Source organism: Anabrus simplex, chromosome 5 (genome assembly GCF_040414725.1).
Source record: "Anabrus simplex isolate iqAnaSimp1 chromosome 5, ASM4041472v1, whole genome shotgun sequence".
Taxonomy (NCBI): Eukaryota; Metazoa; Arthropoda; class Insecta; order Orthoptera; family Tettigoniidae; genus Anabrus; species Anabrus simplex.
In genome coordinates this window covers 45,613,743-45,673,681 of record NC_090269.1, presented here as the reverse complement: position 1 = coordinate 45,673,681, position 59,939 = coordinate 45,613,743, and the positions used below count along the sequence as shown (strand labels likewise).

General features: G+C 39.8%; 1 protein-coding gene across 2 annotated transcripts; it reads left to right on the top strand.

Annotated features, from left to right (window-relative positions):
* The first annotated feature begins 8,527 nt into the window (after nt 1-8,527).
* MED8 (mediator complex subunit 8) lies at nt 8,528-35,705 on the top strand. Of its 2 annotated transcripts, none has more exons than XM_067146871.2 (5): nt 8,528-9,325; nt 30,713-30,958; nt 32,904-33,074; nt 33,186-33,306; nt 35,441-35,705. In XM_067146871.2, exons 1-5 carry the CDS (start codon nt 9,161-9,163, stop codon nt 35,518-35,520), a joined length of 783 nt encoding a protein of 260 aa, XP_067002972.1. In that variant the 5' UTR covers nt 8,528-9,160; the 3' UTR covers nt 35,521-35,705. The 2 variants fall into 2 exon arrangements, with proteins under 2 accessions (XP_067002972.1, XP_068084116.1); XM_068228015.1 differs by lacking the exon at nt 8,528-9,325 and adding an exon at nt 24,575-25,342.
* Nucleotides 35,706-59,939: the final 24,234 nt, after the last annotated feature.

The following is a 59,939-nucleotide window of genomic DNA, read 5'->3' as shown; positions in this document are numbered from 1 at the left end:
ATTTTCCTCTTCCCACGTCAATTGCATGTCTGGCATACAAGCCCTTTCACACAATAATCAATATATTAAATCAGTTCTTAGATCACTCTAATTTACAACTCTAATCCCTCATTACCGCAATACATTAACATCACTTACTTATTTCATAATATTCTCATTTGACTCACGTCCTCCCTACCGCCTGCTTTTAAACCAAGCCACATGGCTACCGTATATTGTCATCTGTCCCCCACCACCGATCGCGTGTACATTTTCATTGACGACATATCATCACACTGACACCCCTCTGATTTTTTTGTTTACGATGTCACTAACACTTTCCGCTCTCTAAATCCCCCATATACGTTGATCAGATATCAATTTCCCTCTGTCCAAAGTCCCACACTCTTACATATATTCACCCCTTCGCAAAGAGAATGCCCCCCGTATTTCCACTGCCCTCTCCTACTTATCCCTTATATGTTGGCCCGGTGTTGTATGTTTTTTAGAAGTCGCTGAGATCGGCCACTCTAGCGTGAAGATTGGTATACCTTGTGTCCCTGTGATTCTCCTATATCTCCTAGTATTGTGTACATAATTTAATCATTCTCATCCGTCTAGGTGCTACGTCTTCTAATGAACTATTTCAAGTACTTTGAAACCATTTTGTGCGTCCACTGCATGATCTACTTCACTCAATCTTCAAGCACTCTCAATCAGACAACTTTGCGAACTGCATTGGTGTCCTACTATCTCGGAATTGTGTGCGAGTGTCGAACAATTGCAAATATAATAAAGTATTGTGTCTGGGTGAAATAACGAGCCCACATCAACTTCAAGAACAAGAACAAGAACCAATTGTAGACCAGTTCTCGTATGTCAAATAGAAGACGCGAAAATGGGTCACTTCGGCGTGAATATATAGTACCTTGTGTCCACGTGCTTACTCCTAAGTCCATTACCCTTACACCCACAAGATGTAAATTTTCACCCATCTTTGTACTAAAGTACTTTTGTAATAGTCCTACGGTTCCATCAATACATGATAATAAACAAGAGGTTCACAGTTTTCCCAGCTTTAACACCTGTGAGATAAAGTGTTTATTAGTCACCATAACCAAGTGTTTCTGAGTGTTCGGAAGTGTTTCATTTATACAGTATTGGAACTGGGTGTTAGTTAAATACAGAGCCCAACCAAATATCAAGAAGAAAGAAAGAAACCAGGATCATATAAGAGAAAGAAAGAAAGAAAGAAAGAAAGAAAGATATGGGTGAAATAACGAGCCCATATCAACTTCACGAATAGTTCCCTCTTGGCAGTGCTCGTGTGCAGTTGAGTTGACAGTCGCTGTGAGGAGGTAGCGTGGACGGTATAGAGTAGTGATTCTACGAGTGTAATAAGTACGTTATGGGGGAGCAAAGTGGTGGTGAGGAGTCTCCTGATCCTTCAACCCTCCCAGTTGCTCGGGAAGAGACAGTTCAAATGGACCAGGATGAGGATGATAGTCTAAGTGAGAATAGTAGTACCGTGAGTACATCGATTCCACCCAATGAGGTAGTGCATAAAGAGACTGATGCTTCGATTTCGAAGACTGAGGCGCAGGAACTTTATCCTAGTACTCATTATGGACCTTTCATTATTTTTGTGGAGTCCACAGCAACAGGCAATGTCGGTAACATGCATCCTATGACACTGGGTAGAACTTTCTATGAGAAAAATATTCCAGGCATAAAATCAGTGGCCCGCAAGGGACGAAATAGGGTACAAATAGAATTTGTATATGCCGTACAGGCAAATTCATTTTTGAAACACCCTATATTAGTTGAGCTTAAGTTACGGGCATATATACCTAGCTCTAATGTATTGCGGGTAGGAGTTATCAGGGGAGTAGAGAAGACCTTGACCGAGGATGCTATATTAAAGCACTTAAAGTCGCCTGCTACTATAAAATCTGTAAAGCGTTTGAACCGTCGAATTGTTAACGAAGAAGGCACACAGTATGTACCTACTGGATCTATAAAAGTGGTTTTTCGTGCGCAGAAACTTCCACAGTACGTGTCATTATATCAGGTGCATTTAGAGGTGGAGCCATATGTTTTTGCTCCCATCATCTGTAAAAAATGCCAACGGTATGGTCACGTTGATAAGCATTGCAGAGCAACAAGTCCCAGGTGTGGGAAATGCGCATTGCACCATACTACGGCGAACTGTACGGAAACTTTCTTGCAATGCGTGCATTGTCGCGGCTCCCATTCAATTGGCAATGTTGACTGTCCAACTCACCAACAGCAAGTCCACATTAAAAAGATCATAAGCCATCAGAACTTATCTTTCAAGGACGCTGTACAAAAAGTCCAACCTAGTGAATATAATCTATTGGACACTTCCCAAAATTTTCCCCCTTTAACTGGGGAGGGGCAGACTCCTCCACAGTTGAATCCCCGTAAGAGAAAATTCACACAAGTAATTTTAAAATCACCGAGGCCAGTACCAGCCCCAGGATATGATAAGGAAGGTTATCAAAATTTGGTTCGAGAGATTCCCCGCATGGAGATGGCAGCTTCAAGAGTTACCCCTGTTTACGGCGGCGCAAGCCGTCGGATGGAGGTACCTTTGGACGAACCTGTTGCCACGAGTAGCGCCTCCATGGCGCCACCGCTTTCGTCATTTCATAGGCAAAGAGAATCTTCAAAGTGGTCTTTATCAATCTATTCAGCAATTGGTACAATTATTGGGTGATCACCCCGCGTTAGCTCATAATGTATTCCAGTTAAGGGACAGGATTTGTAGTTTTATTCAATTCTATGATCAGAATCACTCAATGGAATGCTAGAAGTCTCATGAACAAGCGTCATGAGCTATTTAAATTAATACAGGAAACAGTACCTCACTTTTTAGCTATACAAGAAACTTGGTTTCATCTAGAGACTCGCATAAAGTATCCAAATTACAAAGTTTTACGTAATGATGGACCCGGTTATGGTGGGGTTGCCTTTTTGGTCCACTCGTCCGTGACATATCGCATCCATTCGAATATTCAGGGCATACCCCATACATATGTTATAGGATTATATTATATGCATTTTTTACTTGTGAATATCTACTGTCCTCCTGAATTTTCCATTACTGAGAGACAATGGAACCAATTCTTTCAACAATTTACTACCGAACCATATGTTTTTATCTTTGGGGACTTTAATCTTCATCACACACTGTGGGGAGGACATTTGGATACACTTCAAGGTACACAGTTCCTTAATGAAGTAAATAACCATGCTTTTGCTATTTTGAATGTGGCTCTCCTACGCGTTTGACTGCGCCTTCTGCCCCTCCTAGCGCAGTAGATTTAACATTGTGTAAGCGAAATATGGTGTCTACCGCTACGTGGCATACTTTGAGTGATACTTATTCTAGTGATCATTTCCCTATTGTTATTTCTTATGGTGTAGGCAGACCCTTTTCTCCACCGCACCACATATTTCAACATAACATGATTCGATCTTTGAGGAGATTTAAACCACAAATATATACCGCTTACATTGAGGATGCGTTACAAAAAATACCGGAAAATACTTTTTCATATCAAACTTGACTGCAGATTTTAACAGCTTATATTAACCTTCATCACCCCATCAGCGCTTCACCCCCTTTATCTTCTAGGAAACCTGTGCATGTTAAGTGGTGGGATGATGCATGTCATTTGCTGATTCAAACTCGTAAAGTACTGTTTCGACAATATAGGCAGCACGCAACACCTGAAAATTACTTTCGGCTCAAACGACACATGGCACAAACCCGCCGAATTTTCCATCAAAAACGTCGTGTCGCTTGGAGGAAGTTTATATCGTCCTTCACGCGTCAGGTTCCAATTGCAGACTTGTGGAATGCCATCAGGGCAATCACAAGAGTTACGCAGCACTCCCCTGCCAAGACCATCCCAGGTCAAGTATTATCAGATTTTCTTGTTAGAGAGACGCCAGATTTTGTAGTGCCACAGTATGTTCATTCCCAAGACACACTAGACGCACGTTTTTCCGTATTGCTACAACCCTGCGACTATCAGGAATTAGAGGCAGTACTCCAATCATGCTCAAATTCTTACCCAGGTCCAGATAATGTATCCTATCAAATGCTCCAATTATTACCTATTAGAGCAAAGAAGGCATTACTAAATAGGTACAATGAGATTTTTCGCAATCACAGTACACCGGTTAGTTGGAATGAATTTTTCCTAATTCCCATTCTTAAAAATAAGCAGTTACCCACTGAGGTAAGTAATTATCGCGGTATAGTCCTCGGTTCGTGCATCCGTAAAGTCTTTCTAAAGATCTTACTTCGAAGAATCCTATGGGTATTAGAATACTATAACTTGACGCCTCGATATCAATATGCCTTTTTTAAGGGACGCAGTACATCTGATGCATTTAATAGTTTTGTTATCGATTTACTATTAGCTCGTCATAGAAAACATAGTACCATAGCGGTTTTTCTTGATATTCAACGGGCTTATGATTCCGTACCTTTGAACATATTATGGGAAAAACTTGCAACTCTTAAGATTCCTGAGGGATTTATCAGCATTCTCAGACAACTTCTGACTTATCGAACACTCCGATTTAAATCGACACCTTGTACACTCCAGCCCCGGCAGGTAAGTAATGGATTGCCACAGGGCGATATTCTGAGTGGTATTCTTTTCGCTCTTTTTATGAAAGATTTTGAAACGGTCATTTTACGTCATGCTCGACTACAGGCGTATGCTGATGATTTTTTGCTTTATTGTACACATGAAGATTTACAGCTCTGTAGACAACATATTAGTTTCACGCTTCATGAAGCTAGAACATGGTTAGAGGCCCATGGGTTAAATCTTTCCATAGCGAAATGTCGAGCAATGATATTTACACATCACCGAACCTATGACCGATCGCCACTTGCTTTTGATCAGTATGAAATACCAGTGGTTAGTCACCATAAATATCTTGGGTTATTTATCGATCAAAAACTTACATGGAAACATCATTTTTTATATTTGCGTTCGAAGAGTGAACGGTATATTCAGGTCAAACAGGCCGTAACCCGTAGGCAATGGGGGGCAGATCCCGTTGTGGTGCTATCTTTGTACAAAACCACTATTAGGACGATATTGGACTACGGATCACATATTTTTGACGTAGCATCTTCTACTAACTTGAATATTCTTAACACTTGTCAATATAAAGCAATACGCTCCTGTATTGGAGCTTTAAAGTCCACACCTACCAATGCCCTTTTAGTCGAAGCCTGCGAAGCTCCCTTACAAGTACGTAGAAAAATACTTGCGACGAAATATTTACTTAAAAAGTTTTCTTTAACAATTCATCCTTTAATTCAGAAGTTACAGTTACTCTCGGAGTATTATTCCGTTCGGCGCCAGGGTTTACGCAGATTGCCTGTACTGTTTCATGCGTTTAATACATTGAAGTCGAAACAGTGTACCTTAATACACAGTGTTACTTTACTACCCTATACCTTACCCTATCCTGTTTCTTATTTTAAGCCTCAAATAATTTGGCCTATGCGTAATGGCTCTACTAATGTTCCTTGTCTGCAGGAGACCGAGATATGTCCTGTTAAAAGAGTGAAATGTTCTCATATTCCACGAAGCATAAACATTTTTACAGATGGGGCAAAGAACATTAATGGAGTTGGTTCCGCTTATTATATACCTTCTCTAAAGGTTAAAGAACAATATGGTTTGCCTCGTGACTGTTCGATTTTTACGGCGGAGCTATTCGCCATACAGCAAGCTTTACTTTTTGTTCAGCGACAGGGATATACGCGAGCTACATTCTATACGGATTCGCTGAGTGCATTACAATCTTTGGTTTCGTATGAGTTATCCTCAACGAGCTAGAATAACATAGAGAAGCGGAAGCGGTGCCTGGGTGAAGCCAATAGAACGAAAGTCCGCCATGTTTCCTGTTGTCGCACAAGCAAGGGGGCATGGCCTTTAAATGACGAAAAGTGTAGAAAATACGCATTTTATAATCACTGGGGGAGAATTAAAGACCGTTGTCGATAGCTTGAAGCATTAAAGCGAATACCGCCACTTCATCATATTGCGCCACGAGGCCAACATCACGATCAGTTGATTGTAGGGTAGTTCGAAATCATCGCACAGTGACATACGAATAGGCCTCGAAATCGGAACAAGAGCGTTACCCTGCTTGGCTGTTGTGGTTAAGCGTAAATTAGAATAAAAACGATGGACATAAATATTTATGACAGGAAGTCTTAAAATCATAGGGACCTACAATAGGTTACAACCTCATTCTGTTCATATTTTTAAAATTATTGCATCCTCATGAGTACTGTGTTCCTTTCTTAATCTGTTTAACCTCCCGGGTTGGTTTTTCCCACGGACTCAGCGACGGATCCCACCTCTGGAGCGTGAGACATTGGGTCGGGGGATACAAATGTGAGGTAGGGCTGCACCTGCTATGCTGAACAGGGGCCTTGTGGGGGGGGAGAAGGAAGTGGCCGTGGCCTTAAGTTAGGGACCATCCCGGCATTTGCCTGGAGGAGGAGTGGGAAATCACGGAAAATCACTTCGAGGATGGCTGAGGTGGGAGTCGAACCCACTTCTACTCAGTTGACCTCCCCAGGCTGATAGAATTCCGTTCCAGCCCTCGTGCCACTTTTCAAATTTCGTGGTGGAGCTGGGAATCGAACAGGGGCTTCCAGGGGTGGCAGCTGCTCACGCTAACCAGTACAGCACAGAGGCGGCCCATGAATACTTTACCACAATAATCGTTTAGTGTAATTATTTATTATAATATAGAGGGGATATCATGTTTCTCCCATTACCATATCATACTGGGATTACTAGCTGAAAGGTAAGCTTGAAAGTTGTCCATTATGAAGTGTGGCATAGTTTTAAAAACCAAGGCAACAGACATCTACAATAAAGGCTGTATACATTTCAAAAATAGCAACAAAATACTGTATTTACCATACTTAGTGTACGGTTGAACGAAATAAGTGTTTTTTGTGGTTACGTTTTCTTGGTTGTGGGCGCTCCATTTCCTTTATTTGTAAATGTGAATGAAAATTAAATAGGGCTGGAAATGTACAGAGCATAAGCAAATGAATTGAGTGGGATACCATTTATCTCTTTTCGCCCTCACAACGCATTGTTCCGTTAACTCCTTGTTCTTTAAACGAAATCTAAAACAAAATTTGACAAACAATTACCGTGGCTATCCGTACTTTCGCTAAGTAAACAATAAAATGGATTGAATTACAAACAGAAATTACAAAAAGGAATCTCGGCTATAATTCAGTAATACTTACTTAAAGTACGATATATCCTTGGCTTTATTACTCCGATTAGAACAACCATACGCTGAGCTTACGGCTGGCATTCTTGAAAGCGAGAATCTATGTTTTCACTTCTTAAAACTTAGGGAATTAAATAGGCATGCACGATCTCCCTGTCACCTCAACATATGCTCTCGCGCCAATTCGCTTTGTTTTGACAATCGTTAACATGGCTGCCCCTTATCAACTTACTTCAAGCAGGGAGCGCTGATGACAGGCTTACAGCCCCTCTATGTTATTCTAGCTCGTTGGTTATCCTATAATTGGTATATTTACAATGTCAAGAGTCTCCTTTATATGCTGGACAACGTAGGTATTTCCATAACTTTAGTATGGGTACCAGGTCATGTGGGTATCGACGGTAATGAAAAAGCAGATTGTTTTGCAAAACAAGCTTCTCGTCTTCCTGTTCCGAATACTAACAATATTGTTCCAGCTTCTGATTATGTAGTTGTTATCCGACAGGAGGGGCATCAAGACTGGCAGAATTTCTTTCGACAGACTGCACAAGTCAAAGGTAACTTCTATTATCATTTACAACCAACACTTTTAGTTAAACCTTGGTTTATACGAGGATCTTATACTAGACGACATATTATTAACATCATTCGGTTACGGTTTAATCATGCCCTTACACCACAATATCGATCACGTTTCCATTTAACGCAGGATACAAACTGTTTGTGTGGTACAGATATCCGTAATGGCGACTCCAACCACATTTTCTTTGAATGTTCTTTATATGCCAACCCTATAATATAGGGTGAGAAGTGCTCATGCTTTAGAAGGTTCTATTTGAGTGATTCCTCATATCATCAGTGTATTACTTGTGAGTGCTATTTTGGATTCTTCGTGTGGGTGAAGCTTTAGACGCAGTGTGATTGCAAGATTGGAAGTTTCCCGTATAACAACAGTCTCCTCTCGCCAAATCGGGTTGTTATGTGATATAGTGAAGTTCAGTGTTTTGTGTTTTTCCTAGTGTGTTTTTCTACTTGCAAGCTCAAGTAATAATTATTGAACTGAAGTTTTCATTTATACCAGTGTGTTTACATGAGTAAGCGAGTATTGACTGGGTGAAATGTCGTAGACACAGCCCATAAGCATCAGCAAGCAAGTAAGCAATATGCCAACCCCCGTAAAAAACTTCTGAATAACCTCAATAGATGAAGCCAATATCGTGTTATAATTCTGTCTATAATGTAGGGTGAGAATTACTCATGCTTTTCAAGGTTCCATTTGATTGATTCCTCATATCATTAGTGTATTACTTGTGAGTGCTATTTTGGATTTTTCGTGTGGGTGAAGCTTTAGACGCAGTGTGCTTGTAAGATTGGAAGTTTCCCGTATGACAACAGGCTACTCTAGCAAAAAGGGGTTGTTATGTGATATAGTGAAGTGCAGTGTTTTGTGTTGTTCTACTTGCCAGCGCAAGCATCAATTATTGAACTGACATTTTTCATTTATACTATTGTGTTTACATGAGTAAGAGAGTATTGACTGGGTGAAATGTCGTAGACACAGCCCATAAGCATCAGCAAGCAAGCACAAGCAAGCAAGCAACTTCACGAACAGAACAGAACAGAACAGAAAGAAAGAAAGATACAATGTACTGTAGACGATGAATTGAATGAATTGCTGTTGTCTGTTAAGGGCTATTACATGTAGTTGAAGTTGCGGATTTGGGCGTAAAGTTACCGAAGATTGCTTTAGTGAAATGAAATGTTGTAAATGACTTTAACGCTTAGTGGTACGGTGTTTGATAGGGTCAGTGTCTTTCAGCAATTCTGTTTATCGTGAGTGCTCCATAACCAATAAACAATGCAACGCGAAGAGAAACAACTTGACGCAGCTCTAGAAGCAATTATTATGCGTGTTAATGATCTCAAGAACTCAATCGGTTCAATGCTTTTTAAATTGGAACATGAATATGAAACGCTTAACTGGCCAACTTTCCTGGACAACTTCGCTTTAATGTCGGGGCATGTGAGTTAATATCTGATTTCGTTCTGATGACAGATTTATATTTATATTTTATTGTCCGCAGTCCCGTTTTCCTTGCCAAGAAGTGTTATTTTATGGGCTGTCATGATGTGACTCAAAGTTACACTGTCACTGGTAACCCTCTTCAGTACTACCTAGTTGTTGGCGCTGATGTCTTGTTTAGACCTGTCTGAAATCCTTTGGTTTTCCTTGAGGCCGTTTGTCTTTTATATAACACTCGGCATGGTAAAAATACGGACCGTGCACATCAACCTTAATAGCATTATTAGGAAGTAGAAGTTATGTAAATCTTGGAATTCGTTTTAGAGGGGAGACGTGTTTATTGCAGTGTCCTAGAACCCACCACTCCTACTCCAGAAATACATTTACTTTTATTTAACCTAATAAAGAACAGCACTCGCCGTTGTCCATTGCTGCAGTAGCTGCTTGAATTGCTATTTGCCAGTGTACAGTAAACAAAAGGCAGTCACTCCATGTGGAGCCGAAGCGCCAGTATTAGTGAGCATGGTCTGTAGTATTGATGGTGCTGTCAAATCCCAGAACTTTACCAGCTTTCATTTCTTTCAGAGCTAGTGTTACTTTTCTGCAGTGAATGGTTTAGAGCAGTCTCTTAATTTTGGAATTTCCTTCAATTACTTTTTTTTTTTTAGTCACGTGTGCAGTTTTGCGTAGTTCGGAATTTAGTGACTATATTGGCTGCTATTTGGTTGGAGGTTACAGTCCTCCTAGCGCGATCTGCTGGGTTACCACCTGCAAGCTTTTCTGCTGGACGTGTAGAAGCCTAGAGATTCAATTGTCTCTGTCCATTTTACACATCTTACTGCATCAAATTTGTGGAGAAATGTTTTGTGTTCATTGTTTTTGCAAAATTCCTTATGCAGTTTCTGACATTCTTCTGTCCAGCTGGGTACGTGTTCCTTACGTTCTTATTACAGCTCCAACAAACCGCTTAACGTTTGAACTTACAGGAGGAATCTACTTTCAGCACTTGTCCAGTTTTCATAGAAGGAAGTCCATTTAGCCCTTCTGAAGTTCCATTGAGATTGGAATCTTATTGCAGGAATGATTTTGCCTATAAAAAACAAGAACTGGGCGGTGTTGACAATGTGGGAAGACTTCTAAGACTTTTCTTGATATTGAGAGTGGCTGGCCAATAGTGTCGGTTGAAATGAAACAGACATCAGGATTGTGATCCGTTTCCAGGATCCAGAATGAAACTTGCTATAATCTTTAGCATTGAAGACAAGATGAAGAAGATTGTGTTCTTTGGTCCAGTCAACCAGAATCATTCCGTATGCATCACTGTGCCTATATTTCCATAGCTCATGGTGGCAATTAAAACCACAAAGATAGATTTAGGGATGACTGTAAGTGTTCAGTATTTGAGCTGGCCAAAAGTTGCAAGGGGGCTTGTAAACATTCACTATACATTCACTTCGTAGTTACTTCACCAATCCTAGTACCAACCTTAGTTCTTGCTGAAACAAGCCTCGCTTTTAAAAAATATTTGTTTGAACATACGCTGCTACGTCATGAGCCCTGACGTAGTTGGCTCCCGTAGTTCCAAATCAGGTACCTTATATATCCTCTTGAACTCAGCTGAGCTGCTTCTGCTTGTGTTTCCTGAAAGATGACTAGACTGATTTCATTGTCAATTAAGATCTTGTATAGTATTTGACACTTGTATTTGCTGATACCTTCTATTTTAAACTAACAAATCCTTATTCTGAGTTCCAATTTTCTGGACAGATGAGCCTCAGAAAGACCATTATTTTTCTTAATTTTGTGATATGCCAGGAGATTTTACAATAGAAAAGCTTTTATTACTTCTTCCTATTCAATACATACAGAGGGTCCACAAAAATGTAGACACTCTTTGATAGTAATATTAATGGGGGAGGGAGGTTATTTTGTACGTTCAAAGTGACTCCTATTAGCAGCCAAACAACGTTGATGCCACTGAACTGCTGACCGAACTATGGCTGTCAGTGTTGCCAGTGTTATAGCCACAAAGGACACCTTGATGGATTCTCATAGCTCGTTCAGTGTAGCTGGCTTCTGTCAATAAACTTCAATTTTCAAGGTGCCCCAAGAGGTGAAAGGTCTGGAGACCATGGTGGGTACTCGATTGCTCCTCTTCGACCTATCCATCGTCCAGGTAGATTTTCATCCAAGTTGGCTCTGACATGTCTGTGGTAGTGAGGCAGAGTGCCATCTGGTTGTAGGTAAAATCTTTCATTTCCAAACACCTCTCAGATGGCAGGTAAAATCAATGTTTGCAACATATGAAGATACACCTCACCAGTTACGGTACCTTCAAAGAAAAATGGGCACAGTCAAACTGTGCGATGACAGACCACACCACACATTAACACCGAGTAGATTAACGTGTTTGTCGACGTAAACGTGAGAATTTTCAGGAGCCCAGTACACACAGTTGTGGCAGTTTAAAGTACCGTTTAGTTTGAATTGTGTCTTGTCAGACCAGATAACCATCTCTGCAAACCGTTCATCCTCGCGAAGCATACCTTCAAACCACTTGCAGTACTCCATCCTTTGATTCGGGTCGTCCTCGTTCATAGCGTGCAATCTTGGAATGTACAATTTCCACTTTGCATTCTTCAGAATTCGTTGTACGGTTGATTGGCTTACCCCCGTTTCACGTGCACCCTGATTCACAAATTTTTGAGGTGACTAAGTAAAATGTTACAACACAGCAGTGCTGGAAGCTGGATTTGATGTTTTTGGTCAGCCAGACCTTTTCTTATACACATCCTGAACAGTACCGTTGGCTTCAAACAAATTTATCCTGAATACGATAAATTGTAAATTACCATTACGCAATTGCCATCGTACCTCCTGCATGTTTTTGTACTTCCAGTACCACTTCAGTACGGCCTTGCATTGCTCAAATGACAGTCTTACTTCATTCATTGCTGCACTGTCTTCTACTGGAAAATGTGCACCAAGATTGTCATGCTATTCACGTGACCTTCATGATCTATTGAGAAAACAATGGACTATGCTACCGCGCAAGAATTGCAACGATATGTCATTTTATTCCAAAGATATTAACTATCAAAGTGTGTCTGTATTTTTCTGGACCCCTGGATAACACATTATCATATTCTACTTGGCATGTTCTTCTTGGATTTTACATGCTCCTTCACCTTGTTTTTAGTGTTACTTATTCAACATTAATTCATGTAACTTTTTAATATATTTCACTGAAGGTGGCTCAAAGATGAGCTGAAACACACATATATTATCATTATAGACCGTTATGCCTTTCGGCGTTCAGTCTGCAAGCCTCTGTGAATTTACTACACGACGCCACAATCCTTTATTTGCAGCTAGTGCTGTGGCCTCATTTAGTTCTATACCTCTTATCTTTAAATTGTTAGAAACTGAGTCTTGTGTTGGTGCGACGTACAGCCACTAGCCAAAAAAACAAAAACAAAGAAACTGAGTCTAACCATCGTCGTCTTTCTTGGTCTCTCTCTACTTCTCTTACCCTCCATAACAGAGCCCATTATTCTTCTAGGTAACCTATCCTCCTCCATACGCCTCACATGACACCAAAGCCGGTTTATTCGTACAGCTTCATCCATAGAATTCATTCCTTACTTAGCCTTTAACTCCTCATTCTGAGTACCCTCCTGCCATTGTTCCCACCTGTTTGTACCAGCAATCATTCTCGCTACTTTCATGTCCGTTACTGCTAACTTATAAGATATCCTGAGTCCCGTAAAGCAAACTTGGTCTGAAAAAAGACCGATGTAAATATGGTTTTGTCTGGGAGCTGACTTCCTTCTTACAGAATACAGTTAATTGCAACTGCAAGCTCACTGCATTAGTTTTACTACACCTTGATTCAATCTCACTATATTACCTTCCTGGGAGAACACAACCTAAATATTTGAAATTATCTACCTGTTCCAGCTTGTATCACCAATCTGACATTCAGTTCTGTTGAATTTCTTACATACCGACATTAATTTAGTCTTCGAAAGACTAATTTTCATACCATACTCATTGCACCTATTTTCAAGTTGCAAGATATTAGACTGCAGGCTTTCAGCACAATCTGCCATTAAGACCAAGTCGTCAGCATAGGCCAGACTGCTTACTACATTTCCACCTAACTTAATCCCTCCCTGCCACTTTATACCTTTCAGCAGATGATCCATGTAAACTACAAACAGCCTTGTCTAACCCCTGTAAGTATCCTGAACCAAGAACTCATTCTACCATCAATTCTCATTTAATTCCGTAATCCCCCAATATGGTGAACATTTATTTCCTCGGTACCCTGTCATATGCTTTCTCTAGATCTACGAAACATAAACACAGCTCTCTATTCTCCTCATAGCATTTTTCAGTTACCTGGCACATACTGAAAATCAGATCCTGACAGCCACACTAGTTTTCATCAAACTTCTTCTCAACCACTGATTGCACCCTCCCTTCCAAGATGCCAGTAAATACTTTAGACCTTCCCTATCCCATCGTCGCCATAAGACCTATCTGTGTTGGTGTGACGTAATGCAACCTGTAAAACTAATACAAGAAGTACTCACATTGTCCACCATGTGGCTGAATGCTTGCCTGAACATGCTGCCTCATTGCTTGTCAGATATGTTCAAACACTCCATTTTATTCATTGTTGCATTCTGTATTTTCCTTGGTGTATGTGGGTTTCTCTAGTTACACTGTAGTACATAAACAGCTGAGTGCGCGCGGCTGTGAGCTTGCATCCGGGAGATAGTAGGTTCGAATCCCACTATCGGCAGCCCTGAAAATGGTTTTCCGTGGTTTCCCATTTTCACACCAGGCAAATGCTGGGGCTGTACCTTAATTAAGGCCACGGCCGCTTCCTTCCAACTCCTAGGCCTTTCCTATCCCATCGTCGCCATAAGACCTATCTGTGTCGGTGCGACGTAAAGCCCCTAGCAAAAAAAACAGCTGAGTGGCTTAGTAAGTGGTACTAAAAGTTGATATACCAATCGTTATGGAACAAGCAAGGGCACCTCGGACAAACTCATAACTCTTGGATCAATTCCGTCCTTATGCTCAAGTGGCTAAGACTACCCAGTCTACTTGTCTATGGCTCCTAAACCATGAGATTGAAAAGATTCTTCCTCGCACTGTGTGTAAGTCAGCACACTGCTTCACAGAAATTTACTGAGCACGCTGTTATGTATTTTATTAAAGTTTAGATTGTAGATCCTTGGGAATAATTTATAGGCTAGAAGGAATATTTCAAAATTTTTCTAAATATGAAAGGAAATCTCTACTGAAGTCACAAGCAACTAAAGTAGTTTTAGAGTTGGACAAGGCCGTAATCTTTTACTGTCCTTGTTCATAGTTTATGTGGATCACATGCTCAAAGGTATAAAATGGCTGGGAAGGGTTCATTTGGTCGGGAATGTAATAAAACTATGGTGATTTAGGAAAATAATAATGATGGTAATGAAATTATGGGTACACTCGAGAAAGTGAAGAGGATGGTTAGTTAACTACAGTGACAGAAAGCAGCAGGAATAAATGAGATTAGACCTGAAATAGTGAAATATAGTGGACAGATAGGGATGAAGTGGTTCATAAATACTTGCTCTCTCACTACCCTACATTCACCACAGTCACGTATATGTAGAATGATTTTCCTTTTACTTCTCGCCGTGGCCTTCTTATGGAGGAAGTGCTCGGGCGGTCCACAAGGCTGCTAACCTGTCTACTTAGGAACTAAGATAAAATTCGTAATGTGAATTAGTACTTTTTCCTTGCTGTGCGTTAAAACTGAGATTGGCTTAGGGTGATAACAGCACATTCTATTTAACAAGAGCTCATTTTCCTTAAACGCGAAGGTGTACAAATTCTTTAGGGCTGCTGCAGCCTCGTCTCCTCCACTAAATCAAGGTAAGTTTCATATAACATTATTGCTGTTCTGTATTCCACATTGTTTTTGTTTACATGTTCTATTTATTTGTGCTTTTATTCTGCCTGGGTTGGTAACGGAATCTAATTATCATAATTGATGTCACATCCCATTTTACATTGGCCAATAGGAATGCAGGTAGCTACTTCAGCAATGGAGAATGGCATGTACTGCTCTTCATTAGGTTAAAAATGTACTTCTGGGGGTGGGATGGTCGGTTGCTGGACATCGCAATGAACACACTTCTCCTCTGCAAGGAATTCTGAGTAAGATTTCTGTAAATTCTACTTCCTTATAATGTTACAAACCTTGGCTATTGAGATGTCAGTTTTTACCGCTGAATATGGAATAGACAGTTATATACATTTCATTAATCTAAAGAGAAGTGGTATTATAAATAGCAGTTGTTGTTTTTGAGCAGCCTAATACCTAGGTTATCAGCTCACATATGATAAGAATATCATAATAAAAGATGTTAATGGCATCATGTGGCGTCCAGCAGGTCGTTCTAGTTTGACACACATGGGCGACCTGCACATATGGGGGTGTGGTAATGCCCTTGGGGTAGGGAGGGGCTGAAGCTCAGTGTCGGCGCATCGCTTTCTCCTGATATAGATGTTGATTCCCATGGGAACCTGAAATATTGGTCCCGAATGGTAAATTTATAATACCAATATAAATGGTCCGTTATTGGACATTATAATCCAGCTATCTCATTCCTGGTTGCCAGCGTTTTGCCCCTGTGTGCTAAATTGGGCTCATCAGTTGGTACATAGCACACCCACCAATGTCCAGTAACGGACCATTTATATCGCTTACTCCTATCGAATGAGTCTGCTCAAGGCTCAGTTCCCCATCTCGTGGATTAATCACTGTCAACATTGTCCTGTGCCCTTGCTTCATATGAACACTTGCAGAGAGGTTTGGAATTGAACCCAGGCTTTTGGCATGCAATCTAGTGATTATAAATTGAATACCACCAACGGGACTCGAACCAGACCATAAAGACTCAACACTGTAGCAATCATGACCACCAACCGGGCTGATAAAATATGTTAACCATAAGAAAGGATTGTGAGATCTAGTAGGTTATTACGGGGAATCAAAGGCATTTATGTCAATAGTATTTACAGAGTTACACAAGGCTGTTTAGTCTTTCACCCTTAATGTTCATAGTTTACATGGATCATCTGCTGAAATGACTGAGAGAGGCTCATTTGGGTGGAAATGTAGTACTGTAAACAAATTGATCTACAGTATGTTGACAACTTGGTCACACTGGCCGACTGTGCTGAAAGCTTGCAGTTTAACAGCTTAGAGATTTAAAAAACTGTAGTGAGTATGATTCTATTATATTGCTATACCAAAGAATTAAGACTGTGTTGTTTTTTTTTTGTTGAAATCGTCTATTGTTGGCTTCCTAACACCTACTGTAAAGCATGGGGTTTACGGTTGTTTTAGTGACAGTAAGGCGGGAGACTTGGCGAGAGTGGAATATCTCTTGAGGAAGGAACAGTACCATCACATTCTGCCAAGCAATGCAGTACCATCTGGAACTCAACTTATTGAATATGGTTTGCTCTGCGGCAGGGCAATGGCCTGAAACAAACATCAGAGCTGTGCCAGAAGTATCTAAAAAACAAAGATCATCAGGAGTTCTCCAAGTAATGACTGATCCTCTTTCACCCGATTTATCACACATGGGATGAACTTGATCATAAGGCAAAGCAGTCTTCTATCAACCTTTGTGAAGATCTCTGGCAATATCTTTTGCAAGATGTTGGATAATGCTCTCTCACACTCAGAACAATTTAGACTTCATATACCAGTAGTAAAAATTCTATGGTATTATAAATTTACTCATTCAGGACAAATATTTCAGGTTCCCTATGGAAATCAACATCTATATCATCTGATGGCCAAGCAGGCATCAGTTTTTGGTAATGAGACAAAGTCTCTCATAGTGCATTGGCACTGCCGGTGGCTCCAAGTAGCCTACACAGTGGCCTCCTCGGTATGCACTAGCCATGTGTCTTGGTAGGTGTGCTAGGTACCAACTGATGAGCCCAACCTAGCACACAGGGGCGAAACGCTGGCAACCAGGAATGAGTTAGCTGGAAAATTTATAATGTCCAATAACAGACCATATATATTGGTATTATATTGGTGCAATAGAATACATCCGTGGAACCTGCTGCTAGCTCGGATTGTAAGAGCGGAAAGACAGGCCACAATGCATCAGATCACTCATCAGTTCAGTGCTGGACAACGATGACGCATGAGCAGGCATAATATCCAGAACCATCTCCTTGCCATGGGGTACAGAATCAAGCTCCCCACGAGGGTACCTCTGCTCAACATCTGTCACAAGACATGACGACTGACATTACTTGTTAGTGTTCTTTGATTTAAAAAAAAAAAAATCTTTGTGGCTTCTTTCGCACCCAGCGGCTGCTTTTCAGGGTAGGTTTTCGTGGAGCATATTTTCCCCTGTGATGACATATTTGTCTTCTAAACCAAACGCGATTCCAGTGTAGATGTGCTTAATGTCTTGCTGACAGACATGGCAAAGAAACACCACCATTGGATGCTTGAAGCATGGAAAACGTTTGCCTGGACAGATGAGTCGAGGTACCTGTTGGTTCACACCAGTGGCCGGATACAAGTGTATCGTCAGCCACGAGGCAATAGCTGGCCATGCATGGACAGATTTTTTCGCAGGCCTCGTCTTTGGGGCCAGATCCGACAGGCCGCCTGCCAGGCGTGACCTTCAGAGACCCGGCCTGCTGCTTGCCATCAACTGTGACACCAAGCCTGTTGTGTTGTGCAACATAATCTGTCAACATTCCAGACCCTCCCGTTAATGGAATGATCCCTTTGTTCTCGGCAGGTCAAGCCTCATCCGCTGGCCTTTCAAACTAGTTTGCCGGTTGGGTCTGCCGTATTAAGAACTGTGCGATGGACATCGAAGCAGACAGTGTCCAGAGGAAAAAAAATTTGCTGTTGCGACTGTTGGAATGTGTATTTTGCTATATATTAAATCATGCAAACAGAAAAATCGATTGAAGTGGATGAAATTATGGATAGGAGAGCTTTAGTCACACGAGTCTGATACATCATCATCATCATCATTTCCCTTTATCCAGCTGTAGCCGGGTAGGGGCAAATATGGTTCCTCTCCACTTTCTTCGGTCTTTCCACCACTCCTCCTCCAACACTGTGTCCCAGTCCAGGTTTCTTTCTATAATGCTGCGTTGGATGGTATCTTTCCATCTCAATCGTGGTCGTTCACGGCCTCTCCTTCCTTGGATTTGCATTTCCATCACCTTTTTTTGCATTCTTTCGTCGTTCATCCGCTTTATGTGCCCAAAACATCTTAGTCGGCTCTTCTCTATTCTATCATTCATTCCACTCCAATTTCTTCCCGGATTTTCTCATTCCTTAATTTGTCTCTTCTACTCTTCTGTATCATACTCCTCAAGAACTTCATTTTGGCTACCTGTATTCGACTCTCATCCTTCTTTGTCGTTGTCTAAGTTTCAGCTCCGTAAGTTGGTATGGGTATGTAATACATCTTGTACATAGTATCCTTTGCTTCCGTTGGCACATCTTTGTCCCATGACATGTTTCTTACACTATGATAGAAACAACTTCCAGCTTGAATCCTTTTACTAATCTCAGCATCCAGTCGAGAATTCTCCATTAATTCACTCCCCAGGTATTTAAACGTTTCCACTACTTCCAGGGGCTTGTCTGCAAGTCTAATCTGACCTTTCCCTTCTTTCTCCCCTCTAGTCATAACACGAGTTTTACTCTTTTCTACACTTATTTTCAATCAACATTCTTCGATCTTACCATTCACCACATTCAACTGTTCTTGAACCTTCCTGTCGTCTTCTCCCCAAATCACAATATCATCTGCAAATAACATCATGTTCATTTCTCTTCCTCCATATGCTGCTTTTGCTGATCTCATGATGTCATCCATTACTATTGTAAACAGGATTGGTGATAGAACACTTCCCTGTCTTGGCCCACTAGTTATTTTGAACCAACTTGTCCTGCCAACTTGTGTTTGCACGCAACTACAACATTCCTTGTAAATTGCCATGATCATTTTTATTAATCCCTGTCCAATTCCTTTTTGCACCAGACTGTCCCAAACTTTAGTCCTGGGGACACTGTCATATGCCTTTTCAATGTCGATGAATGTCATCACCATATCATTCCCGTACTCCCAATGCTTTTCCATTAGTTGTCTCATAATGAAAATGGGCTCTATTGTTGACCTTCCACTTCTGACCCCAAACTGATTTTCCTGTATCTGATTCTCAACCCTCAACCTTATTCTACTTTCCAGTATCCTTTCCATTATCTTAGCAACATGGGATATTAGAGTAATTCCCCTGTAGTTCTTCAAAACTTTCTTATCACCTTTCTTGAAAATTGGGATGATTATTCCTTTTTGCCAATCCTCAGGGACCTCCTTATTCTCCCAGACATTCCTAAGAACCCGATATGTCCACTGCAGGCCTACAGCTCCAGCTGCCTTTATCATCTCCACTGAAATTTCATCTATTCCAGCAGTTTTTCCATTCTTCATCTTTCTTACTGCCATTTCAATTTCATTCATTGTAATTTCTTTATCCATTTCTTCATCAACTAATTGCCTTTCCTGGTCGTCCATTGAATGACTCATCAGTTCTTACGTTCAGTAACTTCTGAAAATACTCTCTCCATTTATTCCTTATTTCTTCTGGCTTTGTTAATATTATGCCATCTTAATCCTTCACAAATCTGGTGTTTACTTGATCTTTCCTTTTGTTTCTCAAGATACCATACAGTAATTTCTTGCTGCCTTGCAAATTATCTCTCAATTTCTGTGTGAATAAGGCCCAGCTTTTCCTCTTTTCTTCCTCCACTTCTTTCTTGGCCAAATTCTTTGCCTCCACATATTTTCTTCTACTTTCTTCAGTCTTAGATGTTTTCCATGCTTTCCATGCCATTTTCTTTTCCTTCACTTTAATCTTTACCCTATCATTCCACCAGTGTGTTTCTTTGTCTTTCACATTTCCTGATGTTGTACCACATACCTTTTCTGCACATCCAACCAGTGCGCCCTTAAATCTTTTCCATTCTTCTTCAACATTCCCCACCTTTGTCCTGGGTACCAAGGGTATTATTTCCCTTTGAAATTCTTCTTGTATGCTTTTCTCCTTCAACTTCCATACTTTAATTCTTTTCTCTCTTCTTAATTGGGGTTTTTCAATCTTTCCAACTTTCAATTTTCCTATCACAACTCTATGATCTCCACCAAAGGCTTCTTCAGGCATGGCTGTTACATCTACAAAGTTCTTCTGGTGTTCTTTCTCTATGATTATATAATCAATCATGGTCTTTGTTCATCTGTCTCCCCAACCATACCTTGTAATCTTCTGACTGTTCTTCTTCCTAAACCAGGTGTTTCCAACAATCATTTGATTCCTCACGTAAAAATCCACCAACAACTTGCCTTCTGGATTTACATTTCCATATCCAAAGGGCCCTACAACATCTTCCTTTCCTTGTCTTTCCATTCCAACTTGTGCATTTAGATCTCCCATCAATAGTACTTCCTTATCTTCTACCTGTCTCTCCACTTCCTCTAAGAAGTCCTCTAGATGTTCATCTATGCAACCAGTTTGTGGGGCATGCAACTGAAATAGATCTTTCACGCCATTTTCAAACTGGAGTCTCATCATCAACATCATCATCATCCTATCGCTGACGTACTTTGTATATTCCACATATTCTTGGATTTCTCTTCTAAGTATGATGGCCACTCCATTTTTTGCTTCAGGTCCTCCGCTGTAATACAGCCTGTATCCTTCTCTCAGAGGGATCTCCCCTGTACCCCTCTTCTTGGTCTCGCACAGTCCATGGCTATATCTTTTTCTATCATGAAGTCAACCAGTTCTTCTGTCTTTCCCGTCAGTGTCAGTACATTTACTGTTGCAATTTTGATATAGTTTGGTGCTGATTGCCCATTTTTCACAGTTCCCCCAGTACCTGAAGAGCTGCGCGTCGCTTTTAGCAGGGGACGCCCTAACCTTTTCTGAGGCACCATATTTGCTTTGTCCATATAGGCTATTGTTACAATGGGCTCGCCACACCCAAAGGCATTTTATACCTACTGCCAGGTTCAAAATTCGGCCGCCCCTAACATGGAGACAGACGAAATCGAAACAGACTTTCAATGTATTAGGTCGTGTTACGTACATGTAGTACGTGTTGAAGAGATGTTAAGTACAGAACAAAAATGGCCAGCCGGACACCAGTGGGATCCAAACCCACAACCTCCCGATTTCGCGTCGGTTGCTCTACCAATTGAGCTATGGTGGCCTAGGCCATCTTTGTTCTGTTTGAAAGGATCTGAGCTACAGGTCTGGCACTGCTGCTAGCACACTGTAGAATTGAATTGAATTTTGCAATTGATTTGCAAGGAAGTGGCCGTGGTCTTAATTAAGGCACAGCCCCAGCATTTGACTTTCCTATCCTATCATCGCTATAAGACCTATCTGTGTCGGTGCAACGTAAAGCAACTAGCAACAAAATGGTAAGCATGAATGGATTTTTCTCGTTATTACGTTAAATGTTTGATCTGTCTCAGTCTCATCCTTGGCTTTAACAATATGAAAGTGACTGAGGTACGAGCGATGCTAGTAATACCATTCCTTATGCAGCCAGTCCCTGTTATGAATGGTATGAAAATATCACTCATAGGGTCAGCTGGTGCGTGCATTTCAGTGGGCTTGGCAGCCTGATATGGAGCAACTTCTGGCTCAGTGGGAAAGCAACCTCACTCCTCATTTCCCTAGTATGCTTCTTCAGTGATGTCTAGGCTATCTATGACAGCTGTTGGCATAGCTGTGGAGGATCAAACCAGCCTTCGGGCTGAATACCAAACATACACAACAGATAAGTAATGCCTTGTTTACCGGGATGTTAGCCGTGCAGTTAGGGGCACGCAGCTGTGAGCTTGCACTGGGAGATAGTGAGTTTGAATCCCACTGTTAGCAGCCCTGAAGGTGGTTTTCCATGGTTTCCCATTTTCACACCAGGCAGGACCTGTACCTTAATTAAGGCCACGGCTGCTTCCTTCCAACTCCTAGCCCTTCCCTATCCCATTGTCGCTATAAGACCTATCTGTGTCGAAGTGATGTAAAGCCACTAGCAAAAAAAAAAAGACTTGTTTTGCGTAGCTATTACTGGAGAACAGTCTTGTTGAAAGCGTATTTACTGTGGATATTGTAGCTTCTAAACTGAAGAAGGAGGAAAGGAGGATACTGAAAAACGCTTTACTGCAACACCTCATGTTTTAATTGTCAGAGACACGGCCGCTCTTTGTACATTTCAATAAATTTCTCTAGCAGTGCCTATGTCTACTCCATGCTTTCCTTACAAGAGGCTTGATCTGTGAGGCGAGGTCTTTCCGTTGAGGAGCTGACAACAGTTCTCGCCTGTAGCAGATAACGCCTTGAACTGATCTCACACACTAACGAGCAGTCCTAAACTGTCGGAACGCGTCACAAAAGGCCTCGTCTGTAACAATTCCTTTCCGTGTATGGCCAGCTAATGGATGCGTCTTGCCAGCAAGGGTACATTTCAGGCCGGTGGAGGTGGTGTGGACTGTTCACATGGGATGAAATAGGATCCCTGTTACATCTGACTAGTAATGTGTTTCTTATGATTACTGCACTAATGGTGGTGTTCTGATAATGTTCCTCACCGGCAAACTTTACAGGAACCTGCTGGCAGATCATGTTCTCTCCTTTGCTTCTCTCCAACACCCTTCAGGTGACTTGTACCTACAGCACGACTTTTGTTTGTGCATATCGCTGTTATAATTCCTCATATGGACTGTCTGATTGCCTCATGACATAAGTGATTTAGCTAGCTTGTAAGAGTTTTGTATTATGTAAAATATAATTCATTCCTCATAAAATTTACAACTCGGGTCATTTACAACCCCTATAAAATCACCCTTGCACCACCAAGGTATTTTTAATAGTTCTGGAACAACTTTTTTATTTGGTAATATATATATACATATTGCTAGTTGCTTTACGTCGCACCGAAACAGATAGGTCTTATGGCGACGATGGAACAGGAAAGGGCTAGGAGTGGGAAGGAAGCGGCCGTGGTCTTAATTAAGGTACAGCCCCAGCATTTGCCTGGTGTGAAAATGGGAAACCACGAGAAAACCATTTTCAGGGTTGCTGACAGTGGGGTTCGAACCTACTATCTCCCAAAATCCTGGATACTGGCCGCACTTAAGCAACTGCAGCTATCGAGCTCGGTATGAACATATTGAAGAGAAAAAAACAAACATGTATACTAATGATGTGCAAATGAAAGTGTTGGATAAAAGCAAATTAATATGCCAAATGTGGAATAACATCAAATTTCTGTATATGAAACAGAAGACAGCACTACTGCCCAGTGTATCATATATGGTACAGCCTTTAGCTCAGAAGTTACATGCTGAATAAACAAATTAAAGCTTTTCCAGGCTCTGCATAAACACATTAACAGATACTGAAAGTTACAAGTGATATTCAAAGAAATAAAATCCACGATAAGAGGAATGTGTCATATTTGTGAGATGCTGCATATGTGATGCACACCATTAAACTGCTGCTGGTGTCCACTACAGAAGACACACTCTCTCCTTCTTTCACACAGAAGATTGTTTGACCACATACGTATACTGTAAGTTATAGACCAAACAGTCATACAACAAAGGAAAGTTCTTATCCTCCAATTATTTGTGTTCTTTGTTCACCTAGAAAACCAATCAACAATTGGAAAAAACACCTTAGTACATTAGAACAGTTCTTAAGAATACATGTTTAATCAGGAGTCACCAGATCTTGTAGAAATATGCAACAGCATCATTTAAGTTCTCTCAAAAAAGGAAATAAATAAATTGTGCTTCCTTCTTACAGTTTCTAGACACCAGAAAGTGGTAAAAAGTAATTCAAGACAATATCCTTTGAATTTGGATAAAAGCTCTCTAATCTAAGATTGGTTTGATACAAGATTTGTGTCTTGAAACATAATGCATGAAATATTGAAAACAACCTCCCAGAAAAGATAAATTTTCGACTACAAATGGAAACATTAATATGACTGTTAATTGGCAAACATAATTTAGACCTGCAGAAATGATTCATTCAGATTAATCCTGATTTGATAAGGAAATAAGATCTGGTAGCAGTTTGGAGTAGCGAGGAAGAAAGTGGGTAACTTACATGCTGTCAAGGGCAATATTTTTGCAACAACACATTCTTATATGATTATGCCACTCATAACGATGGGCATAACTTGTTACCTTTTATGTACAGAAGAACAATAAAAAAATTATTACATCTCTTGGGATGTGAAATATAAGAAAGTCCACTTTGGCTTTGTAAAGTCAACTGGATGTGTTTTGCAACATGGCCCGTAGTTCTCACTCGTGTCAGTTCCTCTCGCTCTACCCTCTCCTCCTCATGACATGCATTTTGATACAGCACTGTGAAATTACAAGCACATGGCACGCTTCCACATAGCACACTGGGTCAGCTGTAGGCTACAAAATTCATCCCTACCATAACAGGAGTGAACGTTTTTGTTTTTCCCCTGAATGAATACACAACGACAATGTCAGAAAATGAACACTCCAAGTTTGGTCAAGCTAACTTTGATGCTAAATGTTTCACACCATTCTGACATGTTACATTATTCATATTCATGAACATCAAGAGAGCAAGTGCTGGTTCTTGTTCAGCGCAGCAATTTTAGCATTTGTGAGGCAGAGATTCGGTGTGGCATTTTGTCTAGGGCTCCTCAGAGATGGATACAGAAGAGGCAGGTGTTGGGAGACACTGGATGTCTACCGGACACTGGTTTTAAGCAAGTGGAGAACATGCAGACAGCCAATTTCCCTTGATGTCCATACATGGTGCTTAAACTATAAGCCGGACTCCATTGCAGAAAAGTTGCCGCCAAAGAGTCTTTCACCTATCAACGAACGGTCGGTAAGTGTTTGTTTGCCAAGCTGGAGTTAAATGGTAATTGGGATCGTATGATCTGATCTTACGAGACTTCTTTAAGTTCAGTGGAAGTTGGGCCGGTTCATGTTTACAGACCCCGAGGAATCCAGTGTGACAAAAGATATACAGCCAGGTGTTCACGCAGTGGGTGGATATCGTCTGATGGGGCTGGAGTGCTTTGGCAGATAGATGACCATCTCGCATCAGACAAATATTTGGATATTCTGTAGAATATTATTGTTCTGAGTGTGAGAGAGCATTATCCAGAGGAGGTAATACAGTTCGTGCAACTCCCCAATCCAATTTCTATAGAACACTTTCCTGCCTTGTCAATACTTTACATATTTTATTATACTTAGAGCTAAGTACTCTCTTCTTCAGTGGTGCCAAAATATCAAAACTAAAACTTTGGACTTGATACTTTTGTACAAATATAGTTATCAACAGAACAATTATATATCAATCTTGAAATTGTTAAAATATTTCTTTGTGTTTCAACTTTTACCTACTTACTATGTCATTTATTACAAAGTTTAAAATAGAAAATTTCAAATCATAAATGAATGAACCTATTAAATTAGTCACTATATGCTAAAATTTAAAATCTGCTCTGCTCTTGGAACTTATGTCCTTATTTACATCTAAAAAAGAAATAAAATATTTCTTTGTGTCTAAACATACATTTACATTGTCATTTAGTAAAAACACTTTAAAATAGAATAATTTTCAATTCATAAAATAAACACCACCTATCAAACTAGTCACCACATGTTGAATTTAAAATATTTGCCACTCTCCTCCTGAAACCTCTCCTTTCCTTCAGTCTGCTATATTTCTGAGACACTTCATACAATCGTGTTTCATGCCCGTATTGACAGATTACACATACGGATAAGAAAGGATTTCCACCTTATCAATACTGATCATTGTAAAGAAAATTTATCTTACAGTACTGGTTTCGACCTATCTGGTCATCATCAGCTGAAAATAGTTTGTACATTTACATATATGTTAGGCAATAATTGGCATTACTCTGTCTAAAGGGAGATGCCGTGAGGAACAACATATCTGAATGTGTCCAAATTGGGCATGCAAAATGTAAAATTGAATATGTGTTGTCATTTGGTACGTGGGTATAAAACTGTCTTCTTTTAAGACTTGGAATTTGACTATGCAACTTATTCTAATGCTTAAATCTAAGTTGTATGTACAAATACAATAAACACATTAAAATATACTGAACACATTAAAGTATATTAAAACAACATGTGGAAAAATACTTCATAGGTTTGAATATGCATGTATTGCGTGTGTCTTCATTTGACTCCTGTGTTAGAGTTTTTATCCATAAGTTGTACATTAATTGGTGCTTGTGATCTAGGTAATGATGTAGGTCTCTTAAAATGTCCTATTATTTGCTTAAAAGATGTCTTCAAGTGTACATACAGTAAAACACTTTCTTTGTTAACAAGATCCAGTCATGTGGATAGAGGTAGATGTGTGTAGCTCTGCTGTAAGTGTAGTTTTGTTCTTTAAGTTAAAAGCAGATGATGTGATCCTGTTCATTCATGAGTTGTTTTATATTAGATTATGGTGGAGGCTCCTTGCTCATCTATACCTGTGTGCTCATGTTATAGTTATCTGTGAAAGATAAATTAATGAAGTGTAAGTAATGAATTGTAAATTGAAGGAATGCCTGAGGGTGTGTGCTGATATGGATGTGTACTTCCTATTGTTGTCGTGGCTGGGTTGCGTTCGATCAGAGCTTGCCGTGTACTACTTCGTGTCTGCTGTTGTGAGGGGACTAAGCGAAGGGGTAGGGAGATTTGCTGTTGTGGGGTAGGGGTGGAGCTGGGCGTGTCGTTCGACGGTTCTATGGCACATGTTATGTTCTATTTATTAATTATTTTACAGTAGTCGTTTTTTAGGACAGGGATGACTTTATTGAAGATAATATTGTTTTTTATGTAATTCCATTTATATTAAAATTGGGATTAGCATATTGATCTAAGGATATATAAAACTCTTCTGTTATAGTGAGGAGGGGGCCCTTGGGATTTATGTTTAGTATTTTCATGTCATTTTCGATGTTTGTGAACCTGTGTTTATGTTCTTCGATGTGCTGGCCTATTGCGGAAAAATAATTATGCTTCATAGCGTTTAAGTGTTCATTAAATCGAATAGTAAAGTTCCTAAAAGGAAAAGAAAGTTCCACCTGATCAATACTTTTTATTTCCTTTTATGACAATTGGTAACTATCAATACGGAAAAATGAAATTTATAAATCAAGATAGTAAAGTACCTTCCGGTTCATACAAATCAGAAACTCCTCCTCTCGATCCTGTCCGACCATGCTAGCCATTTTAACCATCAAGGTCATTGACAGCAAAGAGCAAGAACATGTTTGTTTAATTCAGACTAGTGTTATGTTATTTTAATTTGTGGATACATTTGAAGAATTTGATGGTTCAAATGGCTAGCATGGTCGGATGGGATTGAGAGGAGGAGTTTCTGATTTGTATGAAATGTCTCAGAAATATAACAGACTTAAGGAAAGGAAGAGGTTTCAGGAGGAGAGCCCACAAACCTACTACGCTGGCATAGCAGGGGGAGAGGTGATACTCCCACGTGGCGCGTCCCAGGTGGCGGATAGGGGGATCCTTGCCGGCGGACTTGAAGGAAATAAAATACCTCTTGCGGACCAAACACACTACCTCCTGCAGGTGGGGGACGCACATGTAGAATACACCCGCGTTATCCCCTGCCTGTCGTAAGAGGTGACTAAAACGGGCCCAAGGGACTCTCAACTTGGGAGCGTGGGTTGGCGACCACGGGGCCCTTAGCTGAGTCTTGGCATTGTTTCCACTTACTTGTGCCAGGCTCCTTACTTTCGTCTATCCTGTCCGACCTCCTTTGGTCAACTTTTGTTATTTTCCGACCCAACAGTATTTGAGCATTCGAGGCCTAGGAAGTCTTTCATTTTCACGCCCTTCGTGCCCTTGTCTTTCTTCGTCCGTTACTTCATTTTTCGAAGTGACGGACCCCTTCTTTCTTCTCTCTACCCCCTGTGGGTGGGGGACGCAGACGAAAAATACACCCATGGTATCCCCTGTCTGTCGTGAGAAGCGACTAAAAGGGGCGACCAAGGGATGATTGTCTTAGAACCATGAAACTACTTTTGATTAGTACCATCACGCGGGGAACACCATGGGTCACCTTTACTTGCGAGTAGTGTCACTATATTAGGTACACAATAGGTTTGTGATTTGTAGCAGCAGTGCATGTGGACTGTGGGTTTCCAGTACCCGTGAGTCGTACCCATATGAGCAACACCATGGGTCTAGGCGTAGCCTGTGAGTTGTACCACTATATGAGCGACACCGTGGTTCTGCGTTGCCTGTGATTGATACCCACTATGTGAGGAACACAACGGGAATACCGGCGCCCGTGATTAGTACACCTAGGTGAGGAACCTCGTTGGTTTGCGTTGACTGTGAGTGGCGCCATTGTGTGAGAAACACCATAGGTCTGTGTTACCTGTATGAGGTACAATACTTGTGAGTAGTACCATAATGTTTGGAACATCGTGAGTATACGCTACCTTTGATTAGTACCGCAACTTGAGAAGTACCATGGTTCTCCTTTACTAGCGATAAGTGCCATTATACGGGATCGTTGACATAGATATTGGCCCATTTAGACAAGCAGCTCATCGATTCAGGCAGCAGTCCCTTGGTCAGTAATATTGTTTCTGGGAATGTGAAGCAGTGCGCGTCTTATCCACTGATTGTTTTAAATTCATATTCATCAGTTCATTCCTCATCATCACGTTTTGAATTCTGGTCAGTGGATGATTTTTGTATTTTAAAATTGTAATCTCATTTTGTCTCATTTTGTACCATAGGGGCTGATGACCTAGATGTTAGGCCCCTCTAAACAACAAGCATCATCAGGAGGCTTGATAGGTGTTGTTTATTTTATGAAGTGAAAATTATTCTATTTGAAAGTGTTTTTACTGAATGATAAAATAAATGTAAGTTTAGACACAAAGACATATTTTATTTCTTTTTTAGATGTAAATAAGGACTAACTGATTCAAGAACAGAGCAGATTTTAAATTTTAGCATATACTGTAGTGACTAATTTAATAGGTTTCATTCATTTATGATTGGAAATTTTCTATTTTAAACTTTGTAATAAATGACATAGTAAGTAGGTAAAAGTTGAAACACAAACAAATATTTTAACAATTTCAAGATTGATATATAATTGTTCTGTTAATAACTATATTTGTACAAATGTATCTAGTCCAAAGATTTAGTTTTGATGTTTTAGTACCGCTGAAGAAGAGAGTGGTTAGCTCTCGAAACATGTACGGTAAAAGTCAATACTCCCCAATCCAACGAGCAGTTGCGTCCAGGACTGGTTTTGTGAGCAGGACTCCATTGAACTGCTCTGTTGGGTCCCTCAAACTCCATTGAGCATGTTTGGGCAAGGTGGAAACACCATATAAAATGCACCAGCCTCATCCTCTCCCCGCATTCGCATGATGCTTTATGGGGCATTATGTTCGACACATGGGAGGAGTGACAATCTCACTACACTGAAAAACTGGAGGTAATATGATCCACCTTGTCAGTACTATTTAAAAAAAAACCCTGTTTAATACATATTATTCTTCGTACATGTTTTGAGAAAACATCACTCTCTTCTTTTCACTGAAAAACTATTTATCACAATCACTGAAGAAGAGAATTGTATTTTCTCTAAACATGTACAAATAATATGTAGTAAACCCCTTTTTTTAAATAGTATTTACAAGTGGGGGGATCATATTATCTAACCACACCCATGCGACTGGAGTGGGACATTGATGATGATCATATTATCTCCTGTTTCTCAGTGTAGTGAGATTGTCACTGTAAGTAGTAAATACAGAGCACTGTAGGCCATTAACATGGTCAAGTTTATAGCACGGGAGGAGATCATTCTCGATGAGGAATACTGTAGGAAGCTTGTTCAGTCATTGCCACATCAGCTTCAAATTGTTCAAGCCAATGGATACTGAGCACGGTATTAAGTCATGTCTAAAACAGTCCTTTTTAGGACTAGCATAATTAAAAGCAAAATGCCATGTTTTGCAATGAATAGAAATACGTATTTGGTAGAATCGGTACATTACTTTGCCCTGGCATGTCTTACAACCATTAGCAATTGCAGGCAGAAATACTCATTTTCACCATATTTTAAGTGCATGTTGTCTGGATGATGAATGTTTTTCTTTCTTTTTTCAATTTTTACTGAGGGATTATTCAGGGGTATGTGTGTGATTACGACAAATTGGTACTTCTTTAGCTTACAGCTCTCTCGAAGATGTTGAGCCATGATAAATGTCCACCACTTCGGAGCCTGACAGTACTTCCTTTACGATTGAGCCCAGAGAGAGATGAGGAGCTCATGAGACTTACAGAGAACCGTGTATCTACATTTTCCCATGATCTCGTTCCTGATTATCTTCGCACAAAACCTGAACCAGAAGTGGAGCAGAAGATGTTCCAGATGGAGCATAAAGCAGCTAGTCAGTCGTATGAAACAGCTCAGGTAGGAAATATGCAGACTGAAACCAACTTCATTTCTTTCTTTTAGTTGTGCAATGCCAATTTCCAACTTAATGGTTTACTAGGAGGTGGCATGGTGTTGTATACTTGATTACAAAAATGAACAGCTAAGATATGCCAAGCATATAAGAGATCAATAGCATTAACAGTGTTCTCCCTAGGACCTTTTTAATGGGTACACCGCCCTGCTGATTTTGCAAATGGCCTGGCTAACATAGCCTACATATGTGCGAGTTACATAATAAGTATTAATACGTGTTTGAGTCGTTGGTGCTCCAAATTAAGATGTAAATACTGTAAAACTTTATTTAAATGATAAATCTTCACTATTGTCATCACAACTGTATCAATTACATTGGAGTTCAAATGTTTAGCTTGACTATTGCGTAGTGTTGTGCGCGAGTGGTGTCGGGATTAGCGTGTAATCACATGCGAGCACTCTATTCCGTATGACATCACAAACCCGAGTAACCTAGTGGTAAGCCCCAGTATCACTTTATTATAAAGGAGCAGTAGAATACTAGGAGTTCAGAATATTCTGTTACGACATGTTTCTGATAATGACACGAAAATAGTTAAATTTTGCAGTTAATGTGTACCTGTCTGATATTATTGTTAATGTCCTGGGGGGGAATAAATTAAAATTTTTCATATTCGTTTTTTTCGTGGTAATCCCCGCCCGGCTGTTCATTCCTGCCACCCGGCTGACGAAAATTTCTGGGGAGAGCACTGATTAAAATCACTCAAGGTATAAATTAATTACCTTACATAGGTATCTTCTAGCAATTCCATTCCTTGCTTATACTGGAAAGTCATTCTTTGTTTCTTCAAGTGTCTTTCTTTGTTGTCATGCCAGCCTCGCAGCCCGACTCGTACCGGGAGGCCATGGGTTCATTTCCCAGCCAGACTAGGGATTTTTACCTGATTCTTTGGGCCATCCTACCTATGTGAGAACAACAAAGGAGCTGTCTGACAGTGAGATATTCGGCTCTTGTATAGAAAGCCAGCATTTATGGTCAGGAGGATTTGTCGTGCTGACCATGCGTCGCCTTGTAATCTGGTAGGACTTAAGGCTGATCAGTAGCTTCTTTGTAGTCCAAGGCCCACCAGTTCTGTAGCACCATAAGATTTGTTTGTTTGTTCATGTCATTCATCACATATACAAATCTTCTAACCATTCTATTAACCCACCCTTCTTTCTCACCTTAACAAGTCGTGGTTATGAATGACATTGTTAAGAGACATTGTCCAGAATTATTGTACTCTTCTTGGGTATGTTGCTCTGTAGTTTTGCTTGAGGGTATGTCTGTGTTACTATTCACCTTTTTATGATTATCACTGGTTTTCTTAGGTCTGAACACACAAAGACTGGCATAAATCAACACAACATTGTTAGTAAAGGAAAAATAACGGTAAACGTAAAGACTATCAGAGAAACCAAGCACTGATGGTTATTGTGAACATTGCATAGCTGCAAATGAGGTAATACCTAAGCAAATTTAGGTGTATCATGTTATATTTGTACCAGTGGCTGTCAGTGATTGACAGGTTGAAGTGATTCCTCCTTGCCTTCTCAGATAATGTCAAGCAGCACTGACATGTCAGGTTGGAAGTTATATTGGCCCAACTGTAGGTGAAAATAAAATTGATTTTTATAATGTTGTCATCTGATGATTATAATTTCAGCATATATTCGTTTATTGTGTTTTGAGAATAAAAGCATAAATTCAAGGTATAATTATTTTTAAAAGAGGCCAATAACTACTATAGTAACTTCCTTAAATTTTATCAGTCAGTCAGTTGGTAACTGTCATTAAGATGAAAAGGGGTATGTTAGGAAGAAAGAGGGATTTCTACCTACTCTTAAATTACTTTTCTCTTCTAATTTTTACATTATTTTAATATTCTGGTTTTTGATTACTGAACAGAAGCAGATTGCAGCATACACCAAAGTGGTAAACCATGTTTGGGATATTGTGAGCAAATCTCGAGAAGAATGGGAGAGTGAGTCTGGAGCAAGGTCAGGGACAAATCAGACATCTTCAGTGGCAGACACCCATGCTCTAGTGGCAGCTGTTGGCATGGGCAAAGGGCTAAAGGTAAGGTCAGCTAACATGTTGTTTCTCTTAATTTTGAATGATCACCTATATGTTAGAGTTCCTGAAAAATCTTTAACTTTATATTAAATATTTCTGCCTACTTCTTATTAGGCAATGGTTGCTCAGCCAGTGCAATCAGGTCCCCAAAGTATGATGGTGGCCCCTGGTGGCAGACCTGGAGGAGGGCCACAACAGCCTGGAGCACCAATGAATCCTAATCAACCTGGTCCAAGTATGTATTCTTTCTTGTAGTGTAATATTACATTTTTTTAAATACCGAAACCCTCTTATGTTTTTTTTTTAGCTTGTGCATTTGAGTCTTATGTAGACGTGGTAAATATTGTGTAAAAATGAGCTGAGTTACTCAACTCTGGCATGAGTTCCATAAGCAAGCTAGTCTACCACGTGTGCTTTTAATGTTAGAGATGATTATGCTACCTTTGGGCTTCTTGAAGTAAGGTTTTGTACAAACAGCGTCTCAGTGGTTTGAATCATTCCAAATATGCTGATATTTTTTTTTATTCACAACAAAAAATCAAGTCGTCATAAATATCAATTGATCAATCAGTGTTTTGCTGTTGTGAAAATGTATGACAAAGAATGTATTTGTACGTGATAAGTAGTAGAATTAGATATACCAGCAAAAATTAATAAATTCACAAAAACTACAGGAATAATAAACAGCATCATGAAACCATCACTTGTTCAGAAACATATTCAATTGCGCCTTTATAATACCCTAGCTAAACCAACACTTTGCTATGGATGTGAGGCATGGACGTCAAGATCTCAAGACTTGTCTCGAATTACAGCACGAGAAATGACATTCATGCGTCGTACAGCAGGGTATACAAAATGGGACCATAAAAGGAATGAAGAGGTGCTAAAAGAACTGAAAGTACAACCGATAACTGACTACATCTACAGTTATCAGGAAAGCTGGAAACGTCATATACAAAGGATGGAGCCTGGTAGATTGCCAGAAGAGATTCTTCGATACCAACCCAGAGGAAAAAGATCAGTAGGATGTCCGATGATGACATGTAGGGAAAATGCAAGACTGTAACAGGACACATGGCCCAATACTTGGAAAGAAGAAGAAGATAATGATGATGATGAAGTAGTAATGAAATTCTTATTAGTACCGGTAGTGAAAGTGACGAAAGTTCTCTGTTAGCCTGTTGCACATGTTGCCGCCTGATTTTTTTAAATACTAAAAGTAAAGTGCGTAGAAGTTGTACGAATGTTGAAATTCGCATCTTTGACAAATATCGCCAAGGTCCAAACCAATGTGGGTGTTGCTGAAGTGTTGTCACATTCAGGATAACAGCCAAAGTTATTCTCTTGCACAAGGGCAACTTCCAAATAATTCATGGTCAAAGAGTGTGATCAGAAAACAATGTTTAATAATCCACTGACAGGTCTGATATATAAGGCTTTTACTAATTGTTCAACATCACTTGTTTTTGGAAGAGTGTAACCTGCAATAATACGTTGCTACTTTTATGGGTCCTAATGCATATGTTCTCATATTTGGTATCTCAAGTTTTTCACACCTTTTAATACACTGTTATTCTCACACCTTTAACTACTGTACTCTCTCTCTACTCTCATCTTCATAAATGGCAGATACAGTTTTCACTGTCTGTATCCGTACATGCAAAACGTACGGTGCACACATGTTGAAAAAAACAAAGTGTTCCTATATCCCTGTTGGATACATAGTTTTTATTTATGTATTTAATAGTACGTTTTCTTGTTTAACACATTGTTTTTTCTTGCCCCCTGCAGAAACGTCTTAACAAGATTTTACTGTACTTTCATTTTGGTGATCATATTGATGTCATATGGTTGTGAAATGTTATTTTCATTTTAACCCCACCCCCACATGACGCAATAGCTCCAAAGGGCCATAACCTACCAAGTGACTGCTGCTCAACCTGAAGGCCTGCAGATTAGGAAGTGTCATGTGGTCAGTACGACAAATCCTCTCGGCTTTTTAACCCGGGTTATTTTCATTTTACCGTGGCTTAAAGTGAGTGTTCTCTAAATTGACAGTGCATAAAGCAGTACAGTTATTTGTTGGGCACTGTGTAGATGGTTTCAGGCTGCAAAAGCTCAATGTTGCAGGAACAAATTCTGGCACACTCAGTGAACATTTAAGAATACCATACCTAAATATGGAAGTCTGGGCTAGTAGATTTACAGGTACATTCAAGGATCTATTTTTAGGCCAAAATGATGGTATATTTTAAAAACCAAGAGCAGTTGAGAGATTATTCAATATAGATTATTCTCTTTACTGGATCTTTCAATTTTAAATATAATTTTAAGTTCATTTTAATTTGTTCTTTTGGTTTTTTCAGTGGGTCCCATGGGAAAGGCACCAAGTACTATCAAGACCAACATCAAGGCAGCAACTCAGATACATCCATATGCCAGATAGTGAATGATACTTCACAAGTGTTCACAGAATTTGCTGGATATGTAATAAATGTATTTTTGTATATTGTAATATATGTAGTCAATGCAAAACTGTCAATAACATATAAAAAATAATGAAGATAATTTCTAAAACACATGTTATCAGAATCTGAGAGAAAACCTTGGTAATAAATGTGACTAAAATGACATTACATTGTCATACAGTAAGTAAACCGTGGGAATGTTACCTGAAGCCCCTACTTCATGATCCATTCCTTGTGCTCTTTCAGAGATTGCCTTTCACTGCATCATGAGCAGAATGTTGCTATGCTGAAAATTCAGTTCAATCTTTATAGGGTTGTGACACTATGTAACAAACACTAAAGGCTTTCTCTATGAATTATTGATCACTATTTTTTGCCAGTGAAGAACAGGCTTCTGAAGTAATGATAAAACCTTAAAGAAACATCCATTGGTTGCTAGTAGCTTCTTCAGACATTTAAAATGTATAATTTGTAGGCTAGAGTTCCCCTTAAATGCAACAATTTAATTCCTTCATATATCGAACAGTCTGCTTTATATATCGAATGGCAAGGTTTTAAATACTGAGCAGAAATATTTATTATAAATCACTTTACCTTTAGACATTATATGATGGTAATAACATGAACAAAATAGAATGATTCTTAAATATAACTCAAAAAAGTAGAGGAGGCAATATTAATACATGCTAAAATATCCTGAGAATCACAAAAATCAGTTTCTTATCTCTGTCCTTCCACGGAGAGCAGAACATGTCTTTAGTCTTCCTTGTTTCTTTTCTTTCTCTTCACTTCTTCCCAGTTCTCCTTTGAAGATACCGCGTATGTTTTATTTAATCTAAAGTGATAAGGTTTTCATGGTACTTGATGAACTGGAAGAAAATCTTTGAAAGAATCATCGCTACTACCTGAGGTGGGTGAGCAAGCAAGTTTCAGAGCAATTTCATGCTCATACAATAATTTTGGCGTAAGAACTTTGTGGAATGGGAATCTCCTCCTGTTGTCGCTGAGTATCGTATTGTAGCGAGAAAAACTTCTTTCGAAATCACACGATGTAACAGGAGCGTACTTGAATAGTTGGAGAAAATTCCTGGAAATCTGCAGATGAAGGGTTTTCACAAAGAATGTCCCTTATTCCACGCAGGTGCACAAGTCCTTTATTTTTTCCCAGTACATTTTCTAATTTTCTACACACCCTAGATACCATTGTTCCTTTCACATGCTTTAATTCCTGTTCAGTGCACTTTACAACATCCAGTGCATCGCTTAGTTCTGCACCTGAAACTTCCAGCTGCGTGATTGTTCCAGATAATGAATTAAAATTCGACTTTATGTAAGCCAGGTCCGCTTTTAATGTAGTGCTTGAAAATAAATCTTGAGTGGTTTTTATGGAGGACTACAGTATTCTGCAGGATCAGAAGACTTCACGATCTTCTCCACGACATCTAAGTTGTTGCAATAGTACACTGCGGCATCAAGCCAAGTCCCCATCGCGTTATAACTGGCTTGGGAGTTAGGGGTAGTGAAGGTGCTTCTCCTTGAAATTTCTGAACGTGAAGTGGAGCTTACAGTTCGATATTAATTTATCAACTTCAGAGTAGCTACTTCTAACTTCTTCAGCTGCTCTATGCAAGGCATGTGCAAGACATGTCACATGTATCATTTTCGGGTATAGCATTTTAAGTCCCTTGGCTGCCTTCACCGTATACGGAGCAGCGTCAGTTACAAATAGAAAAATGTCTCTCTCTTTGCCCCGTTTGGCCACAACAGATTCATTGAATTGTCGAAGAGAACTGCAGTGGTGGAATGGTTTGTATTCTCTAGCACTTCACATGTCAGGAGGAATGTATCTCCAGGCCGGTCTTCCTTCAGCGTGCCAACGATCACATTTGCTACATGTCTTCTATCCACATCTGTGTCTCGTCTATTGAAACCCATATCTGTCTCCCATGCCACACCTTCTTATATCCAAAATCTCTTCACAACAAGGGGTCAGATAGTCCTTCCTGAGAGTAGATTCGTTGGTAATAGGATGCTTTGTATATTTTTCAAGAAACTGTCTGAAGCTTTGGCTTTTAAGTTTTTTTAAAGGAATATTAGACGAATCATCTTGCAGAGATCTTGTGAAAATCGTGAACACTGTGAACTTGATGTCGGGGTTTCGAATAGCAGATGTTGCCTATTTTAGAGTGCAGAATATCTAGTTACACAATTCTTATGTTTTACAGTATTACAGTGTTGTTGCACAGAGAAGTGTTTTTCAGCAGTAACTTTTACCTCGCACAATTTACAGAATAATATCACTCCATCTGTACTGAATAAGTTTTCACCGAACTTGCGAACAAAACTGCAACTTCCCACAAATTGAGACTTTCGTTTTAGGCATATTAAAAGGAACTGAATGACTGAAGCTCCCTCATGACCAAGGTCATACAGTGTGTTGAAGGTGGAAGAGGGAAGGGCGAAGGAGAGAGAGAGATAAGAACAATGACAAATAACCACAGGATTACCTCTGCTTCTGTGTAAACAATAGCCGGTTTCCAGGAATTGACCCAGCTACCAAACAATAGCTCCTACCTGTTAGAAACATTTCATACACTACTTTAGAATGGTTCTTCAGTACTATATTCCATTCTATCCTGAAAAATAATTTCTAGAGCTTATTCTGATTTTTATAAAATGAAAATTACCAAAATATGCCGTTATAATGATATTTTGTTCAAAATATACCATAAAACTTAAGAAAGCCTAAATATGCATTTATATGCCCAATAAAACCTGTTTAATTTTGATTATCATGCTTGGAAACGTGTTGAAATTACAAGAGCCGGGCTGAGTGGCTCAGACGGTTAAGGTGCTGGCCTTCTAACCCCAACTTGGCAGGTTCGATCCTGGCTCAGTCCGGTGGTATTTGAAGGTGCTCAAATACGACAGCCCCGTGTCGGTAGCTTTACTGGCACGTAAAAGAACTCCTGCGGGACTAAATTCCGGCACCTCGGCGTCTCCGAAGACCGTAAGAGTAGTTAGTGGGACGTAAAGCAAATAGCATTGGAATTGAAATTACAAGACTATAAGATATAATGTTAAGGGAAATATGACTTGTCATAGAAATCCGGCCCCTACTGATCACCATCATCTTCTGATGAACTGTCTGTCATCGTTTCATTCTGAATAGCTGATATTGTTTCACTTGTTGCATTGTACCAAGTTGTAACACTTTTCCAATAAACATACAAATATGGTTCACTATCATTCTGTTTTTCTCCATCACGCCTTAGTTTGTCATTGAATTTATTGAGAATACGAGGAGGCAAGAATACCTCCAGGTCATCAAGCACAAACTTCATAACTTCCGATTGGAAGTGGAAAGGAATGAAGGTCTGCCTTCATCACAATATTATTCCATGGTCATGACAATATTCACTGACTTGAAGGGAAAAGTGACTCCTGTATCCATCAAGAAATAGAATAACAGAAACTGTAATTTTCTCTACCTCTGGCCATGACCTAAAGTGTTGAACGTAGTTCAGAAACGTTGGGGCCTTTATCCAGCCACTTTCAGTTTTCTCGTAGATCCAAAGTTCAGGTACACTATCTTTGATAAGCTGCTGAAGTCGTATGTTGCTGTAGACGATCATTGTTGGGGCACAACGTCGTCGGCACAGAAATTTCCGAGCACTGTTATGCCTTCTTTCTCGTTAGAGATTGCCGTGCCGTAATTTGAAGCTGTTCTCCTCCGACTCCAAGGTACTTTCCTGAAACCTTATAGAACAGAAAATTTGGCTCGTCTGCATTGAAGATCCTGCTTGGGTATCTTACATCCTCAGATTCAAGGTAGAACGACAGTCCAGCAAACCAATCACATATTCTCTCTTCACAGAGAGCAGCCCTGCCCTTGCTAACAGTTTCACCCTTCTTCTGAGACAAGGAAGGATGGCATCCCGTAAAACATTTAAACCAGATTTTAAAGGTCTTCCATGCTTAAACGGTGTGCTCCTTCCTGATGACTGCACAATTTGCTGAACAGTGTCAAGTAAATTCTTTTTCTTCAACAGAAATCCTCCTCTTAGCCATGTTGATTACTCATTCACTAATGCTCTCTTCTTCTTGTGGACTCAAGAACGGCCTCTGGCCAAGGGCAGTCTGAATCTTCTGATGTCCAGATAATTTGTTGTTTAACGTTGTTTAAGGAACCTGGTATGTTTTAGACGCCTGCCTTAAAGGACATCATACTGGACTTAAACTGCTGTCAACAGCTTCAGTCAGGGCAGATAATGAATACCGACACCGTTCCGTTTTTTTCAACATATTTAATGTTGGCTTTTGGGACATTTTCCCCGTTGGGCATCTTAATTTTGACCATTGTCAAGCTCTGAGTACTAGTTAAGAAAAATAAGCAAGAATTGCAAAAACTATAATTTTCTGCTTTCTAGTTTCACATGGCTAAAATGTAATTAAAGAGGGGAAGGGAGGGGGGTAGGAGAGTAACTGCCCCCAAACACCTCTTCTTGTCACAGCCACTTTATTTGCCAACAACAAGAACCCTTGGAAAGTGACGGTGCTCCAATGAAGGCCATAAAATGTAAATAAATAGATTAGCACAACGTACGGCATCAAACAGACACACGACATCGTAAAAGAAATTAACTATACCCCATGAGGTTCAAATTCAGGCCCTTTCAAGTTACAGATAGATGCCTCAGCACACACGACCACAGAAATCCAGACTTCGGCACTAAAGAAAACAATACTACAAATGATAATCATGAACAGCCCATTAATTTTTAGTGGCGTTCGAAATTAAGGGTTGTTTTGTATTAAATGAACATCATTTATCAGACGACCTTCCAATATTACAAAAGGGGAGTCAAATATTGAACAGTATTTTATTTTGGAAATAAATATGAAGATAGGTGAAAACTCTCAACACACGAGATTAATAAACATGTATGTATGTTAATACAACCTATTATTTAAAGGATACCTTCTGAAGACACTATTTTACCAGCAAAAACAGATAATCACAGGGACACTGCACCTTAATAACAATACGATCTCATCAAAATCCCGCCAACTCCAAAGTTCTGAGACTCCCACGCTCGCCAACATGGTAACGACTTTGACCTATCGATTGACATAAAGCTAAGAAATCTCAGATGTTATGCACTGCCTGCTCGATCTGCATCCGATGGCTGCTTATACTGCCTGCTCATTACAACATTTTAACACGGCACTAAATGAAACACTCCAATTACAAATACCCACAGCAGGTGGCAGCACCAACCGGCTCCAGACTTATCGGAATGAAATAGCGGGAAATAGGGTAGTACTGTACTTGTTTCCAAGAGCGCCCATACCCGGGGAAAGGGAGAGCCGCGGCCCCCCCTCTAGCTCACAGGTAAAGGAAAAAATCTAATGTAGTCAGGTGTTTATCTTTCAAGAAAATGATTTAGAAGTCGGTATTACTACAAGTGGTAGTACCGCCCCCCATCAACGTGCAGGGAATACCCTGGGTGTTAGTCAACTGCGGAATACAAGTCACCATTCTTCTTCCAAAATATTAAAAATACTACGTATCCTCAGGTCTAGCCCCCACCCCTTCCACCTACAAACTGTCATATGGGCGCCCATGCTTGTTTCCAGTGAAAATGGTTTACTGCTGCGTGCCTTTCTGCAAATCAAAGAAAGGAAACCAGCATGCCGTGGTATTTCATTCCAGCACACGGGCCTTTTCAGGAGATCCAGTTGAAGCCATGTTTAGTTCTATAAGAATGGGAGGAGGGTGCAATGACATGACTGACTCCCGGGCTGCTCAGAATTCCATAAAGAGAATTCTGAAATCCGGTATTTTAACGTTCACCGATGGTGCTAACGTTATCCACAAACAAAATTCAAAATTTTCTGCCTCAGTATCCTCCCCGGACTTGACGAAACAGAACCAGTGATGCCGCTGAGTATGCACTTGATTTATTGGAAGATATTCGTGAGCCCCCTAAGTCAGTATGTGTCACTTTAGAAACTGCTTCCCAGGCATTAGTGTGTGGTTATTTAGTGCGTGTAATCGAAGAAAAAATAGAATGCAGCACGTGCTTGAATAACGTTTCCACCTCAGTTAATACATTCCCATTGATGAACTGCGCTATCCCCAGCAACGATTTATTGGCCTAATTATGCGGCTACAGAAATTTGTTGAGGGGGCTCTACCGTACTGCAAGAAATCTACAAGTCTGCTCCAGACTATAAAAAACTATGTTCTACCCTCTTTGTGCCAGTGTAAGAATTTAAAGCGTTTTAGTAACAATAAGCACCAGGAACTTCTGCCAGAAACTGTGGTAGCCAGATTCGTGAAACCTCTACTTAGTAATGTAGGGAAGTACCATACAAAGTTTCCAGGTTTTCTTGTTCATCGAAACCTCTTTCTCGAAAAGTCCTGAAGCTCTCTAAAGCACCACTTTATACGTACAATTCTTTAATTTTTCTGTTATTTTCAGATTTAAAATTTCACTTGTATGCTTATCTTTGATATGATACTTTATTATTTTTCTCTAGATCTACAGTAATAATACCCATTTGATCCTTTAAATGAGAAAAATAACATGTTCAGCCCATGCCAAGATTCACTCTTTCAAACTCTACATACCGTACAGAAAAAAAGAAAAGAAAAATAAAACACGCAGAGAACAAAAATGAGCAAACAAAACAATATTAATAAGAAAGGAAAAAAAAGAAAAAAATCAAACGTACTCCATGGACATGCCATGAAATTCCTCAGATACTCCGGAAACGTAACCCCCAAAGTGAGGGTCACTACGGTAGTCATCCTCGGCCCTTTCATGCCACGTCCAACGTCTTTGCTGAATATTCCTGTTGTCTTCCCAGAATGTGTAGTTTAAATAAACATAATTAAAGGACATAATAAAGTTGAAATAAAATCAGCAGTATTAAGAATGTCAAAGACCTTCATGTCTCTCTTAACTAGACACGCAAACCCTTGCACATTCCATTCCTCCTACCTTATTTTACTTGACCCACTCTAGGTTGCTGAGTCCAGACTTACGTTACATTCTGCCATTGCGTATTCATGCTCACGTATACTCACGTTGCAACTTTATCCTTGTCAGCCATGCTTAATCAATTTAAATACCAAGCCATACTCCACCTGAAATTTGTCATCACATCCACCAAACCAAAGTTTACAAACAAACACCAATTCTCAATTCTCCTCCCTCTCAGCACTTAAATTCTGCCATTACATATACCACCCTTTCACCATCTCCACATTTCAGCAATAAATTACCGTCTCTACTGCAATTTAATACCAATACATCATCACTTAACACTCACATAATATAGCAATAATTAAATGTCCACCATCCATTTGTCATCACGTCCACCAAACCAAAGTTTACAAACAAACACCAATTCTCTATTCACATCCCTCTCAACACTTAAACAAACACCACTTCTCAGTTCTCGTCCCTCTCAACACTTAAAATCTGCCATTGAAAAGTACCACCACTTCTCCATCTCCAAATTTCATATCACATTGAATACCAAACCACCTTCATTTACAACTTACTCATGAGTGCACCACTACTTCTCATACCTTTCCAACACCACATTTCAACATATACCACCTCTATTTCCAACACCACCTTTCATCTCTAGCACACACTCATCTACCATACTCAATTTACCATACACTCATACTCATCCTATTACCCATCATAATTACCTACCGAAAACTCCATCTTCCACCAAACCAAAAATTACAAATAGCCAAATTACATTACTACATCTTCATACTTTTCCAACACCACATTTCAACATCTACAAATACCACCCACTCATATACCATCACATTAAATACAACTTACTCATGAGTGCACCACCACTTCTCCATACCTTTCCAACACCACATTTCAACATATACCACCTCTACTTCCAACACCACATTTCAGCCCTAGCACACACTCGCCTACCATCAAATAAATCTCCAACTACAAATACCACACAGTCATACACCATCACAACCTTCAAAATATCACTTCATCTTCACCTACAAATACCAAACACTCATTCCTCAACACTACATTCTTACATCTAACAATCTTTATTTTCACTACTCCCTATACTATTGTTCTTTTTACTTCTAGTGACTACACCCTTCTCATTTCTACCTGAATCCCACATGTCTTGTCAGTTTTCTATACTTTCCTGTTTCTCTGCCACCTCTTTTGGCCGCCACTTCATCACCATCTTCACTCTGTTGTGTTCTTTTGCCTCCACCTTCAGCTCCCATCATCTCCGTTAATCTTCTGCCCTTGCCTCTTTCCCAACTCCTATTGAGACATCCTCCGGTTGCCTCTGACGTCACCTTTTTACCCGTCACTTCCCTTACTTCACTGCTTTCACTCCCCTGCCTTTCTTCTTCACTGCTTATGGTCACCCTTTCACTTGTCGCCTCTTCCTGAACTTCTTCACTGTTAATGGTAACATTTTCACTTGGCGCCTCTCTCTGACCCTCTTCACACATTACACTGTTACTGTTATCTCTCCTCACTTCCCCACCTCTCGTTGCACTGCTCATTTTTTCTTCGTCTTTTTTAATCTTCATTTCTAAGTCCAGCAGTCTATTCACAGACCAGTTCCTCTTCCAATTTCTGCCTGATACCACTAGCTCTTGTCCTTTAATAGTAGCTCTCAGTCCTTGATTTATCGCACGTATCTTGTGTTTTCTGAGTATTTTCTCATTCCTAATAGCCTCCCATCCCACGTCTCTCTTGATCCATATTTTTTCTCTCTGCATGTTACTCGCATTGCCTATCACAGCATCAGCCATCAACGTAGAAAACAGTTCTACTTTGATAGGCCTGTTGCCCCTAGTTCTTCCCACTCTCTGTACGTCATCTATGTCCACTTCGCTAAAGTTAAGTTTCAATTTCCCCTGTATTAAGTCGACTACTTTGTAAATTGTACGTACTTTGTCTTCTCTCACCTCCTCAGGCACCCCATAAATAAATAAGCACTTCTTCCTGCGATTCAATGTATTGGCATTCACTTCCGCTTTCAATTTCAATGTCTCCTCTTCCAGTCGTCCTATTCTTTCTCTTAATATTGCCACTTCCTCGTCGTTCTTTCTCACTTGTGATGTTATATCGTCCGTCATTTCTCGCAGCCATAACTTCATTTTTCCAAACTCCCTGGTTTGTTCTTGGATCATATTCTTAATTTGCTCAAAGGGGCACACTTCTACCACCGTCTGTTTTACCCATTTTTTGAATTCTTCTATGACTTCCCATCCCTCATTTCCACTAGATGTCGGGCCTGGGTTCGGCTCTACACCTCCAATCAGTAGCAACATTATAACCACCGCCGCTGTTAACACTACTTCTCCTTTGATTACCAAATCCACTTTACACCCACTTGATTTTACTTCTTCTTTCTTGATTCTCCTCTGCCATCCTCCAATAGCCGCCCTGTATTGATCTACTCCAATCATTGTTGTCAAACTCCTCACAAGCTTCCTGCACTCACTTCTTACTCCCACTCCCGAGCTCTCTACTCATGCGTCCACTCTCCTTCGTGGCTTAAGCTGAACTGGCTTGTATGCTTATCTAGCTGTATTCACGCGATAACTGGGTACGTCTGATGCTGCCATCTAGCGGCGGATTGTTTGTAAGTCGTATTACACGTTTGAATATGGAATGAGCAGGCAGTATAAGCAGCCATCGGATGCAGATCGAGCAGGCAGTGATGTTATGTAAACTTATCGATTTCCGTATTTTTCAACGAGATGTGTGAAGTGTTGTTCGATATTTAAAGGTCGTTCGATATATACGGTAAAACCTCGTTAATTCGAAGTGGGGACACAGAAATCGGACTTTGAATTACGTGATTTTACATTAACCGCCAACTCTTAATTCAGAAATGCTAACACTTGCCGCGTCAAAAAATATTCTAAGACCCATACTGCATACAATTAACCTTGATTCACAGTTTAAACCTTTGAAATGCCATAAAAAAAAAGAAAACTATTTCCAAAACAAGGTACATTTACAGTATTCAAATTCACAATACAGTATTCACTGGGATAACTCACTGCCAAACCACCTCACGCAACGAAAGAAAAAAGGCACGATTTAAAGACGAGGAGAAATCTTATGCTGGCTCCCCTGAGCAAGTCCTTTATTCATTGGATTACTGAACTCAATAGAGGTGGGGACGGAGCGAGTAATACCGATGAGTAATCCGGTTGTAGCGGTAGAGCGCACCACCGATCTCCCCCGCTTACAACTGCGAGTACTCGCGGAGGACCTGAGCACAGTGTAGCGCACAACACACGTACGAAAGTACCTGTATTCAATCTGTGTGTTTCGAATGTACGTATATATTTCCTACGCTTGTTATATTTTGTAGATAATGTAAAGTCTGTTAGATTATATTTGTGGCGTTAATGTGATATTTAAACATATTCGTAGATAGTAGTTATATTTTTAGAACATTTAAAGGAATTTATTTTTGCAGAACGTTGTTCCACAAATGCTACGAAAACCGTCGGGTGCCTGGCAATTTTTTGACATCACTGATAATAGGAAACACGCAAAATGCAAATTTTGTGGCCGCACATACGCGACGGGTGGTGGCACATCTAATATAATATAATATAATATAATATAATATTAATAACTGTATTTATAGAAGCATTCTACTGATAGCTGTTTGGCATTGTGACGTGTAGTAGTATGTTGTCAGATATGTTTTGTAATCACATTTGCAAAGAAGGACATTCCAGTCAACTTTCATTTACGTAATTACTTTTGTCATCCTGTAGATTAAATTATGTCAGTGTTTTTCATTATATTCTGATAACATTCTTTATATTCAGGTCATTCTTCTCATTAACAGTGTACCGCATCAAATGAACTTACGAGATAAATGTTAATACATCATTTTTCTGTTAACTTCTAATCCCCTTGTATACAAACCCTTTCGGTAGGTATGCGCCATACTTTGTTTCAATATTCGAATGAGTTAACTATAGAAGTTACTAACATTTATTCCACATACTACCTTCTACTCCCTATCAGTTACGTATATAACAATTATAGTGAATATATATGCAGTTATTTACAATTGTTACGTTGTGAGAGAAGGGTATTAATAGGGGGATGCAATACCTTCGCAGTGCCATACCTATAACGTGTTTAAACGTCCCGCGTCAGGACATTCACTCGGTAGTTCACTCGGTACTACCGGGTGATGACGTCACAACAACCGCTCCGCTCCGTCCCCAGCAGTAGAACTCAATGCATTTTAGATGTCTTGTACTTGCACGGAAAGTACCGGATGCCATTAAAACATCGTGGCTCGTTGAACTTCCCTGTGACGAGGGGAAGAAGTCTCTCGCTTCCATCTGCATTAGAACACAGTACAGTGACTATCCTTGTACGATTTCCCCCATGGTACTTCTCTCGTAATTCAGAAATGCGAACCCTTGCCGCGTCACAAAGTATTCTAAGACGCTTTAATGCACGCAGTCACCTTGATTCACAGTTTAAACCTTTCAACTGCCTTGGAAAAAACTATTCTCAAGATATATTCAAGGTGCATTTACATTACCAGTATTCAAATATTGCACTTGGATGAATCACTGTCAAACATAACCTCACGCATCAAAAGAAAAAAGTCACGATTCAAAGACGAGGACAAATGAAGCTGGCTCCCTTGTACAAGTCCTTTATTCATTGGATTACTGTACTGAATGCATTTTAGATGTCCTGTACTTGCACGGAAAGTGCCCGACACCCTTAAAACATCGTGGCTCGTTGAACTTCCCTATGACAAGGGGAAGAAGTGTCTCGCTTCCGTGTGCATTGCAACACAGTGCATGAACTCCCTTGTACGATTTCCCAGCTGTCACTTCCCTCCTATACAACCGTGACCGTTTGTACTCGGCATAAAAATACAAACAACGCAATTTCATCAGCACTGACAATATTATTTGGTGCGTACAAACTGATTATATGAGTCACGCTTTTTCGCCAATTGTCGGCATCGCCGGTGTTGGCGGATTCTGCTTCTCCGCACACTGTCTGCTACGTGATATTATGGTGTTCCTTAAAACGCTGAATACAAAAGAATTACGATTTTACTCAAACTTAGCAAATATGAAGCACACTGTAGACACACAGAAGTAAGTGAAAGTGCTGAAATCTACCCCAGCATTTTCGGGAAAACGTGTTCTATCATGATGCGGATAAATTTTAAATTTAAATTACTCTGAAAAAAATTATTTTTTAAAATGTAAAGGCAGTTTTGAATTAAGAGTCCCTATGGGATTCAACATCTATATCATCTGATGGCCAAGCAAGCATCAATTTTTGGTAGTGAGACAAAAGTCTCTCATAGGGCATTGGCACTGCCGGTGGCTTCAGTAGCCTACGCAGTGGCCTCCATGGTATGCAATAGACATGCGTCTTGGTAGGTGTGCTAGGTACCAACTGATGAGCCCAACCTAGCACATGGGGGCAAAACGCTGGCAACCAGGAATGAGTTAGCTGGAAAATTTATGACCAATAACGGACCATTTATATTGGTATTATAAATTTACGTCCGCCTCTGTGGTGTAGTGGTTCGCGTGATTAGCTGCCACCCCCGGAGGCCCGGGTTCGATTCCCGGCTCTGCCACGAAATTTGAAAAGTGGTACGAGGGCTGGAATGGGGTCCACTCAGCCTCTGGAGGTCAACTGAGTCGAGGTGGGTTCGATTACCACCTCAGCCATCCTGGAAGTGGTTTTCCGTGGTTTCCCACTTCTCCTCCAGGCGAATGCCGGGATGGTACCTAACTTAAGGCCACGGCTGCTTCCTTCCCTCCTCCTTGCCTATCCCTTCCAATCTTCCCATCCCTCCACAAGGCCCCTGTTCAGCATAGTAGGTGAGGCCGCCTGGGCGAGGTACTGGTCATACTCCCCAGATGTATCCACCGACCAAGAGTCTGAAGCTCCAGGACACTGCCCTTGAGGCGGTAGAGGTGGGATACCTCGCCAAGTCCGAGGGAAAACCGAACCTGGAGGGTAAACAGATGATGATCATGATGATGATGATGATGATTATAAATTGACTCATTCGGGACAAATATTTCAGATTCCCATGGGAATCAACATCTATATCATCAGTTACAAGATTTTCGTTATAATAATTCAAATAATGTATTTACTATGTTTCTCGGCGTGTGGCCCCGCGGTGTAGGGTGAAACGCATCCGCCTGTCACCTGGCGGCCCCGGGTTCGATTCCTGGCCGGGTCAGTGTTTTTTAAAATTGTAAATGATTAATATCCCTGGCCTGGGGACTGAGTGATTGTGTCGTCCTTAACGTTCCTTTCCTCACATTCAACACTGTACGCTTCTGCATTTCCAATTACACGCAGGTTCATATCATATGCTGCAAGTAGGGGCAAAAGATTTATAGATCGACGCCCCAAACAAATAGGATTAAAAAAAAAAGTTTCTTGTCATGCCTCTTATTTCTCATCCTTCAGTTTTTCTTTTCCTCGCAATCTGATTTTGAGTCATTTCAAACTTTAATTGTAACTTCCATTTCTGTTTGTGCTTAGTAATAACCTCTTGTAATTAGGATACGTCTGAATGTAGTTAAAAATTATTGTAGTGTATTGTAGTATCTGAATGTAGTTTAAAATTGTTATGCATTATAGTATCTTATTAGATATTAATGTGTTTATTCTATTACTGTGAAATATTTGTGTAGTACAGTATCTGTGTTATCCGTAGTAACTCTCTTACTAGAATTCTGTTGTAGTAATTAGGGTAGACTTAACTGCAGTTTAGAATAGTGTAATTCTTGTGTATTATTTTCTGTTTTCAGAAATTAACAGCAATTTTGATCATGTTAGTTGTATGTTTTTTTTTTTTTTCCTACAACACCCTAAGTAGTATTGTATAGTGTAGTAATTACCTTATTGTCGTGTGATCTTTGTGAACTATCCTAGACAATATTTCTTTCCTTTCATTTTTATTTTATTTTTCCTTTTCTTTTCATTATTCAGTAAAGAATGGCTAAGGAGTGCAAGTGTAGGAACTGTGGGTATGGCCAGGCATTGAGGAATATGAGAGAAGAGTTGGAGAGTTTGAGGAAGATAATTGGATGCCGTTATGCATCATTAGACCAAGCGCCAAAAGTTGGTTTAGAGATATTCGTTTTTAATATTAGGTTTATTTGTAAATTCGACCAAACATAATTTTGTTAAACAGGGTATTCCTGGTGTTGTAGGATAATAGATTGTACCCTCTCACTAAATTTCAACATTTTTATACTCACAGTTCATAGATTTTCTTGAAAAAATGGTGCTTAGTCTACTAATGCAATTTAAGGTATTTCTCACGTGAGAATAATGCATCACAATGCTACACCAATAATCCCTTACTTTTGAGTATCTACCGAGTAAGACTTCAAAAAATATGTGACCACAGTTGTGATTAAAACCTGAATCTCCTACTGAGCTAAGTGCTTGAACCATCGCGAGCCGCGCCACAACTCCGGCACATTATTCAAATTTTAGATGGAAAAACTCTAGAAGGGGAGCTATTCCCTAAAGTCGTTGCTATAACCACTCATTGATTTGACAAATTTCAACTAATCTGAGTCAAATACAAATGGTAAGAAGTGAGCCATTGTAGTCTATACAATATACTGTATATTTCTTTATGGATTTTCCTTCACGATAGGCCTATTATGTTCTGAGAGTACCGTACTGACGTGACATTTTCAAGCCTATGGGTAAGTATTGTTCTTTCTTTTTAGACACATATTAGTTGCTAAGTAGAATGGCAGTCTCTCATACCATTAAAGACCGTTGACTTAGATGTTAGGCCCCTTTAAACAATCATCATTATCATCATCAGAATGGTAGTACCTTAAACTAAGTAAAGGATATGGAGGCCGGTATATGTGGTCATGATTACCTTATTCCAAGAAAAATAAAGCGATTCTGAAAGAGGGTATAGAATTTTAATTACTTATCTCAATCGAGCAGAATAGGAACATAAAATGTGATTAAAATATTTGCTCCCATAAATTCACACAAAACACTGGGCAGATAATAAGACTGTTACTTCAGTTCATTCAATCTCGAAATCAGGATCTCCATTGAATCAATCTATGCCGTTCACGATGTCAGAATCTCCTTGAAGTTTCTGGTAAAATTGTTTGGCATCTGCAAGTATTAGGTGCATCAGCAACTTAAGGTCTCCAAGTTTGGCTTCAGAGATAGGTTTTCCATTTGGCCACAAAGGTATTAATGCCTGATTAAGGGGAACTCTATTTTCCCGTAGTCGACCCAGGCTTGACGTATTTAGATTTACTTCCATATATTCGCCATCAAATTTAGTTTTGACGTACGTACTGAACGGCTGATTTCAAGAACTGGATTTCTTTTAGTTCTTGCCAGTTTATGTTGCAAACATGGACATCTGTTTCCCGATTCACTATCAGTTTTTCAAGTTCTGCTGAACTGAAGAACGACGTGTTTTCCATCTGGCGAACAACAAGGGGGTTTGTCTGCCTGCAGTTTCTCATAACGTTTATGTAGTCCTCTGCAGAGTATAAACACTGATGAAATTTGAAGGCCTGCTAAATATCTGCAAAGTCACTGCATTCATTATTCTTATCTGGAATTCACTGATTTGGTGCGTATTACCTAGCATAACATGTTAAAGCACTGTTACGGTGAAGCCTTTGCAGCTTCTTCAAATGAATATATCGATGCAGAAATATTGCTTACATTGCGGACTAAAAACAATCTCATTTTGATATTAACCTTAAAAGTCCTTTTAGAATGATTCTCCGACATAACAATTGTAGCAAGCTGCATTAGTAGCATTATCCTTCTCCTTACTTTCAGAAGTACTTGATACATCGCTGAACTTCGTCACTTGATAAACCACTCAATGTATCACCACGTCAATAACTTGACACTATCGAAATCCTGGGCTCCCTTGCTGTCATGTACGACTCAATGTGAGGAATGAGGCGCTTGATCTAATGATACAAAATGGAACATCGCATAGTCTACTGATGCAATTTACAGTTTAACTGATTCCCGCTATGTCGCTTAGGTTTTCGGTTTACTGACAACTAATGCCCTTTTGTAAGACAGTGGGGAATTTATTATTAGTTCAAGCTTACCTCTACAAGATAGTGTTAAAATCTCAATTTTCATCAAATGGCGCTTAGTCTATTGATGCATAACTCCATCCAATTAGGATTCTCTCAGAGGACAGGAAGGAAAGTAGGCCTTCCTCAAACAATGTACAGGATACAGTACGTGTAAAAGAGGGATGGGAAGGAAAGGGGAGAATTGTACAACAGGTGGTCTAATGTTTTAAGGGGAAGGGGAAGACGAGTCACTGCAGGTAGAACAACCGAAGGAAGATGAGGAACAGGGAACTGTTCCTGAGAAGTGTGGAAGTAGGAGGAAGGGAAATGTGGAGTAGTGAATAGGAAAAGACAGGTGGAACAGTGTCATGGGATGGAGAAAAAGGAGGAGGAAGTAGCTTCTGCAGCTATCAGGAAAGATAGGACTGACCAGGAGGGGAGGGGATCAAATGAGGTGGGTAGGGTTGAGGTTCTGGTCATGGGGGATTCCATCGTTAGACATGTGGGGAAAGTGTGTGGAGGAAAGGGAACCAGGTTAGAGTGTTATCTAGGAATTAGATTAAGGCAGATGTTGAGAAAAGTAGAAGAGAAGGAAGAGGGAAAGGAGCAGGTGGTAGTGTTTCACGTTGGTACTAACAACGTGAGACAAGCAGGTATAAGTACCAACATAGATGAAGATGTGTGGGATCTGGTAAATGCAGCACAGGTGATGTTTAAGGAAGCGGAGATTATCAGTGGAATGCTGTGTAGGAGGGATACTGGCTGTAAGGTGATTGGGAATTTAAATGAGACTATGGAGTTGGTATGTGGGAAACTGGGAGCGAGATTTCTAGATCCTAATGGGTGGTTAGGAGGTAGGGATCTGCACTCAATGGCTTTCACTTAAACCGCAGTAGTACATACAAATTAGGAAATTTGTTTAGAAGGGTTATAGGTAGGTACATTCAGGGAAATGGGGTGGCCTAGGGATCACTGGTAAGGGAACAGGGAACTGGAAGTTAAGAAGGGATGACATAAAAAGGTTAGCGCTGAATTGAAGAAGTACGGTATTGTAAAGAAAGGAATAGAATTAAGTAATTTAATAGATATATACTTACCAGATATTGTAATAGGAATCGAATCATGGCTGAGAAATGGTATAATGGATGCAGAAATTTTCTTACGGAACTGGAATGTGTATCGTAGAGATAGGATAGGAATGGTAGGAGGGGGAGTATTCATTCTGGTGAAAGAAGAATTTGTAATCTACAAAACAGTTAAAGATGACAAACATGAAATTCTAGGTGTAAAGCTCATCTCTAATGATAATAGGCAACTCGATGTCTTTGGAGCGTACAGACCGGAAAGGGTAGTGCTGACGCCGATTCAGAATTATCTGATAAGATAATCAGCTATGTGGTAAACGATAAGGAAAGGAACATGATTATAGCGGGTGATCTCAATTTACCAAATGTCAATTGGGAAGGTAATGAGAACGAACAGCGCCACGATCCTCAAGTCTAGTTAGTAGGGTAGGCCGTGGATAGTATGGGCATGACTTCCACGTTCCTTCAGAGAATTTCTTTGCTCACTGTCGGAGGCAAAACTTCACATGCCCTGATGAAGGCCAAGGCAATTTGGCTGAAAGCTTGGCTTTATTATTAAATAAATAAATATATATATAGTGGCTTTAATCCAGTTCATGTTAACCTTGGAGTTGTATTCGATAAATATTTAAGTTGGTCGGAACATGTCACAAAAATTTGTTAAAGATGTTGAGAAAAGTAGAAGAGAAGGAAGAGGGAAAGGAGCAGGTGGTAGTGTTTCACGTTGGTACTAACAATATGAGACAAGCACCCATTTATTTCTTTATGTTAATCTTGGAGTTGTATTCGATAAATATTTAAGTTGGTCGGAACATGTCACAAAAATTTGTTAAAGATGTTGAGAAAAGTAGAAGAGATGAGGGACTTCCTTCCAAGAAGCACAAGAAAATTATTAGTTCAGAGTCTAATATTTCCAATATTTAACTACGGAGATGTAGTTTATAATAGTATGAGCAAAACACTTTCATGTAGACTACTGTGAACCTACAATGCTTGTGCTCGATTCGTATTAAATATCCCATAATATAGCAGGCATCAATTTTTGGTAATGAGACAAAGTGTCTCATAGTGCATTGGCACTACCGGTGGCTCTAAGTAGCCTCTGCAGTGGCCTCCACGGTGTGCACTGGCCATGCGTCTTGGTGGGTGTGCTAGGTACCAACTGATGAGCCCAACCTAGCACACGGGGGCGAAACACTGGCAACCAGGAATGAGTTAGCTGGAAGTTTTATAATGTCCAATAACGGACCATTTATATTGGTATTAAATATCCCAATCCAAATTCACATTAGCCCTTCCCTCTCTCAGCTGTCATGGCTAAGATTGACCGAGCGACGTAAATACCACACTGTTTCCCTTCTCCACAGTATTCTGCAAACAAGCAAACCAGACTATATTAAAACAGACGACTTTAAATACCTCTCCCCTTCCGATAGAGCTTCCTCAAGGTCATCCAGACGTTCCCCCTTGTCCATTCCCATTCATCACAGTAACTCGTACAACTCATTCATACCTGCTACCATACATTCCTGGAACTCAATCCCAGCTGAAATTAAGGCATAGGCAATCCGAGACTATTTAAAAGGAAATGTTTAATGTGGTACTCAAATTTGTAAAAAGATCTCACTAACGTAAAAAAGTAATATTTAATTCTTAATTATCAATAAGGATACAAAATTATAGAGGTTAAGTAAATTAATTTTAGTGATTTATAGGAATATGTGTAAAAAATGTTTTATGTACATTATTCTATAAATTGTATAAAACTGTCGTATAATATAATTTGGCATAATAGCAGGCTTCATGGCCTGAGCCCTGCCGTACAAGAAAGCCAATAAACAAAACTAAACTAATATTAAGTCTTACCAGAGCTCCTCTAAAGCTCAAACAAACTTGCTAACGAGTGGAAAGAACGTTGAAGGACATTTATGGAATGCAACTGAGACTTAGCCATTTCGTTAGATATTTTTCCAGTGAATTAAAACTTGAGTAATATCAATTTTTCTAATTATTTCAAGAGCGAACTAATTTACGATAATTTTTGAATTAGGCATTCAATTTAGAAGATCAAGAGTGAACTTCATTTATTTTCATAAGAAGTCAAGTTGATGAATTATCTCAAGAAGGAACTTTATTTATTTATAATTTTGAATTGAGTATTTGCTTGAAACTTCAAGAATGAACTTTGACCGTTTTACTATAACTAAGTGTCAATCACTAACGGAATTCAAAAGTCAAGAATAAGCTCTATTTGCTTTCAAATATCAAATCTTGATGGTATGCAAGTTCCATTTGACAAGAATTTTATGACATCACAGGGAATTTATTTATATTTACCATTAGTAATAAAAGTTTTTGTGGCCTACTATGCAATATTTATTCAACTGCAATTCGCTCTCTGTACACTCTCCTACTCTAAGACCGCACACGCCCTGCGTACTTCTCACGCTCTATCACGCGCGTAATGAAGTGCGTGTCTGTTACTGGTACAATATAATCATAGAGAAAGAACACCGGAAGAACCTTTTAGATGTTACAGACATGCCTGAAAAAGCCTTTGGTGCAGATCATAGAGTTGTGATAAGAAAACTGATGAAAGTGGAAAAGATTGAAAACCCCAAATTAAGAAGAGAGAAAAGAATTGAAGTACGGAAGTTGAAGGAGAAAAGCATACAAGAATAATTTCATTTTTTTTTTTGCTACGGGCTTTACGTCGCACCGACACAGATAGGTCTTATGGCGACGATGGGATAGAAAAGGCCTAGGAGTTGGAAGGAAGCGGCCGTGGCCTTAATTAAGGTACAGCCCCAGCATTTGCCTGGTGTGAAAATGGGAAACCACGGAAAACCATCTTCAGGGCTGCCGATAGTGGGATTCGAACCAGAATAATTTCAAAGGGAAATAATACGGAGATGGGAAATGTTGAAGATGAATGGAAAAGATTTAAGGAAGCACTGGTTGGAGGTGCAGAAAAGGTATGTGGTAGAACATCAGGAAATGTAAAAGACAAAGAGACACATTGGTGGAATGACAGGGTCAAGATTAAAATGAAGGAAAAGAAAATGGCATGGAAAGCATGGAAAACATCTAAGACTGGAGAAAGTAGAAGAAAATATGTGGAGGCAAAGGATTTGGCCAAGAAAGTAGTGGAGGAAGAAAACACGAAACGCTGGACCTTATTTACACAGAATCTGAGAGATGATATGCAGGGCAGCAAGCAATTATTGTGTGGTATCTTAAGAAACAAAAATAGAGATCAAGTAAACACCAGATTTGTGAAGAATGAAGGCAGCATAATATTAACAAAGCCAGAAGAAATAGGAAATAGATGGAGAGAGTATTTTCAGAAGTTGCTGAACATGAGAACTAATAACAGTCATTCAATGAATGATCACGAAAGGCAATTAGATGATGAAGAAATGGACAAAGAAATTACAATGAACGAAATTGAAATGGCAGTCAGAAAGATGAAGAATGGAAAAACTGCTGGAATAGATGAAATTTCAATGGAGATGATAAAGGCAGCTGGAGCTGTCTGGGAGAATAAGGAGGTCCCCAAGGATTGGCAAAAAAGAATAATCATCCCAATTTTCAAGAAAGATGATAAGAAAATATTGAAGAACTACAGGAGAATTACTCTCATATGCCATGGAAAGTAGGATAAGGTTGAGGGTTGAAAATCAGATACAGGAAAATCAGTTTGGTTTCAGAAGTGGAAGGTCAATAATAGAGCCCATAATACCAATAGTGAACACCACGTATCCTATTATGGGCCATGTATTTATTGTGTTTGAGACAATTCAAGTTTCTTTTAGTTAAATTAATGACATTGTTATTAGTACAGTATTAAAGATTATGACAGATTACTGACAGTCAACATCTGCCCTCAACATACACAAGTTTCAAGCATTAAAATCAGGTTAAACTATCACATCATCTTGTTTCTGTCGAAGGGGATCAAAATAAAACAAATGTCTGATCAAAGGCACTTACAACCACTTTAATTACATATCCACAGAATTATACAAAACAGTCTCAAATATTCCACATTAAAATGTTACAAAAAAAACCATGGCACCCTAATGGAAAGACAGTAATGATTCATTTTAATTCTTTGCTGGAAGGCTCCTCTATGCTCCAGCTGATAGATGCTGGCCTTCTACTGTGCCATACAGGGTCACAACTTAGTTATTGGAAAAATTATAAGCAGGGCAGAGCTTCTCTAGGATTTTCTTTACTTTTCTTTTTTTCAAAGTCCCTTTCACTGCAAATATGCTCTCATCTTGCACAGTCACATTCCTAAATCTAAGTAATACCTGGGATTTAATGCCCAAACCAGCACTTGACAGAAATCAAGACGAAAGGAGAGGGTGTACAGAACACGTCTCTGGTAAGATCTCAGAGTATGGCTCCAGTGTATTTGACCCACACCAGGACTACTTGATATAGAACTGGAAAAGATCTAAAGGAAAGCATCACGGTTTGTTCTCGGTGATTTCTGACAAAGGAGTAGTGTTACGAAAATGTTGCAAACTATGGGCTGGGACGACTTGGGAGTAAGGAGATGAAATGTGTGTTACATGTTCTCATTTTCTTGGTCCGTATTGAGCTGTCATATAATATTTATTCAAAACAATCTTTGAAGGTGTCCACCTTTGCAATCGCAAAGAAAAATTGTATTGAAAAAGTGGACACCTTCAAAGCTTGTTTTGAATAAATAATATGTGGTATGTTTTGAGCTGACAGTGGAGAGATGGCATGGAATGGCATTAGTACAGGAATAAACTTGAGCAGAGATTTCAAAAGTAGGAAATGTCATAATATGAAGATCGGAACTGTTGCTGAGATGCATGGAAGTAGGAAAAAGGGAAAAGGTAGGAAAGGGAAATGTAGAGTAGAGGATAGGAAAAGACAGGTGGAACAGGGTCATGGGAAGGAGAAAAGGGAGGAGGAAGTAGCTTCTGCAGCTATCAGGAAAGATAGGGCTGACCAGGAGGGGAGGGGATCAAATGAGGTGGGTAGGGTTGAGGCTCTGGTCATGGGGGATTCCATCGTTAGACACGTGGGGAAAGTGTGTGGAGGAAAGGGAACCAGGGTAGAATGTTATCCAGGAATTAGGTTGAGGCAGATGTTGAGGAAAGTAGAAGAGAGGGAGAAGGTGGTAGTGTTTCACGTTGGTACCAACAACGTAAGGCAAGCTGATATAAGTACCAACATAGTTGGAGATGTGTGGGATCTGGTAAATGCAGCACGGGCGAAGTTTAAGAAAGCAGAGATTATTATTAGTGGAATACTGTGTACGAGGGATACTGACTGGAGGGTGATTGGGGATTTAAATGAGACTATGGAGTGGGTATGTGGGAAACTGGGAGTGAAATTTCTAGATCCTAATGGGTGGGTAGGAGATAGGGATCTGCGCTTGGATGGCCTTCATTTAAACCGCAGTGGTACGTATAAGTTAGGAAATTTGTTTGAAAGGGTAATAGGGAGGTACATTCAGGGAAACGGGATGGCCTAGGGAGCGGTGATAAGGGAGCAGGGAACTGGAAATCAAGTAGGGATGACATAAAATTGTTAGTGCTGAACTGTAGAAGTATTGTAAAGAAAGGAATAGAATTAAGTAATTTAATAGATATATATTTACCAGATATTGTAATAGGAGTTGAATCATGGCTGAGAAATGATATAATGGATGCAGAAATTTTCTCACGGCACTGGAGTGTGTATCGTAGAGATAGGATAGGAAAGGTGGGAGGGGGAGTTTTCATTCTGGTGAAAGAAGAATTTGTAAGCTACGAAAAAGTTAAAGATGAGACACATGAAATTCTAGGTGTAAGGCTCATTTCTAAAGATAATAGGCAACTTGATATATTTGGAGTGTACAGATCGGGAAAGGGTAGCACTGATGCGGATTCGGAATTATTTGATAGGATAGTCAGCTATGTGGGAAACGACATGGAAAGAAATGTGATTGTTTTTTTTTGTTAGGGGCTTTACGTCGCACCGACACAGATAGGTCTTATGGCGACGATGGGATAGGAAAGGCCTAGGAATTGGAAGGAAGCGGCCATGGCCTTAATTAAGGTACAGCCCCAGCATTTGCCTGGTGTGAAAATGGGAAACCACGGAAATGTGATTGTAGCGGGAGATCTGAATTTGCCAGATGTAAATTGGGAAGGAAATGCGAACGACAGGAAGCATGACCAACAAATGGCAAATAAGTTAATATGGGAAGGACAGCTGATTCAGAAAGTGATGAAACCAACCAGAGGGATAAATATCCTGGATGTGGTGCTGATAAAACCAGATGAGCTCTATAGGGAAACTGAAGTAATAGATGGTGTTAGCGATCATGAAGCTGTTTTTGTGGTAGTTAAAAATAAATGCGATAGAAAGGAAGGTCTTAAAAGTAAGACTGTTAGGCAGTACCATATGGCTGATAAAGCAGGTATGAGGCAGTTTCTAAAAAGTAACTATGATCGGTGGAAAACGGTAAATAAAAATGTAAACAGACTCTGGGATGGGTTTAAAGAAATTGTTGAGGAATGCGAAAACAGGTTTGTACCTTTAAGGGTGGTAAGGAATGGTAAAGACCCACCTTATTATAATAGAGAAATAAATAAACTAAGAAGGAGGTGCAGACTGGAAAGAAATAGAGTTAGAAATGGCTGTGGAAGTAAGGAGAAATTGAAGGAACTTACTAGAAAATTGAATCTAGCAAAGAAGGCAGCTAAGGATAACATGATGGCAAGCATAATTGGCAGTCATACAAATTTTAGTGAAAAATGGAAGGGTATGTATAGGTATTTTAAGGCAGAAACAGGTTCCAAGAAGGACATTCCAGGAATAATTAATGAACAAGGGGAGTGTGTATGTGTGGATCTTCAAAAGGCAGAAGTATTCAGTCAGCAGTATGTAAAGATTGTTGGTTACAAGGATAATGTCGAGATAGAGGAAGAGACTAAGGCCAAAGAAGTAATAAAATTTACATATGATAACAATGACATTTACAATAAGATACAAAAGTTGAAAACTAGAAAAGCGGCTGGAATTGATCAGATTTCTGGGTATATACTAAAGACAATGGGTTGGAATGTAGTACCATATCTGAAGTACTTATCTGATTATTGTTTGGTCAAAG

Bases quoted from the DNA above. Each gene is read 5' to 3' on its own strand.
- MED8 (XM_068228015.1), top strand. From the start codon at position 25,016: ATGTTTCACACCATTCTGACATGTTACATTATTCATATTCATGAACAT. The intron at 33,075-33,185 runs GTAAGGTCAGCT...ACTTCTTATTAG, and splicing joins GCATGGGCAAAGGGCTAAAG to GCAATGGTTGCTCAGCCAGT. The intron at 33,307-35,440 runs GTATGTATTCTT...TGGTTTTTTCAG, and splicing joins TCCTAATCAACCTGGTCCAA to TGGGTCCCATGGGAAAGGCA.